The sequence below is a fragment of the Polyodon spathula genome, chromosome 20 (genome assembly GCF_017654505.1).
Source record: "Polyodon spathula isolate WHYD16114869_AA chromosome 20, ASM1765450v1, whole genome shotgun sequence".
NCBI lineage: Eukaryota > Metazoa > Chordata > Actinopteri > Acipenseriformes > Polyodontidae > Polyodon > Polyodon spathula.
This window is the reverse complement of record NC_054553.1, coordinates 28689151-28761239: the sequence shown is the minus strand read 5'-3', so window position 1 is coordinate 28761239 and position 72089 is coordinate 28689151. Positions and strand designations below refer to the sequence as shown.

The following is a 72089-nucleotide window of genomic DNA, read 5'->3' as shown; positions in this document are numbered from 1 at the left end:
GGGACCCTGTGGAGTCCCACACTCTGCACGCAGAGACACACACACAGTGCTTTATACCTGCTTGTGAGCCTGACAAAGCATCCACTGACGACCACTCAGGAGATTCTTTACATATTTGCAACTGCTTTACTCTAGTGCAATCTGAGCTCTTGCAATAGAATAAAACTCTTCTTCTTCTTCTTCTTCTTTTCTTCTTCTTCTTCTTCTGGAAACTAATCTTCTTCTTCTTCTTCTTCTTCTTCTTTTCTTATTGAATTATTATTATATTATTATTATTATTATTATTATTATTATATTATTATTATTATTAGTAGTAGTAGTATTATTATTATTATTATTATTATTATTATTATTATTAGTAGTAGTAGTAGTAGTAGTAGTAGTGGTAGTAGTAGTTGCAGTGCAGTAGTATTTATTTTTAAACTGGAGTAAAAACTATTATAAAAAAAGAAGAAAAAACAGTCATCCTTTATAACCTTGTAATCACTTGGCTCACCCTCAAAGCTCTGCATTATACAACCTCTCATTTGCATTTTTATAAGTTTGTATGACAATCATAACATCTGTCTGTGCTCAATAAGCATCCCTAGAACACATACTATTACAGAATCTAAATATGAAGAAGCTCTAAATGCTCCCACTGATACGCCTCGTATGAGTGGAGTAACTATTTGCTGCAGGGCTTGATCAAGTCGGGATGATGTATTACCCAACAGTTACTGAACCAGCTTCTGGTCCTGACAGACTTTGTTATTGTGTAACCTAACACCTAGATATGTTACAATTGATGCTGGTATGTAGAATGCACTGGCATGTAGCATGCAGTGATCATGTGATAACACTTCACTCCTGCTATCTGCAGTACAAGGGCTGAGCACTGCCAGCCTTTAAAACATTAAACACATCTTGTGATGCTTTCGGTTGAATACAGAGTTTTCCTATCCATTCTGTTTTAATGCTATTCGTATAAATAAGGACATTTATATCATGTTAAATAAATAGGGTTAGGACTATAGTTTAAAGATAAAATATAATATGTTATTAATAATGCTATTAAGAGTTATATATTATGATTAGAAATAAGGATGCTGAATTACAGTGTTATAATATATAGAATATACTGTGCAAATGCCACCCAAACAACACTAGAAAAGCAAGTTTAAAATCTTCCTACAAAGTATTGAGAAATCACAGCGCACACAATTGATTGTTCACCAGTCGTGTGGAATGAAAATGTTTCATATTTTACTTTCAAAATCACGTATTTCCTTGTATTAGAAAAAATTTGCTTCTGATACTCGACACTGGTTTTATTAAATCTACAGTAACTGAAGCATGCTGTCCATAATCTATGCAGAACAGGTAATTCTTTGTAGCTGCAGAATACTAAGAAGAAGAGTCGGTTTGCAATGTGTCATTCTCCATATAGAAAGAAAATACATTTTCAATACTACATACATATATATATATATATATATATATATATATATATATATGTATATACATATCCATGTTAATACATTATGTAATATATATATATATATATATATATATATATATATATATATATATATATATATTATATATATATATATATATATATTCTGTACACGATATATTGAAAATATATTTTCTTTCCATACTGTGGAACATTACACACTATTTACCCACAATTTGCACAGCGATTTAAAGATCACTGTCAGTCCAACTGAACTATATTTAGAAACGGCTTTTAAATGCCCATACTGGAAAGAAAGTTTGGGAAAAAAATATCCTAAATAAATGTGCATTGCATTTGTGTATGGGTCTTTTGGAGCCATTGTACAGTATGTGTATGTTTATATGTATGCATGTGTTTATGTATGTATGTATGTGTTTTCTCTTGTTTTAGCTCTGTGTTTTGTGAGCTGTGGAGCTTTCAGGAGCCTTGTGAGAAGTCTGGATGGCACTGCAGCCAATTGAAAGGCCGGACAGTGAATACTCACGGAAGCGCATTCTTCCAGTACAATGGCCTGCTTTACTGTGAGTGGCACCAAGTCACCCTTAACAAGCTGGAAAAAGAGAAATGGGGTTTTATATTTACATGCACAATACAGTGGTCTTATGGAACAAGGATAGAAACCTTCAGTGACCAAAATTAAAGGATCAGAAAGGACTAAATTGGGGAGTCAGTCAGTGCAGGGCAGCTGACAGAGCTTGGCAGGACTGATTGAACCAGACACGTAACAAGTTCGTCTTTCCCAGGGTAGTGTGATGACCTTTTTGAGCTTCTAAGCAGGGTAGCAGAATGTCCAAAATCTCTGGGGCACAGGCACCAAACCTTCCGGGAATTCCAAACCTTCCCGAATCAAATAATGATACATTTATAATCAACAAAAAACAAATATTATTGGTTAGGCTTAATATTTCTATCTCACTTTGAATCTGATGAGATATTCAATTAGCCATGAAAGAAATAGATAGGAAAGGGAGTCTCCAACATGAATTTCACTACAGAATTGCAGAATTCCAGTTCTCAACCTGCAGATTCCCAACAAACCTGCATATTTCTTCAGGACTTGGTTCTATACTTGAATGCTCAGCTGAGTGTTTTAAAATGCGTAATAAAGTACCTTAATGGCACCAATTTACTGTACCAGTGTAGTCAAACAGAGCTCTATTGGTTTTGTGAAACACCTTTGAGAAAACAATTGCCCCTGCAAGGCATGTAGTGTATAGGGATCATTATTTCCAGTAATCTCGAGCAAATCCTTTTCTTCTTCTCGATTTCAATTTCTACTCTACATGATCCTCAAATAGGGTGGAAACACTCTTTCCCAGGGGCAGTTCTTCTGAATGACCTCTTCCCTCCCCCAAAGTCACCAAGAGAACCCTTTTCTGACAGTGAAGACGTCTACGCTATAAAATAAATCAGTCTTTAACACTTGCGGGAAGCTGGAGCTATAGCTTTTAGTGGGTCTGCCTTCTATTACACTGGGAAGAGTGGCACCATTAGTCCATTGCTGTCATCTTGGAGTGAAACAATGGATTACTTTGTTTTACAATGTCAGAAAAGGGAAAGGTTGCTTTTAGAGCACTGTGTGATCAAAGCTCGCTATTGCCCACTACATCCATTCCATTTGCATAAAATCAATTGTTCTTCGTAGTAGAGATGTGGAGAGGCCTAGCTTGAAAAGTAAACGATTGAGAAGTTTGCAGAATAAAGTAATGCAGGAGGATATTTAGATTCATCTAACGTCTGTAAGACCTGTCCTGTTGTACCATTCTATATGAAGCGTAAGTTTATAATGCTTTAATATACTTTGATAAGTGCCACAGCCTTAATTTTGTTTAAGTAGCTTGGGGCAGCTGAATATGTTCAGGGGCGTCTGTCTTCCAGATTTCTCTCTGGTTAGTTTTTTCAAGACAACCCCTCTACCACACTTCCTCACCCCAACACCCAGAACTTTGAAATCTTCTGAAATTAAAGATGGGGTGGTGGGGGGGGTACACATTAAACACATTATTCTATGCAGCTAAAAAAAGACCCTTTTACACGGTTATTACCCACACTGAAGCATTAACTCAATACGCAGATCCTGGTTCAGTGTGTGCATGGAGAAATTAATTGAATTCCGGGACAAAATCTAATTTTACAGAGGGAGATGTTTTTCCCCCTGATTCTTTGAGAAAGACAAAGTTGTTACTTTGCAAGTCCTTTGAGGGAAGGAAGCGGCAGTGAAATTCCTCCATGTTCAGCACTGTTGCTGATGTAAATGGGTTTCACGGCAGGGTCATGGGGAGGGGTTCGGATTCCACATCTGCAGCTTTGTACAAGGCTCACCTCCACAGCTCTCAAAGAGAGCAGCCAGGCAGGCTCTAATGTGTATTAGCAAGACAAAGAGCTGGAGAGGGGAGCAGAGAGGATGAGCTTTAATGTACTGAAGATTTATAGGCCTCATGAAATCAGGCCCGAAACCCCCATTTTCTCAATCATTTACTCACATCTGAAGGCGGAGTTTTTGTTACGGGAGACGGACGTTTAGAATTAACTGGCAACAAATCTTCGGGGGAAGAAAAAAAAGGGGACGTGGCCATTTGGAGGAGTTCAAGCTCCTGTACATTAGAGGGAAAAGTGGAAATCTGGAAATGTGGGAATTCTTTTCAGCCCCCTCCAGCTCGCACTCCCAGCCATTGTCTGCGGCCCTTGGTGATATGTGTTCTTTACACTAGCCATTGTGAGGGCCAGTACATCAATGTTTTCATCATTAGAAAGGGAAGGGAGTGCCGCCTCGGCTTTCAAGGATGAAGACGTTTTCCTGGTGAACACAGAAGCCCTTGTGAGCAGTTCAGAGTGCTTCTTTATTCAGAGTATCTGGAAGCTTTCCAGTGTCTTAAATATTAACAATGTGTGTGTGTGTGTGTGTGTGTGTGTGTGTATGTGTGTGTGTGTGTATATATATATATATATATATATATATATATATATATATATATATATATATATGCACACACACATACATACATACATACGTATATATATATATATATATATATATATATATTTTTTTTTTTTTTACACGTTATAAAATTACTTAGTAAAATGATCCTTCCAAGTGCAAGGAAGGTTCACAATCAATCTACAAATCTGTTGTTAGATATTTACGTCACATAGATATTACTTTGTGACACAAATGACTGAAACTGTGTTTACTATTCTTCTCGAAAACACAGCTGAAGAAGAGCTTTTTGTCTAAAACTTCCTGTAGGTTCTTTCCAAAAAATATACTATATATATATAAATATATGCTATATATATATATATATATATATATATATATATATATATATATATATATATATCAGGCCATTTTGTTCAGGCCTGGACCTTAGGCATTTCATTTAAAAACTGCTCCTAGAAGTAACAGTTGGAAGGAAGCGTTTTGCAAAATATGGGGAAGCGAACGTTGAAAATTGCCTCCACATGTCCGTGCAGAGCAGACCTGCTCTAAACAGAATGCTATGCAGGCTCTGATTCTGTATCCCAGAAACAGTTTCAGCATGGAGGTCAGCGTATCCTTGGGCTCTGTGGCACTGGGTCTTCTGCTCGTTGATCAGGTCCATATGCCCTCGATCACCGTGGCCCGGTGTTACAGCAAACTGCTGTCTGAATGTGTTCATTGTGTCAAGCTCTGAGTGTAATTAATCAGACCTTAAAACATTTCCAATTGACATCGTAAATCAGGCCGCAGGTGCATATCTGCTTTATATAAATACTCAAACAGGGTCCCTACACAACCTATATGGAAGCCCTGTGCTTGGTAATGACTGGTAATGAAATTGTTAAAAGGTGGCCATTAAAGGGGTAATAACCAACCCCCCGCACAATATATTCTATCCCAGAGCAGCCGGTACTGGGCTCACACATCCTGATGTCATTTAAAGTCCTATAGTGCATGCAGTAGAGGGGTGTTTCATGTGCTGCTGGGGTACTAATACCAGCTGCGCAGCTTTAAACTGTGTTGTGATAACAAATTAGAAGCTTTTGGGGTCAAGGGTGTACAATAATAAGTTGAATGGCATCTCTGATTCGTCTATGGTGTGTGTGTGTGTGTGTGTGTGTGTGTGTGTGTGTGTGTGTGTGTGTGTGTGTGTGTGTGTGTGTGTGTGTGTGTGTGTGTGTGTGTGTGTGTGTGTGTATATATACACACACACCATAGAAGAATCAGAGATCCCATTCAACTTATTAGAGACTACAATAAATGGGAACTGTATGGGCTGTTCTCCTGAAACAAAAGCAATATGAAAACAATCCAAAACAATATGAAACAGATTTATTATATTTTTGTTGTCATTGTCTCTTTTTCATATGTCACTATTCTGATCGCAAAAGTTCCACCCCACAAAAAAAAAAAAAAAACTTTCCAGTGTGCTTGACGGAAACATTTTTATTCTAATTATTATTATTGTTAATTATATTGCTTTTAAATGAAAATGTTATGAAGTTGAGATAAACAAATCCTGTGATCATATGGCTCCAAGCACAACAACACTTTTGTAAAGATGACACCATCGAAACAGAACCCACCAAACTAGCAACTCCTGCATGGGACACTTCCAGTACGCACACAGCTGAGATTTAAGAGAAAGCGAGTGGAGCCGTGCAGGGCTATAGCCGCCCTTCTGTGACTTCAAAACAAAAAAGCTTTGAAAATGGCTACGAAAAGGAAAACTTTTACACTTTCTCCTATTATTTGTTCATCCTACAGAGCTGTAGGGAAAAGCACTTTTAGGAGGAAGACCTCTTCAATTATAGAACTTTATTTCATTCTTTGTCCTGTAGGTGACTAGTTTGCAATTGTAATGACCCAGTCCCACCCCCGAAAAACCAATAAAGTGAAGTCACTTGCAGGTTTGAACAAGCTCAGTATAGTAACAACTGTGTAGCAAGGATGAGCCAGTACTTGAGCAGAGAAAGAGAAAGCCCTTGTGAGGATAGAGAGCTCTCCATTCAACAGGCTTTCAATAAGTTCTATAGTGAGGTGAGGTGACCCCAACTCCATACAGTATCCTAGGTGGGGTCTACTAGGGCACTGTATCATCTTAGCAGAACCTCGCCACGCTTTTTGCAATATAGCCTAACATTATATGCTGATAAAAAAAAAAAAAAAGGATTATATTATATAATACTGACTTAGCCCTTGTAAAGGTTTACCATAGTGAAAGATAGAGATAGAGAGTCTCATATTGCACATATTATTATGAACATAATCCTACTGAATGTAAAGTAATGGATTTTATTGATATAATTGCTTGAGTTGGCTGATCCTAGACTGCAAATTGGAAAAAACAGGTTTGTGCAAAAAAAAAAACATAGTCGTACTCCAATAATATGAATGCAGTCACCTGCTGTGCTGGGGCTGTGATGTGTCAAGACACCAATGGAAAGCTTCACAGCAAGCATCAAATGCACTATCACTGCAGTTCTCAAAGCAGTGCCATTGTAGTTACAGTAGTGCATACTGCAGTTAGACCTTGGCGATATCATTTTGTGTTTTCCTAATTGCATGTGCCTGGTGCTCCTGGCATGCTGCACCTTTGTGCGTCTCCACTGGGGTCCACTGAGTGGACAACACCCTTCTTCAGTGCCTCTGTAGTTCGTCAGCCAGCTCACAAACAAGCAGAGCAGAGGTAGAGTTCAAGGTCTGGAGAATTCTCTGACCGTGATATATTTCCTCCAGGGTTCTCTTGTAGTTTGTGTAAAGGCCAAGTATTATTTATTTATTACCAATCCGTGTGTTCCTGCATAGGCCTTTACTACGATCAGCCAGTTGGGGAGAAAATTGATAAAATTAAGAAGTTTTATAGTATTTACCAAGGGAGAGAAAGGAGCCCTCCCTATTTGATGCAGAACATGTATTAAACACATTTTTAGGGCTCTGAGAAAGCTTTTTGTCTGGGTCTTGCATACTCTGGTGAGGCAATAAGTGAAATAAGTAAGACAAGGTGAATTTGGATCAACCTTGAATATTTGATTGGTGAGAGGAGAGAATGTTGGTGGTTTATTGTTAAGAATGGGCTTTATTTAGAGCTCTCCACACCACAGACACACACACACACACACACACACACACGCAAATATAGGCACTGTTTCTTTCCGTTTCAAAGATAATAATAAATAGAAGTCTAGTGAAAGAATGGTTAAATCTCTGAACAGAGATGTCCATCACAGACTCATTTCTTTCTTTTTTTGTTTGCTTTTTGTTTTTTTAAAGGGTAGTTAGGATGCACTGGAATGCTAAAAAAATAAAAAGAAAAGGATGAAAAGAAAATTCTTCTACACAGCGGGGAACTTCGAAAAGACAAGCACATAAACCAAACAGCAGGGATGCTATGCTCAAAATTAGTCAAAAGGGAGAGCAGAGAAAAAGGAGGATGGGAAAGAAGGGGAGAGAAAGAGAGGGAGAGGAAGGAGAGAGGGAGAACGCAGACAGATAAAAAGAGGGAATAGGAGATAGCAGGGTGAGGGAATACAACAAGGGAATGGGAGACCAAAAAAAACTGGTTCTTTAAAAAAATGCAAATTCCTTAATTTTTTTGTCCTTGTCCGGATCAGGTTTTGTCTTTATCTTCCTTCTGAGGAGGGACTGTAGATGGGACAGAGGCTTTATGTGTGCGACTGAATGGCTTGAAAGGATCTGGGAGTCCTAGCAGAGGGAGCCCAGTTTAGGGGGTCAGTGCGGTCATAGTGGGATAAATGTGTGCCATTGTTTGTATTAAGAAGATGCTCTCAGCAGGGAGTCCATAAAACCCTTTGCCGGCAACATTAAGATCCTGTTTATTCAACACAGGAATACCTTGGGACGCCAAATATAAACACCCTGGCTAGCGCTTCAATCTGGAGGTCCCAAATTAAACACCGAAAAACGTTGGCTTGTTTGCAATCTTGCATGCATAAATATCAACACAGAAGCAGGGCTTTAGGTAAAAACTAAAAGAAAGAAGAGTCTTCTCCTCCTTCATATTTTCCTCGACTCAGATAAACTTGGGGTCATGAACGAGACTGAAGATAAAAACTGTTTCTTTCTGCCCCCCACCCCACCCCTCTAGTAAATAGACCTTTGTTTCCACAAAACTGGCACAAGCCCCTGTACTGTGGCCCTTCCTTCTTTGGATCAGTCATTGTTTCACGGGGTACCGGGGGGTAGCACTGGGGGCACTGAGCCTTCTGGAATGTGTCCCGGCTCCCTTCTCAAAGGCACGAGATGGGCAAACATGAAATCAAAGTGGAAAAGTGGCACAAAGGGCACAAATGAGGATAATTCGGGAGATGTGCCTCCAGGGCTGCCCTGAAGCTCCGTTCCTCACAGCTTCATGAAAAGACTCCTTATACGCACTTGGCTGTTTCACCGTTCCCGGCTTCACGGTTTGCACAGGCTGCCAGTGTTGTACCCTACTGGTGTATAGTAGTGTGTGCATTTATTAGAACACTTCATTGCTTCTGCAGTTTTGATTTATTATGCATATGAAACCAAACCACTATAACTGAAAATCATAGAAAATTGTCAAAATAGGCAAACTAGTGATTGTCTGCAAATTGCAAAATGCATGATACTTTTTAGAAGTTGTTTTGCAATGCCAAATTTAAAGCACACAGTGGTCTAACAATTTCACATATGATTGCCTACTATTTCTATATCACTGATTACTGACGGAAAATTAATATTCTCAAAACCTGAAGTTTTCAAACAGGTAGGTATATAAAGGATATATTACATATTTTAAGGTGTTTTAGTAAATGTGCACACTACTATTAAATATCAGTTAACATTTTAATTATTCAGTGCAGGGCAAGGGTGTCCCTATATGCATGGGAGCTTTTATATATATGGTTTATGTTTGATTCATTTTTGGAGGAAAAAAAAAAAACTATGTATTGGAATACTTGGTGTAGTTTTGGAAGGTAAAGATTCCAATTTGGAATTATCAGCCATATGTTCTGAGGCACTAATACTGCATCACATTCCAAAAGATTTGCATTCGGAATGATCCTGTATCACATTCCATTCATTTGTATTGGTAATCGTTTACTTACATGTATAGAGGATCACTGAAAAGTGTACGCTAATGTCTTATGTTACATAAAATCATTGACACTTTTGCAAATATTCAAGCTGACCTTTGGCTACAACGTGATGAGGTAAGTGGCACCTCTGAGGATTAGGTGATCCTAAAGACTGAAACGCTCACCTTTAGATGTCGCTCCAGGGCAGGGTGGAGGCACATTGGCAGTGGTACTGTGTGTGTGTGTACGTTTGGTCTTAGTTTAGCTACATGAGAATGCCAGTCTACTTTTACAAAACACTATTCAGGATTGCTTTAGGTCAACAGTCTTCACTTTTAAAGGACCTTGAAGACCATTGACAGCAATCTGTCTTGAGGACCTACGTGTTCTGGTAAATCATTTTAAAATCAGGAAATAGTGAAATTGAGAGTTACCACTCTTACCCTGTTGGTGGTGATGTCACTGTCTGGGACGCTTCGGTGACTCATGTCTGTATTTTTCCCGAGCATATTATTCAGCACAATGATAAACAAGCTATTTATTTATTTATTTTTTCAAATCAACAAGTTGAACCAGGTCAGACGTGCTGTATTATTGCACAAATAAGCACATGGGTACAGAGTGAGAACATTCAGTTAGTCCTGCATATATAAGACCATGTGCTGTGTCTGAGTGTGGGGCCCCCCACATTGAGATATACCTCAAATACAAGGTGTGTGGGGGGGGGTAGGATGTTCCTAAATCCCTGCATTACGATACACCTGCATGCTAAATTGTGATGGCAGCATTGATAAGCCCACCTTAAAGGATTATAAATGGACTTTTGACAGATTTTCTATTTCATTGTATTCACTTATATTGAAAGTAGCATCTCGATGTCAAGTAGTTTTTCAGAAACTGACAAATAAACAGTTGACGAGATCTTTCCCATAAATTAAAAAAAGGACAGAGACAGTGTACAGTTCCTATATAAAAAGCAATCCCAGGAATGTGGGACTGGAGTGACCTGGTGCAGGGGAGGCTAGAACTGTATTCCACAAGAAGCACTGTGATATAAGCCAGTTTCCTAAGACTGATAGGACGTTAAGAACCGATACATTTTCAAGGTCATTAGATCTTAAGCTGGGACAAATCTCCTTGATTATTAAGGAGGACAGGACACAGCATCTTCCCATGTAAGCAATTACAGTGTGAATACCAGAAACTACCACCTTAAGCATTACAGCAACAGCTGGTTAGCATTTTGATTTATTAGACAAGGTATTCATCAAAATATTATAAACGGACACATGTCATGCTTAACCACTCTCTAATAGATACCAGGAATTAGCTTTTGCCAATGACGTGTTGCACTTTAACAATTCATGGTTTCTTTGGATTTCTACTGGTACAGACATTATATCTTTTGTAAGAAAATCAATAAAGCACCATGAAAAGCTACTTTTTTTTATCCAAACGCGTCTTCATTTGACTTAAAAGTGTTGTGATCAATACTTCTCAACGGTCACCTTTCATAAGGGTTTAGCACAAAGAGAGGGGCTGAAGAAAGAGGCTGCGTCCCATCAATGGCTAATCAGTGTCAAAATGTCATTCCCTGCTTGACAATTCAGATGGAGCCATCACTCCACAGCTCTGTGAGGACCCTGTCTGTCTCTCCTGCAATGCTCTGCACACCCAGCATGTTTCGTCAAGTGCCAGGTCACATATCAAATATCTCGCCACCTTCCATGGCAATCTTTATAGAACCAATATGTTATGCAAGTTCCTTTCCATTGTCATAGCCGCTACAAAGACCCAATCTTCTAAACTCAAGAAGAGACAGCTATGTACAGGGTGTCGCCTTTGTCATCCATTGACTATAAGCACGACACATCAAAATGGTCTAAATTAATTTTGCTTAAAGACACATAAAAGAAACAGAAAGACAACCAATATTAACAACAATACCTATGATGCCTCTGTAAGCTGGAGGATACTATGTGAGGTTATCTAATAAGGTGCCTGAATAAAATAGAGATTCATGGAACCGAATGAACCTACTCTAGTAAAACATTTGTGCATACTGTCCTAACTAATTTAATTCAGCAGAGGCTAACAGCAGTAGTGTCACAGTACAGACATCAGTAATGCTTGGGCTCAAACCAATCTATTGCAAATTAAGCTTTTCTCATTGGCTTAAAATAGCATAACATTTCTCCAGTGCTTCAGGGTTGAGATAAGTATTTATTTCTTGACCATGTAAAACTATTTTCATGACAGATGTTGCTGTCGACATACACAATGTAAACTGTAATGGTTCTTTACAGTCTTCCCAGGACTCCTCGAAGGATGTATGGTGAAGGACGGGCTATCTACACACAACCCCCCCACCCCCTTCTCACTCTCTCTCTGTAACCTGTCATCAACTCTTCAAAAACAGCCTCAGATATGAATCTATTTAATTGAATGTCTGAGTAAACAGCTAAATACCAAAAAATAAAATAATAATTGTTACATAAGACCTTCAATGTGCTATGAATGCTGATGTCATTTTGTTTTCATCAGGTGTTAGATTAAGTGTTATGACAATCATACTCCCAATGGTATTTACAGGTTTTTTAAAAGTCTCTTGATAAGAATTCTAGGGCACATTTATAAATTGTACAGACAGATCCCAAAGCTATATAAAAATCTTCTTCTGCTCAATTTCTATTAAATAAATAATTACAAACATACATTTCTACATACATACAATAATTACAAACATACATTTCTACATACATACATGCACACACACATACATACTGTATACACATATAAACCAGCTTACCCTCAGCTTTAACCCTCTGGTTACAGCTGTATCACACAGCTCTTCCTCAGTTATCACAATTATTCTTTTTTTTACCATTCCCAATCCATCAGACTTTTAAAAATTCCTGTGGATCATATGCCCCCTAGTGGCAGGTTTGGGGTCAATACATGCACAGCGTGATGTGAAAGAGCCTCAATCAATGCCCTGACTAGCAGGTACAGGCCTACATTTTTGGTTTGTTTTTGACTATAATAATTTAATTCTTGCAGATAAAAGTTCTGCCAAATGTACAGTAGACAGGGAAAAGGTAGTGAAAGGCATATTTTTAAAAGGAAAATATATTTTTTTAAAGATGAAGTGTGCAATACATGGAAACACCTAACAAAAACTGACATTTTACAATTGTAAGCAAGTTATATTTATTTATTTGATATTTAATAAATATAATATCAACGCAATAAACAAGCGTTAGGCGTATTGCAAAATGCACCTGCGAGCTAGAAACACGGACATTATAAATGCACAGTGAACAGCTATATTAACTAAATTAGAGTAATTACATTGTATCAAATTGCTACATAATAGTAGTGATAATCTAGAGGAAGGAAACAGAGATATACTTCTCAAAACTGGCTCACCCACATTGTTAAACCCCAGGCACAGTGCTTCATTTGAATGGGAGTGGAGCTATTGCTTCATATACAATATACCTTGCTCTACTCCCAATAGTCCTGTAGCCCTACTGAATTATAATAAAATAACAGCACCAGATGTAAATATAGTACCACCACGATTTCAGACCCTGTAGAATCATGCAAAAGAAAGTCAAAATATGCAGCTTTTATTGGACAAATGATGCATTTGTTTATTTGGACTATATAATAATAATAATAATAATAATAATAATAATAATAATAATAATAATAATAAATCAGATTGCTCTGCTGTCTGTTAAATAGGAGTGTAACGATGTGCACCAGTGGATCCTGATCTTACCTTACGTGATATCCCATACCAGGATAGAGGAATGTATTGAGATACAAGACTAGAAGGACCTCATAGATATTATTGTGGAGAGATACATTATAGAACCCAGTACATTAAAAAATAACTTTGGAGACAGTGTCTATTCATTAAAGCTGCCGTTTTAACACAGAGGCAGATCTACTTCTTTAGACACTACCTTTTCAAGGCTTCACCAGCTATCGGCAGCAGCACATCTTTTTGTATTATGAGGTACCACTGGGGCAGCGCCTGGACGTCTCAGACACAATGGGCTGCCCAGCCCTCAGGAGGTGCTGAGTGAGAGTACACGGCAGGTTGGGGGACAGTCACTGTGCTGGATCTGTGACTGATCTCCTGTGCTGTGAGGTGGGGCTAGCCTGTCACACTGTAATAGAGAAAGCCGAAGCTAGACCATCGCCTCAATGCATCTGCATACAGACTGCATAGACTGTGCCTCTGGCAATCCACTAATGGGCCTCCTGAGAGGGACAGAGAGAGGACTGAGATTGCAGGGTCCCGCCAGCACACATGCACTTAGATAAAGATGTTCTGCAAAGAAGAAATGTAATGACTTTACTGATACATCCCTGTACCTTCCAGGGGTTGCTTTACAAAGCATTTTTGCTTTGTACTTTTTAAGCACAACAGATATCAAGCAACGGTACAGAGCATTTAATACCTGTTGAAGTAGGGACTGCATATACTGTAGAAGAATTAGATCTATAACTTCATTCAGTTGCTGAACATGTGTGCCTGAGATCCAGATTTTATAAATCTATGTCATTTTTGCCTGTCTTTGATATCACAGGCTTGTTCGACAAGGATCCCCCTATGAGATGTATTCATTAACTGAAGTATATGCACATGTCTCTTGGTCATAGGTGTGTAAGAGGTAGTGTTATTGTTAAGGATTCTGATCTGCACAGGAGCCCTTTGCATAGCGTTTAAGACGTTCACTAGAAGTGTACATGGTTGTCAGTTCACGTCCGTTCTTCACCCTGTTACATATAGGTACTGTAGAAACAGACAGGGAGGGAGGGAGGGAGGCAAGCAGACAATCAATGGCACCCCTTGACATTTAAACACATACAAATATATAATTAGGATTTGTTTATTCCATGCTTGCCATCTAAGTGTAAACTGAGCTGAACTGTGGTTTGGAATGAAACCTCGGTGGATGGTGGTGATGTATGCGATGCTGTGACTTCACCAGCTATCGGCCATGCTTCTGAGCACAGTGGAACGTGTTCACTTTCTTGTTTCCATACCTGCTTTCCAGAGCCTCTTTTAATATTGCTGACACCACTTGTGTTTTTATACAGAGCTGTCTTGGGGGGGCAAGGGTGGGGGACGTTACAATGCTAAATTGGCTTTAATGAAAAACTAGGAAAGCATGTTTATGTTGCATCTAAACTGAAAACAGGACAGTTAATGAATGGGTGTACTATTGAAGTAATGAAACCTGAAATCACTGGGGTTGCTGTTGTTAGTTTTGGACCAGGGAAAATGAATGCCCCAGACAGAGTGAAAAGGCAGAGGAATTGACGAGACCAGGTGAATTGCTGATGAACAGAGAGAAGTGAGCAATGGTGGGTAATGGACCCCAAGCTGGAGTAGAATTAACAAGACCAGAGTTTTATTATTCTGACCCTTAAAAAAGTTCCCCGTACTAAAAGCATAGCAAAGTGTAATAAATCACAGTGAAAGCATGGTAAAGCCCAGACCAGTATAGTAAAGCGTATTACAAAAAACATGACAAAACATGTTGACTATAGCAAATGCTTAGTAAAACCAGGGGAAATGTGTGGCACAACTGCAAGATTACAATGCACATTTACTGTGATAAACGTTTATAAGGGCAGTGGCAACTTCCCTTCCAGTGCTCCTATACTGCGGACCCTCACATATCTTTTTTCTCAACATGAATAGATATACAAATGAAATACTGTTAATGATCTGGCGTTATTGGAATGCAGAGTCATTAATTAACTCAGCTTTCCACCACAGGACACCTGGGTTTCATACTGGCTCTGGACACCAGAGAACTTATTTTAACTTTGACACAAAGCCACTGCAAGTCTCTGCTTGAGAGAGGCCCAGGACAGCATGACAGGGCTGTTCAGGTCAGGACTGGAGCGCTTGCTTGTAGAGCTCTAAGGGGAAGCTTCCATAAGACCCGTCTGCACTGTGTCTGACCGTAGCCATTGTCACTGTCCCTCACTCGGTAATGCTTTGGATTGTGTCTCTAAGTACTGTTTATTTACATAGTAGTTAACGTGCAAATACATGTGTACATACACATAATTACAATGTTATTGTGCATATTTACAATGTACTTAATGAGTAAATATTTTTGCATGATATAACCCTATCCCTAACCCTAGCCCTAACCCTTAATATTTACAATAATTATTCTTACATATACAGTGCAAAAAGATTTACATGTTGAGTGCATTGTAACTCTGCATAATAAATTTGAAAATACACAGTAATTAGAGACGCTTAATGTGTTACCCCTCACTTTTCACAAGCACTATAAACATTTTGGAAGAAGAACAAAAAAACTACATTACATTTCTTAAAACTGTTGAAATACTTTGTTAAATCTAGAAGGTCAAACACAAATTTTCTCCCCAATTATCATTAAGTTATATAATGTTGGTTGCAGATGGAAAAAAAAATGCCCAAATGGATAATTTTCTTTTAAATATGCACCTGTTCATTGTGCTTTAGAGCAGTCAGTCAGTCTGCAATACTGCAAAACCGTTACATACAAAACAGTTATAATACAGACCTGGGCACCCTACGTTTTTCATATTAACAGCCGTAGTGCAAATGATTTCAATAAGAGGTTGTGGACACCTGAGTGAGTCGCATATCACAGAGGCAATCCATTACAGTTATTGGATATGCACCACACAAGTAATTCCTTTTGACTTAATGTCAGACACAAACTGTTCCATTAACATGTGTGGGGAGTTGGGGAACGGAGAAGAAGTTGATAAGCAGAGTGTGTGGACGCTGACAGCTGTAAAATCTGAAGAACGGCAGCTGTCACAGAAAAAAAGTAGTAATGTTATTGCAGCGGTAATTGAATAAGGTTAAATGGCTGAGTCTCTGGGATGTCTTTCCAAGCAATTGCACAGGCAAAGACAAGCAACATGTATAAAACAAGCAAGCGACAACTCACAACAGTCCTCCAATTGTTCCTTCCGAAGCAAGTGGTTTCTTGTTCGTTTTCTAGCATTGTTGTATTACCCTGTGTGTTTTACATTAATTATTTGAATGCATTTACTTTTAACATACATTGTCGGTATAAGGGACAAGACAACAGTTTTGAGCAAATAATTCTGAAATTCTGTGAGTCATTGTAATTTCATATGTGAGAACATTTGTGTGTGCATTGTATTGGGAATATACTAAAGACCTATTTCTAATAAAATGTCCCGCATCTCTTGCCCCAAGTATGGAAGTACCACACTGCCCAAGCTTCCAGGAAAATAATAGAGACAAGCTTCAGATCAACAATCAAAACTGAAAGGACACACTATATACTGTACAGCTAAACTGTATGTCATCTTGTTTTGTAATTGTCCTATTTGTCTGGTGCTTGAAGGCATTAGAAACAAATGCTTCACATACACTTCAAACACACTCTGAGTGACAACTTTCTTAATACCTTTTTTATGTGGCTTTTTTTTTTCTTTTTAAAACATGAAATAACCTTTGCTTAATCCTAACAAGAATTAAAGGCTCTATCTGTGAGATCAAATGAGGTATTAATCATTCCAGATTACAATGTTCTAACGGCTACAAATGACAGCTGAATATCCCGCAGACACATCAAACACTCTCGTTTGCATAGCAAAAGACACGAGCAACTTCAGCAGGAAGACTTCACAAGCTGGAAAGGTGAACAAGCTGGGTTGATCGTTTTATTTTCCTTTCAATTTAATGAAGCCGCTGAATATGCTGTTGCGTTTAATATGTTGGGAGTGGTGGAAAGGGCTTTAATTCAAAGTCCTTCTGAAACAGCAGGCTTTGTGAGCGCTACTGATAAGAAGAGTCTTCACAAGTCGAGCAGTGGAGAAATGCTCAGGCTTTCTTAGATGGCCTGCTCGCATTCCCTCTTCTCTTTATGATCCCCAGCATATGTAGATTATTCCAGACAGGATGACTGAAAGCCATAAAAGAGCTTTCTTTTTTTTTTAAATATTAATGGCTACGATTTAAACTTCTGAGACCAGCAAAATGCAAAGACAGGGAATTGAGGACAGTAACAGGCTCAAGGGAGCCTGGCAATACCATGCACTGGGATAATTAAAGTTTCTCAAGCTATCTGATTAAGAGTTCAGTTGTAATATATATATATATATATATATATATATATATATATATATATATATATATATATATATATATATATATATATCTTGAAATTTCATGTGTGTGTTTTTTAATAATAATGAAAATGTGTTTTCTTTCCACATATCACTGTATAGTTTTAGCATTAACACATAGATTAACAGGCTAGATTCTCAGACCAAACCAGAATAAAAGCTACCAATGCATTTGCTTTACTCCTGCCTTTAACATGCATCCTGTATAGGCCACCGTACAGTGCAGTATTAAATTCTGAGCAGTAGCTGTAACAATTATCACAAGACAACCTGAAATTAATACCGAACATAATTAAGATTACATTGGTTCCTTAAATGGTTGTAGAGCAATTAGCTAGCTCGTAAATGTTAGGAATGATTTAATTAATTTCCCCCACTGTACATGCCATCTGCGAAAAGGTATGACCATCATCATCTAGTTATTATTAGCAGTCTGCAGCACGAGACTCGACAGCTTATCTGTTGAATTCGTGTTCTCATTATTTGTAATGGTTTCTCATTAGGGGTAGATTTTGAGGGCTTGGAGGATTTGAGAGCTCCAGGAACTGCATATTAGTTGTTAATTTCTCCACTGCGTCCTGGAGATAGCTGGAGCAGGTGCCCTCCTAAATGTTGATTCCTGTCGGGCAATTTACTGGACGCCGATGAGTCTACGGCAGGGAGTGGCTCAGCTGTCTGGTTTGTTGCGAGGACCCGGACATTTTCTGTGTTTAGCCCCCACGCTGCCAGGAAAGACACACTACCCCTGCCTTACCACTAATCTCACATAATTCCCTTACAGTAACTCGATAGCCAGTGTGCAGCGAAGGCGACAGTTAGCCTCAAAGCCACTGCCATTCCCATGCATTGCCCTCTTGTGCCCATTCATCCATTATACCCACATTAGATTTGTCAGCAAGCGAGAACATGAAAACAGTGCATTCTTTGGGATACTGCAATCAGTCACGGCTGGACTGCTGCAGGGTCTGAGGTGGAGGGCCCTCCAACACCTGTTGGTGCTGTTGAGAGGCTGAACTGCAGCCCTTTCGTTTTCCGCCATCTAAATATGTTCTTCTAGGAGACAGAAGGCTGAAAATGGCTTAGGGTTATTGCGATGTACAGTAATTTGTAGTTTTACTAGAGGTTTGGTTTTATTTTATCTGTACTGCACTGACATTACCACCAAGCTTTCATTCACTGCCGCCAATATCAGCAGCACATGGTCAGGTCTCTATTCAGTTCAACCTCAATTAGATGCCCTGGGTTGTATTCCCTCTCTGGGTGTGAATCTATTTTTAATACAGTACATGTTTTATAATATACCGAGGTCTATTTTAATAGCGTAAACAGTAGCAGGTCTAAATGCCCATGTATCTTTAAATGAATTCTGAAACTGTTATAGATATTGGTATTACTACTACTGATAATAAATAATAATAATAATAATAATAATAATAATAATAATAATAATAATAATAATAATAATAATAATAATAATAGTGGTAGTAGTAGTGGTAGTATTAGTAGTAATATGGTGTTTCTATGCCGTTCTTAGCTGTGTTTAACCTATATATTTAAACCTTATATTTCAGCTCTATCAGCACCCCCCAGCCCCAACCATCACTATCGAATCAGCAGTCTTACTTATCCTCTCTTACCTCAGCTTAGCTCCTGTCAGCTCCTACAACATTTACACCCAGGTTAATATTAGGAAAGAATAAATCCACAGCCCCCCAAACAGCCAACCCTGACTGAGCGCAGCCCCATGTGAGCTGATGGAAAGCTGTCTTGGTGAGATAAGCCAATGGCATTTTCACTGCTGTGCTCCCAATCAAGCACTATCATAAGAAAGAGCAGGCATCCATCAGCCGTTCAGCAGTGTCATTTATGTTCAAAGTTGGGATTATCAATTCGGCTGCAAATCCCTTCAAACAAGACGGTGGATAAAAGAGAATCACATTCAACAGATAACTGAAAAATAGAGGAATATGGGTTCATGGCACCAAGTGACAGCGCGCTTTATCTCTGAACTGTTCCTACGGCATCGTTCGGTCCCAGATTGTCTCTTTATGCCCCTGCTGGATCCTCTACACAGCTCCCTTCACTCACTCAGGGTCCCCATGTCCCTCACTCAGGGTCTGCAGTGATGATGTAGATGCCAAAGGGTGTCTGTGGAGGATAGCAAGGTGCTGGATTTTTTGTCGATTATTTTAGGAATGATCATACAGAAAGAAAAAGAAAGAAAGAAAACTCCTGATGTGTTTTTTCAATTTAGAATATCAAAGTATCAGTTACATTTTTTCCCCCTCAGCTCCCCAAAACAGCTCAGGAGAACTGGAGGTCAGTGGGCATCCTCCGATCCCACTGACAAGCCAAGCTGCTGGCCCCCTGGAAGACCACTGCCAGCTCTGTAGGTGTACGCTTGAGCCATGAGGTGGCTCAGTCCCTGATGACTTTGCCTACCTAATCTATGGGCGCGTGAAAGCCAACGCAACACTCTCTGTGGAATCCCTATCAAAACTTTGCTCAACTAGGGCACAAACCTTCGCAACCCCAATAGTATGACACCCTCCACATCTCGCGTCAATGCTTTTAAAAGGTGAGCCACTTGTGGAGTTGTCATCCATTTAACAGTGAGATACAGTATCTAAGAAACAAGCTGCCATAGTCAATAAACAAAGCAGGGATCACTTATTTAACTGATACTGCACATATCTGATCCACAGTGCTGTGCGTGAGAACCGGCACAGTAAACATGATTTTATTTTAATGGCTTTGCAATGCCATTGGCATTTCAGTTTTAAACAATTAGATCAAGGACATCAGATAACCTTCTGGTAAAAGTACAGGCACTAAAGATTAGATATACATACAAAAGGATGCAAAACTTGTTGCAATTTGAGATCAATTATCTCAGTTCTATTTCCTACTCTGTTAAACATTAAGCAATCCCAAAACACTTTTTAACTCATGATGCCTGTGTCCGCATTTATCACAGGTTATTGGTCACATATGGTGGGCAAAGCTTAGTTTGCACAAAAGAGCCAATCAGCAAGGCCTTCCCAGCCCTAGACTTTGTAGAGGGGAGTATCCTGAATGACTCACATACCCACCCTCTACTGGGTTCTCATAGCAATGTGCTGTTACTGTGCTCTAAACCACCTGGCCCTGAACAGTGTGAAGCTATTCGCTAATTGGTATTGTACAACTAACAGATCTTGTTAAGCATTAATATCCAGTGCAGACAAGGTCTAGGCAGTAGTGCACACTGGAGGGTATTAATGTCAATATGACCCTAAAAATAGTTTGTGTGCATAGAAGTACAGTATATTCTTTTTGTACTGAGGTGTATTAGGCAACTTAAAAGAATAGGGACATGCAGCAAACTGAAAGCACTGCTCTCTAACTAAGAAAAATAACAAAATTGTACATTTCAGTATATCACACAGGCATAGGAATTATGTAATTATGCTAAAGCTTCAAATTGGCTTTGTCATTCATTTGGGTTTTTTTTGTTTTTTACGGAAGAATAGGTCTTGTTTTAACATCCAAAGATCTCCAAGGATCAACCCAGATGCTTTTATTTTACGACCAACTATAGCTAAGCTGTTATTAATCACTTGTTTACTATCATTATACTGTGTGTGTGTGTGTGTGTGTGTGTGTGTGTGTGTGTGTGTGTGTGTGTGTGTGTGTGTGTGTATTAAAGATAGACATATGATTTGTTTGTAAAGTACCACAAGACTGCTCCACAGCAGATGGTGAGATTGCACTTCCATCTAAAGCTCACAAAAGCTCAATTAAAATTGATTTAAAAACCTTGCAGTTGATTGCTGCCATCTGTAAACTAAACAACAACAAAACAAAATACTTATCTAATGTTTGCCTTCAATATACGTGCATTTTTCAATCACCTGCAAAACCCTCTCTGCACGACATTAAAAGGCATAAGGTGGTTAGCACTCTTCCCAGGACCTCATGCAAAATGAGATGTGTTTGTCTCAGCGTGTGAATCCTGTTCAAATAACATTCTCACACACGCAGCCTCATAACTTCAACAATGATTTTGGTGGATTCTTGCTGTGCAGTTATATGACCTTGCATAAAAACGCAATTACTGGATGTGCCAAGGTTCAATTTAAACACTGCACATCTCGCTTTCTTCACTACCTGTGCTGGAGCTCCATTACTGCTGCTCAACTATTAAGTTAATTTAAAACCTTATAACTCCAGTACCTGCTGACAGACCAGCTGATGCACGGTTCTGAGCATAAGGAACCATCAACCCTGGACTATATAATGGCAGAGGGCAATATTGTGCATAAATGGAATAATCACGTCCCCTGCTGATAACCTTGAGAATGATTACACTTGGCCAGTGCAAACACCTTTTGGCTGGTGTTCAGTAATGCTGGCCATGTGCAAATACTCCCTCTTAACCAGATGCTAGTACAACATTATTCCTTATAGTGCATGATGTAATTGTTTTCCTTATTGGGAGGGCCTTACGGTATCATCTTATTCCAAAACATGACAATAAGCAAACCTCAAGTAGATAAACCAGTTATTCCATATTAACTCAGCTTTGCCTTATCCTCTGTTTCTAATTCACCACTGACAGTGAAATGAGGAGCGACGCCAGCTCAAATTCATTTGCTGTTAATTATTAGGCCGTTTGCTTTTTCTGTTGTTTACTTTCCACTTGACAATGTTTTCAAGGTCTGCTTCCAGCTGGGCTGTTGTTTTTTTTATTCCTTTTCATTGCAGTAACAGAATACAACCCTGCTCAAGAATGCAGGTGCCCCACAAACAACCCAGAATTGGGGATAACGTTTGAAAGGGGAAACAATTCCCACAGTTCAGAAACATGTAATGTTGAGATCATCTCAGGCCTCATTTGGTAAGGTGATATGCCTAGTTTAAAAAAGGCATGATTGTATTACCAGTGCCCGTTAAACTGTGATCACACCACTGTGTTGTCTGACAAGAACAAATATTGGCTGCAGGGATTTGAATAGGGGATACAATGGACTTAGCCATTCCTGAAAACTTACTCTGCTCTTGTGGCTACTACAAAGGGTGTATGATCTCCAGTCCATAAGGAAGATTACGCTTGCACTCAATGTGAGTGCATTGATATTTGCAGGATCGTGTCAAAACCTTTTCCTTTTCCCCGAGATCTTACAAGACTGAAACACAGAACTTCATGACCTACTTCAGATCACCTACTTCATATAGTCAAAAAGTTACCGTCCCAGAAATAAATAATTCAGGCGTTTAATTTAGGGGATTGTGATCAGGCTAAAATGTTTTGTTATTCGTTTTAGAAATGCAAATTGTGTTATTTTTCTTTCAGACAAAAAAATGATCTAATGACCATTTGGAGTATTTAGCCCTCCATATACTGTAGTTGTATGTGATTTGTATTGGATGCATACAATCCCTACAAGATGAAACCACTTTCGAATAATGCTCTGTGCGTGGGATTAAAAACCCAGTTCTCCCGCAGAGAGAAAGCCATAAAACGGACATGTTTGTGAACTGTTGCTTAAGGACAGTTAATTTGAATTGTTACTGACATATTCAAAAATCTCTGACTGCGGGCTCCTAATGAGCTTTAACTCTGTTTAAATTCCCCTTCCTTCAACGTGACTAATCCGAGGTAAATATTTGTGCTTGCTCCTGCTCCATCTCAGGCTGGGATTTGCCTAATGAGCACCGCCGAGATTTCCCTACATTAACTTAAATAAATATTAGCAAGCCTGCAATTAGCTATTGCTTAATTGTGTTTTCCTCATTTTTTGCAGAATAATTGGCCAAGTGAGAACTTAATTAGCATTAACTTTAAATGACACTACAATGGCAAGGCCTCTGTGCTAATGATGTGCTCATTCAATTGGCAGAATGGTGCCACATTTTTTAATTATTAAATTGTATCCCAGTCACCTGATATATGCTGGATGTGTATTCCATATCTGTTGTCTTGTCATGGCTGGCAATTATGAGGTCTGTAATGGGCTACATGGGTTTGTTCATTAAAGTGTGTTGTGCATATCTGAAGGAGAGACGATTATCAGCTCAGAGATACCGAGATATTAGGAGAGCAAGGGTGACTGGGTGAAGAGAAACTGGACCGCTCTGGAGCTTGTATGAGCTGTCAACAAGCTGGAAAGAGCATAGTCTGTAAATATTGAAGAGCAGTGTATAGATTTTATCTTTTTTATTTGACTTCTTCCAAACTGATGATAATGTTTTGAGGAAGGGGAGAACTAAAGTAGTTTGTTCATAGTTATACTTATCTGAAGAAAACAAATGTAATTAAAAAAACTTAATCAGTACTATATTCAGTATTGATTTCTCCCTGGTTATATAGAACATATGGAACAAGTGCAAATAATTGGTCGTCAATTAACTGGTAGAGCATTCATGCCCAGTGGACAGACCTAAAGCATTCAATGCAATCTAATTTGTGCACACCCCATCCTGTGCACAGCCCATCTCCTGTTCAGCTACGCACCTGGTCTTCTATAGCTCATTGATTGGCATTATAGTGTTCAATTCACCCACGTCAATGCAAAGCATCCAATAATGTTCAGCCCAGATAAAGCAGTACACAAGATCAGCCCCCTTTTGTTTTATCTGCATGATCTTATCAATCTCTAACTGTATTAAGTAACTCAACCATTGTGCTCATTACAGATCAAAGGAGGCCAGCATTCAGTTAACTGAGAAAACCAACAGATTTATCTTGCAGGGCTTTGAAAGCATTTTATTTATTGGTGGCTGTCCTGACCTCCTCTCCTCAGCTCACTATTCTCTTGCACCCTTGTTATTCAAACCTAATGACAGGTCGGTAAGCCATAACGTAGCTAAACTGCCAATCAAGCCTTTCTGTTCTTCTACAAGGAATGCGTATTCACCCACAGGACAATAGGACAATAGCCCCTCGTCACTAAATGGGGACCTTTGAAAGTCCATACGGTGGAACCCCCTCATTCTTGCATGTGTAAAGCCTAGCCAGAGGTTAGTGGCAGTCTGAATGCTTGCTCATCTCTTTTTTCTAATGAGCTCCCTACTGCAGCAATGGATAGGTGATTTGGGCCTCTTATCGTATCTATTGTGTCGACCAAGTGGGACACAAAAGATGTAAGCCTTGCTCTTAGGGTTAATGAAAGGACTTTTTAATTTTTTTTTTTTTTATGTGCATTGGTGTGGTGTTAAAAGTCCCTGTTTAAGCGTAAAATGAGTTTGAGTTTATCCTTTTATTGTGACATTTAGTGTGTATTATATAATGGCATTTTTTATTTATTACAGTTTGTTAAGTGTGTAAATTATAAACTTAAAACTTAATTTTGCACACTGCCTGGTGTAATAAAATAGCAAGAGAGATTTTGCCACGTCTATAGAGACACATGACGAAACCATACAGTGCTTTACAGTTCCATCAAGTCATTTTCAATGAGTGCTTTTGCAGCAGTTTATGGGAATGCCATTGATTATCATAGAGATTGAAGCATGACTACTCTGTAAAGATAGCAAGAGGAAGGAGAGAGACACCTGGACAAAGATATGAATTCTTGTTATTCAAATAGCAACGAGACACAGCACTGAAAGGCAGGATAATGCTTTTGTTTTGTATGGTATTGTAGTATTTTTTCAGCATTAAATGGCTTTTCTTCATGTTGATGGTCTTCACCTGTAGGATACCAAGGAATAGTAAAGTTGTTTTTTTAGCCAATTTCAGCAACTATAATTACCTGAATTGAAGTACAAATGGGTCTGGATGTGGTGCTGCTCCTTGACTTTTAATAACCCCCCTAACCTTTTACCTGAGGCTCAGATTTCAGTCCTGTTTAGAAAACCAGGGCACACCATTCAATCAGAGGACTGTTCAGGGCCCCCTGTCAAAAAAGGTCTTAAACCCTTAAGCAGTTCCTTATGGCAATAACTTTTACACAGCAAGCCCAATCGGCTCTAATTGGGTCTTAATTCAGCAGATACCAATCTAAAAGGGCAAAGGCGCAGAGGCTGCCGTCAATAGGAATGTGAGCTGGATTTATTAAGGGGGCCACTGAGCAGGTTCTTTTATACGCGCTTATTCTTTAAATGAGAAACGCAGTGTTTGTGAACTGTTACACTCAAGACTGAAGCTCTCGATCAATCAAAAGGACAGCAATGCCATGGGCTAAAGCCAGAGCCCTCCGCACACACACTGGCGTTTCTCTACAGAGTCTGAGAGGGGAATATGGCATTCTGAGGCATCAACGTCTTGCAAGTCAAATTACTTTAAAGACCCATGAGGGTTATGACTGAAGTTTCATGTGCCCTGGCACCAGACTCCTTCAAGTGTATGGTACTGTACTTTAGAACAAGAACCTCATGGGCCAGATTTTTCACTGTGGGCAAATTGCCCACTTCATACCTTATACTATGCATTGATTGGCCCATGTGCCTGCAAATGGCCTATAGTGGAAAAAAACAGAAACTGGGACAAGCACAAAAGACTATAATTTAAACAGTCTACAATGGGCACATACAATAAAGTCACTTGGCTGAAGCCTACCAGAAACTGAGTCACAAAATCCACATAAACAACAATGAGAATAATTTTCTGATGTTGGCCACAATCACCGACAGCAAACACTAATATATATATATATATATATATATATATATATATATATATATATATATATATATATATATATATATATATATATATTTTTTTTTTTAATCTAAATATATTTAGACAGAGAAGCACTTTATGCTTACAATTCCAGAAGATGAACAGTTTGCTTTTGTTTGTCCCGAATGTGGCTTCAAGTGAATCCTGTGCCGTTTCTGGTTGTGAGAAGAAGAACGGATCTCTATATTTGTGGTACATTTAAATTCTATGTATCGATTGCTCTGAAGCTTGTAAGAGCTGTTAACAAGCAGGAGGGTGCATGTTCTCCAAATATTTGCTAAATAGGCCTTTCAGACCATCATTTTGCTGTACTATCTTCAGATGAGACGTAAAATTGAGGTCCTATTGTAAGTGACTCTGCAGTAGTTGTTGATACATAGTTCACCCCCTAGTCCCTGTGAGTCGCTTTGGATTAAATCATCTGCTAAATGACTAATATATAAAATACCAAATTTTAGGTAGAATTTGAACCTGTAGCTGTCTGGCTCGGAAGTCAGTTCAGCTAGGTAACCAGAGAGATATGAGTGTAAGGATATTAGTAATAATATCCCCAATGTGTAATAGAGAAGTGGAAAGGCAACCATTCAGTCCACTGCATTGCATATATTTAGGGTTAATTATCTAATAAGACAATGACTCCACTTCAATCAAAACCTATTATTAGGCCACATGATTCTCTCTCTACCAGTTTCAATGGTTTAGACTTGCATTAGCACTTGCTAGACCATGGATGTGGGAAAGATAAGGTTGTGGAAGGGCTAAACAGTAAGTTGTACTCAAGCTGAAAAGTGTGGAAATAATATATAGATGTGAACAGCAGAAAAAAAGGTTAATTTTTGCGTTATTATTGGTTTGTCTTTTCGCGACTGACACATTTATTTATTTTTTTATTCCTTAGCAACCACAGATGATGATAGTTTCTCATTGGGTCTGGACTATTCGCATGTCCCACCCACACTCATCAACATACACAGAGAATGCTTGTGTCATGTGAGCAGTGAGCTTGATTAGAGCAGGGTTTGATCATTTAGCACCAACAAGCTCTCTGGTGCACCGATTTTCCTCTAAGGGCAAATCTCAGACATACTGCTTACTCCGGTCAGTTTTCCTACAGTGAGAAGTTATAAAACAACACTTGGCTAGATAACTTGCACATGTCAGAACAATAACCTTCTGCATTATACATTCCAGAGCATATGGTTTTGCAACAAGTCCATCTTCCTTCAATTATTTTCAACAGAAACTCCAGCTGATGCTATGGCTCATGTGATTAGGTATTGGAGGTTGTATCAGTTTTGGAGTGGCGGGCAGGAATGACAATGAAACAGCAGCTCATTGTTAGCAGCAATCTGGGACAATGAACGGGACGATTCCGTCCAATCTGATTGATTTATGGCTTGTGAACATACATGCCAGACTCTGGCAAAAACTCTGAGCTGCAGACCACCATGACCTGAAAAATAAGTCCATTAACCCTAATCAATCTCCCATTATCCATTCTGGCAATTTAGCTACCAAAAGGCTTGCTAGACCACTATGCTTGATTCAAACTAATCCCATTGTCTTGTTTTATTTCCTTCTAATCATTCCTTATAAAAAGTTGAACTTCTTTTTCACAGCGGCTAAATTACCCCTGTGTGAACAAAAAGAATAGTCCTTTCATCTTTTAATGAGAAAATGGCAGACTGTTTTTATCATGAATTGGGAAGGCTAATTGAGGCCCAGGCTCTTGTGGAGGGGATGGTTCTCAGAATGTCTGATGGTAGTTCTTCTTGCAGTTGGTAACAGGCTTAACACACTCCCTGTTGTAATTAGTCAGAGGCCCCTCTTTCCCCTCGAATAAAGAAGTTTATTTCAGCACCTAATTACGGAGTTAATCGCTGATTTTACGTGCCTTTCAAGTGGGATTTCATTCCATTGTTGTAGCACGACTAAAATGGAAAGTTGCTTCAACCTAAAGGTAGAATATGATTAGTGCCCGTGCAATCTTTTGGTAGAAATGAAAGTTTTTTTTTATAGTATTCATATTCATATGAAGACGCAAGACTGACATTGACTTTCATGGCTGCTGTTGTTTTCTTTTTCCCCTGCATGCATGCTTGCTGTTTGAGGAGCAGCATTTTCCTTCACAGCTGAACACATCTTCATACAATGGTGCCCCTCCCTATGAAGTATTTGTGCATGTTTTATCATTTTCTATAACTGAAGGCCTAAATTACTATTACTGCTTATAATAATACTACCTCTACAACGTCTATTCCTTCTAATAATAATAATAATAATAAATCACATTTCTCTGCTCTATGTTAAATCGGAGTGTAACGAATCATTGTGTATCGATGAATCATGATGCTTTCTTTACATGATATATTGTATTGTAATAGAGGTATTGGGATACAAGACCAGAAGCACAGCATAGTTCATTGTAGATCACCAAATGGTTCTTGGAAGAAGAATAAGTGCGTTTTATTGTTGGTATGAATGCACACACTTACAGCAGCTTACAAATAAAACAGATTTATAAACAAGATTGCACATGTTTTACGACCGTAAAACTGGCGCTGAGGTTGCAGAATATTTGGATGGGATTTATAAAACACGCGCATAAATGTGATTTGTGGGGATAATGTTTCTGTGAGCTTTAGCCTTTAATTCTGGCCATTTCTGAATGAAAACCCTAAAATTGGGAAGGGATTTTGCAAATGAGGTCTATCAAATATTCCATCTAATTTATTAAAGCTGCCGGTAATTGCGGGCCTTGTACTTGAGTGATTATTGTAAGAGCTCTGAAAAGCAAGTGTTAATTTGTTGCAGTCAGACAGTATATAAAAGGAAAGGTGATGTGGGAGAGTTGTCTTCTAACTATGGCCGCTGTGATTGCAGCAAGATGGAGACATTGTCTTCAAGGACAAAGAGGAAATAAAACAAGAAAGGAAAGGGTTTTTCACACAAAATGTCCCTCTTCCAATTACGAGAAGACCAAATCATAAAGAGGGACAGGCTCACAAGCCACACGATCATCGACCTACTTGAGGAAATTAAGGAAGATACAGAGAAACCATGCTCTGCCACCAATGCTGAAATTGCTGTTGACCCTACATTTTCTCACGTCCGGCATTTTCAGGGGGCAGTGGCTCCTGTGGCTGACATCTCCCAGTCCTCATTGGCATCTCCCAGTCCTCACTTCCCCAGCAGCAGAGAAGATGTCCAGAAAGTTATACTTGATATTTTCAGCATGGACGATTTTCCCACACGTTCTCGGTGCAATCGACTGCACTTATGTTCCACTGGCCCCCCCATCGCACAACAAACATGTGTACAGGAATAGAAAACACACATATTCTATGAATGTACAAGAATGTACATTAGCTTCACCTTTGCTCAAATAAATAATTGTGCTTAATTAGCATGCACAGCCAACAACTGTATAATTATAATAATAATGAATAAAATACTTAAGGATTTTTATTTGTATCATTATTATTTAAAATAAAATAAAAAGTATTTTCTGTTCATTAATATTAGTATGAATCAATACAGCGGTATCGGTGCTCTGCTTTAGTACGAGAGGTCCCTGGTTCGGACCCACCCTCCACCTGTGTGTGGATTGCCTCGTCTATCTCTACGGTATACAGAATAACTTCTTGTGACTGTCGGAAAGTGATTGGGACTTTTCTTTTCTTTTAGCACAGTTTCAATTTCTTTCTGTTTACTATTGATAAGATTTCATATGAATAAATTTCTGGGACATTACTTAAATTGGTCAAAATTGAGGTGAGTGTGTACATTGGTTATCGTGTTGTCACATTGTTTCACAATAACCCTTTTGTCTTGTACAGTGTCTTACTCGATTAAGCATAATTTATAACGAAACGATTAAGACAATTAATAACAGTGCGATTACATTACTTGACCAAGAACTTGGGGGGGTCCCCCCTACCACCACCACCACCACCACCACCATATGGCCAGATTGTGTTGTGGGCTGTGCCACTGCATAAGGGAGGTGTGGTTGGAAGAAAACTACCATTATGTCAAATAGCGGTGTTTTTAATAAGCACCTGTTTTCTCAGGCTACAAAAATACACAAACATTCCTCATCGTTCTTGGTGTATTATTTATACCCTATTCACTCTCCCTAAAACATGACTTTGAAAGAAGTGAATGGCTGTCATGCGGTTTCAAAGTGTGTTGGCCATGCATTATTTAGGGGGCATGGACCTAAATAATGCAATCACAACCCAGCATGTTTCCTGCATTATGCATGTAGGATGAAAAAGGTACAAGTGTAGTGATTATGAAGCTTCTGTTGTCTAACCTGTACATTTGATGGCCTTTTATTGGATCCAGACCATGAGTGCAATTATGCAGCAGGCAGACCTTATCAGGCCCTGTCTAGAATGCGGGTTCTATTTCCTTAATCTAGTGAAGGATTGAGTTTTCTGTACCCACTGAAGACGTCTTGGGAACCTAGCTTGTGAATTTTGTATCGTTTTAAGAATTTGTTTTGATGTGTGCTAGTAAAGTCAACCCAACCAATTTAACTTGGCTGTCATTGTTATGCAGTTTCATGGCAAATTTATAAGGCAAGTGGTTTCATATGAGCATTTTGAATTTCAAAAATTACCCTTTGCTTGTATTCTGGTATTTAAACAGTATTGTGGTTCATTGTCAATTAACATCAGTTTAACATTCTGTAGAACCAAGTCCTGTCTCTATTCAATGGCTCAATTCTTGGCTGAAAAAAAACCCTTTGCGCTGTTCATTAGACAAAGACAATCTATCCTATTTAATCCTTTGTGAATAAACACTGAAGAAATGTTGATTTGATTGTATAAACCCCAGCTCAAATGCTGGCAGGTCATTTTTCCTGATTAACCACTGAATTGCACTTGAAAAATGAATTTGAGCGCCTTTGTTCTAAATTGACTCATCTTAGGGTGTGTGTGTATGTGTGTGAGTGTTTCCTTCAAGAAATGTGTCCCATTCTCTGTACATTTCAAGTAGCTAATAATGCTGACTGACTACAAATCATTTCTGGATTTAAATATTAAGAAATACTCAAATAAACTAAAATACAGTATTCAACACTATTGAACATCTAATAGCTTTGGATTGAAATATGTTTGTGTTTTTGGTTTATAATTATTTTGTTCTGTGAGACCCTCTATACAAGAGGTAGTAGCCCAATAGTCTGGGGAAACTTATGGCTGTTTTCTTTCTACAAATCTTAGTAGCAGTAGTATATTTTATGAAGAAACATCCATTCTAAAAATACATATAATAATCTATTTTCAGCAGTGATTTGAATAGAAAAGCATTGAGCATTTAGTCCAAAGTTTGTAAGAAAGTTTCTATTTTTCTTCTTCTTTTTTAAGTCATGTTTATTAATCCTTAAACAGCAGGTAATTTATTTATTTATTTATTCATTCATTCATTCTATTTTTAATTTCCACTAGTTTTAAATAAAATTTTTATTACCAGAGCTAATCACTTTGTGAACTTTGTTACTTTTGCACTCCGTCATTAACTGTTATATATATATATATATATGGAAAGTGATTATTATTATTATACATTCATCCAAGTAACACTTGTCATTACATATCAAACACTGTGACCTTCGCGCTGAGGTGAGAGTGAAAGTCATCCTGATCAGTTGATGGTTGTGTCTGTGTCTCCTTTCTTTTTTTTATGAGGGAATTATTAAAGTTATTAAAACAGCATCTCTTCCTTTAATTGGTTTCAGTGGCATTCTCACTGCTTTCCACATTAGTGTCTTTGAATGTGCTATGAACCAGCCCTCTGACCCCTGCCGGTCCACACCTATTACAGCACCCAATGCGTCCTCTGCTTTCCTTTCAAATAAATAGTGTTGATTACAATGCATGCAATTCAAAAGGCATGTACATTAACTACACTGTAGCTAAAACAAATTAATCCTTTTCAAAATGGCACTACCATGTAATTGACAAGAGACCGCGTAGTGTAAGTGAACCATTCTTTGTCCAGGTAATATTATCGAAGTTTTAGTCACTTTAAATGGTGTTCATCAGCTCTCTTACAGCGCAGGTGAAGGATGTAAAGAAAGAGAATCTCATTGAGACCTAAGCAGCAGCTGCAGGAGTTAGGCTGGGATCACAATACAATCCTAACTTCTAACTTCTTCTTCTTCAGTAACGTGCAGCCTGATTGGCTGGATAAGGAAAGCCTCCAGATGGTTTAGCACTTGCTCAGTGGACCCCAGATGCACGCCAGGTGCAGGTCATTCTCTGCATATGGATCTGCCAGCGTAAGTTATTACCTCAATAAAAAAAAGTTGCTATCTGAAGGATCTGGCTTCATCCGTGACTGAACTCAAGACCGCTTCTTTCCTTCAGGACTTCACAATGTGAAACTGCAGCAGGACCACGTGCTGTGAAACAGGAATGCTTGTAGGTCATGGCTTTCTGACACGTCATGCTGAACAGTAGGATGGCAAACATGAGCAGCACCACCTCCAGAACCTGTACAGCAATCAGTTTTTGATTACTCAACAAAGCTTCCTAGATAATGCGATTCCTGTGCTGAGATATAGCAAATAATAGAGAGCAATGGATCTAACATACTTGCCTCTGTGCACAGGAATTAGTGGCAGAGGCTGGAAGGGAACCTGTTACCTTGTAGTCCTTGTAGTGTATGACTGTTTAATAGTTTGCATGTCTCGTTATATCTATCACCCCTTATGGCAATGTTGCACTGGTCTGCCTAGTTCCAATGTGCATCTATGAAAAGATAGACAAAGGAGGCCATGAGCCCAGACTAGGAATAATCAGAAGATGTTCTTGCTTTAGAAACAAGAATCTTCTTGCACTGAGCTCTGCATATATGCACTCTCCAGTGACAGGGCATTGTGTAAAAGAGAAGAAAGAATTACAGTTAAATGAACAAAACCCAAGAAGGGTAAACTATGAAGAGGTCCCTTGTAGTAAGAAATGTCACTTGAATTTTTCTTTTAAATAATGATAATTAGAGCCTAGGTATGCTAAATGTTGCCAGAGCTCCGAGCTTGCTCTGCTAATAAGACTAAAGAGGCTTGATGGAAACCCTCATATTATTAACCCACACTGTGTGTTTCTCTCCGCTTTGGGTTCTTCAAGAAAAAAAAGCTATAAAACCAAACAAGCTGTAGCAATATGTTTGCCATCTGGTCTTTGATTGTTAAAAAAAAAAAAAAAAAGTTCAAACCCAATCCGTATTAGCAGTGCGAACGTTAGCCAGACAGTTTCTAATTTCTTTTTGAAGATTGCTTCGAGTGTCACTCTGTTCCTGATTTAGTGCTGCAATCGAGTACCATAATGGCCCTCCAGTGATTAATAACAACACTTTATTTAAAGCCTATAGTCCCTGTGTGACAAGGGCAAATGAATTAACAGCTCTAGAAGAAAAATAAATACACTGGTGCGAATGCTAGGGTGGTGAATCATATGTATCAATTCCGGTGCTTAAAAGGTGTTAATGGACGCAATCTGCCAATCTAATTTTGTTTGCTTTCTTGGTAATTCTTTTGTACTTACTCTGATGTATCTTAATATAGCTGGATTGTTTGCAGCAACGTTAATGAGTCGGACCAGCCTGTAAAGAACACATATAGAACATGGGATGTTGATTGTTCAGATTCTATTAACTGTTAATGAAGTCTGTGTCTGCGAAGCTGGCAATGTATTGATGGAAATTAAAAAGTCATCACGAAACACCACAGTATTTTAGCTTCAAGGCTAACTGTTCATGGCATGTGGATTGATGATAATGGATTTTGTTTTGGAAGCAGGCACAAGATAAGTCTTGTATTATATTATCCTGCTTTCTCCCTAAATTAGCAAATTAAATTTCCTGTCTCGGCATCTCCAGTGATGACTTTAAAGGATCTTGGAAAACTAGGAAATGTCAGACTGAATACAACAAAGTTTTTAAAACTGCCAATGGAATACCATTCTAATGCACATTTGTAACTAAAGTTCTGGAGAAAAGACTGCCGCCGACACATAGAGTATCATCTTGTCTGCCTCCCGCAGTGGTGTACGTGAGTCGGAATGCGTTGAGCTCAATTGAAGCTGCCCTTGTTCTGCCATTGCCTCTTATACTCAGAACCATTGCATGCCATTGTAGTACTACTGCATTCAACTGCTGAGCTTCTATGAGTCTTCAATCTCCAGAGCACTCAACATTACACAATACAAATCTGGAAAGGGGCTCAATTACAGAAATAAAAACATGCAAACAACAAACCCAACAGCTGGGTCTTAAAAAAAACGTAACCCATCTGGTTTCCCAGAATGCATCATTCCAAACCCAGCAGAGCAATCCTTTGACCCAACACTGCGAGAGCTGCCCTCCAGCCCCTACCACCCCCACCAGACAGACAAAGGGCATATTGAGTCAACACCTCATTATACACTGGGGAGCAGTCAGCTGGGTGGCAATACACAGACACAGACACAGACACACACACACACACGCACGCACACACACGCACGCACACACACACACATAGCCGTGACACTGCCACAGAGCTCATTCACACTGCAGGGCGAGGTATGGCGCCCCCTAGTGCTAAAACTTAAAGAGTTCCATCAAGTTTAACTTTTCCAGATCTGAGCTCTTATTGCTGAGAGTGAAAAAGCAAAGCAGCCCTGCTGCATTCTCTCTGATACTAATAGACATGAGGAATCCACACACAGTACAGCATCCAGAGTGGCCCTCAATTAGTTTCATTGAGATTTGCATGGGATACCACCTTTGGGCATTCTTTTATATCTCATTCTATCCAGATATTATCAGTACAGCTGAAAACTACCATAACATTTCTTGGAGGGTGTAGTTTATTGCATTTTTTCACATGGGAGGTTAGCAATGCCTGTATCTAAATGGAGTTCTATAAGCAAAATTAATCTGGATGCTAATTATTTACGAATGTAATCTTGCAGATGTGTAGATATTTTTTTTATTTTTATTTTTTTTAAGGTGATTAACTACCTCATTACATAATATTATGATATATGCATCTACAGTATATACATTTGAAAAGCTTGGTGCAAATTAACTTTATTGGATTCACAGCATTATATTAACCTGGTCCCTTATTTGCTTTCATTGCAGTGCACACTCTCAGTTTATCCAGTGTCTGTAGACAGCAAACATTGGTATCACGTGCTGTCACAGTCCCCTTACAATAATGTAAAGCAAGTCTCAACCACCTAAGGAAGGCTGGGCTGAACTTGTGTTGAACAGAACCCTTAAATGCAGGTGACTCTTCTGCCCCCCAGTGGCTGAATACAGCACAATCCCCATTGATGGGCCAGGAAGGAGCCCTCACTGTGAACAGTACAGCTATGGCCAAAAGTTTTGCATCACCCTATAGAATTAACTAATATTGCTTCATTAAGCCGAATGAAACCTACTGAATAATGTTACATTAACATATTGAATTACACACCGCTTTTTAGTTTTCTATATATGTAAAACGGACAATTGAAAAATGTCACATTTTGAAATCTAACATGAAATTCTATAACACTATTATGGCTTCCGGTAGAATTTTGCCATATCATTTTGTAGTTCCTTTGATTACATGAAAGAAAATAATATGTAGCCACCACACTAAAACTATAGCAGAAACAGCAAGCTATTTTACCTTAGTATGAAATAGTAAAATGTACCAAAAATGATTATATAGCTCTATACCCCTATATTAACCCTGCTACTATGTTCTGAAGAACTGTATTTATTAAACCCCACTATTAAGCAATATTAAATGCAATAACAAATATAGCATAAAGAGTCCAGCGGTTTACAGGTTATAGGGGCAGTGGTCTTAAGATCCATTGCTGTTGTGCTTATTAAAAACAGCCCAAAGCATAGGACAGCATACTGTATTTAAAGCAAGGAAAATGACCTTGCACAAGGAACTGCGAAATCACAGTGCAGATTTAACAAGGTCAACTTTTATCCTTTCATGACAAAACCATCAAGCAGCACTATACAGAGCGTGCATTGGTTGGCTGTGTTGGATTTTGTTTCTATGCATAAATTCAAGAAGCCATTTAGATCCAAGAAGGGAAGCCACGAAGATAGCAGCACACAGTTCACCTACAAGAGCACAAAAACACCACAACTGAACTGTTAATATTACAATAAAAAAGTACCACAATGAACAGATGCTTCACCCACTTCCTTGAATTCTGATTCTCAAATCCTGTGTATTTGTATGTGCGTTATCGATAGCTGTGGTTCAAATTTATATATATATATATATATATATTTTATAAAATCAATGCAATTGAGTTGAATCAAATAATATCATATCAAAACATCAAAACTATGCACCGAAAATTAGACATTTTATTTTTAAACATGCCTGCAGAAGGTAACCCAGAATGCAAAGACAATGCCTGCCAGGAAGGCATGTAAAATAAACCTTTGTTGTTTAATAATGGAATACCATACAACAGCTTTGCTTTTAAACTCGTAGAGAGGAATCTTTAGTTTAACCTCAGGGGGCTGTTAGCACACCTTGACCTGCTGGGCTGGGTTTGAACTGGGTGAGCTCTTTGGGGTCAGCAAACTGAATGAAACTCCAATCTAGACCAGCTGCACACAGCCTCATCCCTGCCATGCTGTATTTTAATTAAGAGATACAATTATTAAGGTTATATGACCGGCTCACTCAGCCTTGTGGTATGAGAGGAAGCAGATGGTCCAGTGCAGGAGAGCCGCCTTTAATAAAGAAGCATTTGCATTGGATGAGCATTAATTGTGTCTGTTCCTCTCGTCCTCTGATTTTATGGTTGTCAGGCAGCACCCCCTAGTCTATGAAGGAACCATGATAAATTAGGGAAGACCTTCTGGCTTGAGCTATGTTCATTGTGTAGGTGAAATTAAAAAAAATATATGATCTCCCTGCAGGCATTGTGATTGAAAAATGAGAGGAAAGACAACAAAGCAGTGAATTGGTTTTGATTTTCATTTTTCATTAGTTTTCAAATGATCCCTCCCATAAATGCTAATAACATTAAACCATGCAATAAATAAATAAATAAATAAATAGGATACTGTTACAGGATAGCACCACGCATGAGAGTCAGGAAGCTGTAGTAAAGCACTAATGCACTTTAAGAAAAACACAGGAGCAAAATAAACAGTTAAACACAACTCCCAAACCTTTTGTAATTCAGGCTGGGCAGTGGCCTTCACTGAATTAACCTCTAGCTCCTCCAACAAACAAAGGATTTGGCCTCCCTTTTATACCATGTGGCTGGAACTTGATTGATGATCAATTATTCAATCAAGACCCAGCCACATTCCACCCATGGATTTGGCAAGGATGGAATTAACCCCATTCCTGTCATACTTAAATTCTAAATAATACATCTTTATTTACCCACAATAATACACACTATTTACACGCAGTGCTTCTCCCTTGCTTCTATCAGGGGTGCCCATTTAACCCTTTTTAAGACTCCTGGAGGGGGTGTGCTCTCCAGTGGTGATGGTGGAACTGGGCACTGCTTTTATTCTCAAAGATATGGTTCCTTTGCATTATAATCCATGAAAAAGCAACTTGTTTCAATGAAGTTATATAAATAATGTATATGCATCAGATATGCAAGTCTAGTATGTTGGACTTCAAGTCTAAGTGCTGATAATTAAATTGGAGAGCAACTCTGTCACCACGTGTGATTGATCAAACTCTTGTGTTTGTGTTTCGAGACAGATCTCAGCTGGTTGCTCCTGTGAGCTCCAGTAAGGCTCTGCTTATGCGATTTTAAATAAAAATAAATCTTCAAGCTTTCTGGGGAGGATTTGTCCAGCCATGGCAGAAACAATATCCACGTTACTCAATCGCATGCAAGCATTACAATCAAAACCTGCCACACAAAAGGCATAATTAAGAAAGATGTGGTGGAAAGATACACAGTACATCAACACTCCATTGATAAGTGCTATGTGATCTTTAGGGTAAGCAAAATCAGTGTTTCAGCGTATTTCCCTCCAGGAAGACCCTGTGAAGCTCTTAGCAGATCACAGCACTAGCAGTTGGATGTGCAATTATTTTGAAACACATATATTGCACAGCGGCCTGGTAACACAATGGTACCAATACAATCAATATGTCAAATCATTACCACTGTAGTGCCACTCTACCAATACCATGGCTGCTGCCCTCAATAGAGAGCCATTAAATAATGCCATTGCATTGCCATTGAAGAGCATTTGTTAAGTGTAAGGAGTTACAGATGAACGTCAAGTGCAATGATCAATGATCTGCTGGCCGCCCTTGGGCTAATAATTTCATGCAATAATTTGCACCCCGTTGAGTGAGCAATGGGCGCCCAGGGGGGTTGTCCCAGCACAGAGGGGCCCAGATGGAGATCAGAGGCAGCCCTCCCCAGAGTGACGTGCAGTCAATTAAAGGAGAAACCCTGGGAGTGTTAGGGGTGAAGGAACAAGGACAGGGCTGGGGATCTGATTACACAGCACGGCGGCTCAGGGGTTCATCTGTGTCACCGACACTAATTCTGTTTAATGTACCTCGAAGGTGACACGTTAGAACAGCATTTATAAATCACTTAAAAGAGCAGGATGGGAAACTGCTGTTGAACCATTTTCTTGCTTTTGTGCTGTCAATACAAAGAGACATACAGAAGTTGATATGATTGTGGATGGATAGATACAGACATACAAAGTGACTACAGTGCAGTATACAGTATTTCAGTATAAGTTGGAGAATAGTTCTTCATTGTTTGTATTTATTATGATTATTGTTATTGCCATGGTTCATCTGTCTATGCGTGGGTTGACATATTTTGAGGAGTGAATTTTGCCAGGTTATGTCAATAACATGTTATTACCAAAAATTGGTAGTTTAGAGTTGAATGCGTGACGTTCCACATTCTGACCACAAGGGGGCGGACTTGTGCCAGCAGCGGTAGCAAGCAATGGCCGCACACTCTACAATGGCAATCAACATGACAGTAAAAAGAGAGAGAGAGAGAGAGAGAGAGAGAGAGAGAGAGAGAGAGAGAGAGAGAGAGAGAGAGAGAGAGAGAGAGAGAGTAAACTAATGTGTTCTGAAGCTGGTTATGGTTTTTTAGTTTAATAATGTTAAGGAACATGCAAGGCAACATACATGTAATATTTGACCTTCTATAACCAAGGGTAATGTTCTGGATTGACAGTATGTGCTCAATGGATTTTTTTAACTTTACCAGAATGTCCTGCCTTTTCCCTTCAAAGCACTACACTAAAGCATTAGTTAACAATATACACACGGTAGGTTGGGGTTCCTCTGCTTTCCACACTATTGCATGCATGTGTATTTTGGCATCTTTGTGAGTCTGGTGCAGGTGTTTTCAAAACCTTTGAGCTGGCTGCTTGCTCCACTGAACATCCAGCCCAATGGGAATACCTGGTCTTATTTCAGCTGCTTTAAATGCTTACCCTGCTGTCTTTAAAGGCACAGTGTGCTGAGCGCTTTTTCAAACAGTTGTAATATATGCAAGTATATTCTGTCAGACACTATCAAGTATAACAATAAAAAACCACCAGACACACAAAATGAAACCTGCATTAATGCTAAAATATAGTTTCCAGAGAAATAATTCTGGTTTAGTAGAGGGGTGTCCAGTCACGTTCCTGGCAGGCTATTCCACTCCAGGTTTAACAGATGTGATACCTAACTACTGCAGGGGAGGGATGGAGCTTTATTTGGTTCAGTTAAACGATTTAGAACAGGGCTGACACAAAGACCAGAACTGGAAGAGATTCATTAGTTTCAGAGAGTTTCATTATCTAAACCAGGGACCAGTCGGGAATATAAAAAAAGATACACAGAGATGTTTTGGTAGTAAGCAACATTTTATTAATTTTTTTTAATGGAAAAACACAACACTTGTCGAGTCATATTTTGTTTCTATTAGCCAGGCCACAGCGTTATGAAAGCCTGGCAGTCTTCATTAGGAAAAGCTGCCGCCTCCCCCCCCCTCAGACTGCCTGTGTCCTGGTTGTCAGACCCACAGGAAAGCAGGCTAGCGTACACATAGCATTCTCTATAAATTACGCAGATTACACTTCTAACAACAGGGGTGAGTGAACCTGATTTGTTGCTACCATGCTGTAAATTTGCCTTTTTCATACAGCTTAGAACCCAAAGTCACATACAACATTAACCCTTCAAAGAACAGCCTAGTATCTACATGATTTTATTTGGGCAAGTCTAATTTGCTAATTTGCTTTTAAGTCTAAGTCTAATTAGTGTGTGCTGCACTGTATTGACATCCTTACATCTTACTGGGGTAACACTTTACTGTGCGTTTACATTATGTTACTCAATAAATGCATGTGTACTTACACAATTACAGTGTTATCATGCATACTTACAATGTTAAAATGGACATATTTTTCAGATATATCTAAGGACACAATTGTATCAGAAAAGGGTTAGGGATAGGGTTAGGGTTATATCGTGCAAAAAGATTTGTGCATTAAGTGTATAACTGTGCATGATAACATTGTAATTGTGTATAAGTGCACAGGTATTTGCTAAGTAACTGTTGTGTAAATACACAGTAATTAGAGACACTTCATGTAAAGTGTTCCCCTTTTTATGAATCAGACCCAATGCAAATAGGAGGCTGAACCCAGGTGGCCTGTTCTCATGCCAGTGCTTCTGCCTGCTAGGAATTTGACTGTCGGTTTGACTGGAGTTGTGACTCCCGGGTGAAGCAACATGAAACTGACAAACTGGTATTCCAAATAAGTACCTAGAGCATCGTATGAAACCCAAACCTCAGATCTGGCTTGAAGTCACTGTCCAATCACAGCTGTGCTACATATAAAACAACGAGGCGGGGCAGACTGATCACCAGATCCAAACGATCTGACAGTCGCTCCTACAAACCAAGCTCTGCAGTTCCAAACACAAGCATTGCACCACACTGGGTAACTGCCCCCTAACAAACATGTAAGCTTTTTACATACAGCATCTGCAAACACATGCAAGATATTCGGCATTATAACACAAAACACTTTATATCTGTGCTCACACAGTATACAGTCTACATTACAACAGTATCACTTTGGTAGCATTTTATTGTAGAATGCTATAGACAGAATATAAAATTAGAAATATTTGCTTTTGAAATTGACAGTGACCACCAAGCAAGCTGCTTTTCCACATTAATGTAATCAATTAAAACATCACTTATCCATGCAGATGCTGTAAACACATCAGATATAAGTTCAGCAACAATGCGAGCCATATGTTTTATGCTAACTATAAGATGGGAAGAAAATCTTTGACCTGTATTGAATAAAAACGACAGCACAGCCATGGTGTTGCTGTTCAGTGGTTGTACTGTATACATCGTAGTTGGCGTCAATGTACAGTACTGCAGTCATTTATCATTTAGCCTTCAATGACCTGTACTAGAAGAGAATTGGAACTGACTGATAGGTTTGCTTGTGTAGCATCTTGGGATAAAATGCCTTGTAACATTTCTTTATAATGTTGATGTTCTAGATACTGTCGCTTCTCGGTTGCCAGTCCTGTATTCAGCAGTCAAGTCTAACTGAACAGCCTCCTCCTGTCTTCCCTAACCTTACTTAAACAACCAATCTGAAAACAACACTGGTATATATTGCAAATAATAGCAGGCGCCATTTCTACAGCTATAAAATACACAGAACAGAACTATAATGTTTATTTAATTCAGACTTTAGCATAGTCCAGTACAGTACAGATCCGAATACAGTGAACAGTTAGTGTCATTCTAATCTTCAATAAATGCCTCTATTAAAACAATAAAAAGAAATACTTTAGTAAAACCCTCTGGGTATAAAAGCAGTTAGGCACAGGTACATTACACAAAAGTAAAGCGTTTTCATTTTATTTTTTAAATCATGTTAATTGACTTTCTACTGAGCGGGCTAAATGGATATCATTAATAGGAATGGTAAATACATAGCACCACTGTTTGAAATTAAAAAAAAAAAAAATTTTCTGGTTTATCTTCACATACAGAAAATTATTTCAAATTTATCAAGCTATTTTTTTTTTTTTTTTTTTTAAATCCATTTATTCCTGGTCAAAAAAGCAAAACAATACTATGTACACGTATGTAAAAAGTGTTATAAATAGGTTTTAAACCATAGATACTATATACATCTATCAACATCTTCAAATATATAGACAGTATATATATATTTTTTTTTTTTTTGAAAATTTTTCTTTTTTTATCAGTTTCAATTCTGACTATGGACGCTGCAGTAATGATGCCTTGTTACCATTGATGAAAGCTCATTCACGTTTTCTCAAGATTATGTAAATGAATCCGCTGATCAGAGCGATTGGGAAGGCGACCCAAGCCAGGATGTAAGCGTACCCATAGCTCGCTGCCTCCGGGACCCAATCAGCGTTTTTCACGGTGTATATTGTCACTCCACTCATCACGAAAAGACCTAAAGAAAAGGAAAACAATGCATATTTTACTAGGGTGCCAGACAGTCTATTCTGATGAGCAGAACATCTTTTACATTTAACAGATTTACTTTTTAGGGAGTCATCCGGGATTTTTCAACTACGTGTTTAAGCTGAATCGAATTTGTGTTACAATACATCAGTCCAGCCAAAAACTGAAAACCCAAATGCACACACACACACACACACACACACACACACACACACACACACACACACACACACACACACACACACACACACACACACAAAATCGTGTTATAAGAACGACCAGGTACACGGCAGCATAATGATTTTAGAGATTATTTCCACAGCAATATAGCAAACCGGCTGGATTCCATAGACATTCTCAGAACGTCGCACAAAATGAGAAAATGTTCTGTCAGCATTAATATTTTAGTGTTATGAAGACACATTTGGCATTTGGCGGCCTCTTTTGGCAAGCGCAGAGTCACGCCTACAAGCTTGCCGCAGTGACATTTTAACTTCTGGACCTATCACTGTTTCTTTCTGCCAACCATCGCTCCAGTGGGATCAGGTTCTGCTCACAGCCCCATAATACAGTATTCATTTTTTATCCCCTCAGGCAAAACCAATAACCCTAATTGCACGCAGATGAAGGCGCTGCAATTGTTTTATTTCGATGACAGCAAACACTGTTCCCTGCGCTCCCACTCCCAGCTCAGACAAGGTTAAAACTCACTGCCTATGTAACTGCCGCAGGCACAAGGCTCACACAACCGTCTTGCTCTAGGTGGATTCTGTCTTCTGGAATGGGCTACCTATCTGTCAAGACAGAAACACTGGGATCCCTCAAGCCTTGCTTTGCTCAGGTTAGTACAAGGAATTGACTGGATGCTGTGTCGGACACAGCAAAAGCATGAAAGGTGTCTATCCTAAAAATTCAGTCGAAACTATTGAGGTAGCTTATGTAAGTTGATAAAAATAAATACAATTCAACGTAACAAACATACAAATTCAACATTGTAACTTTGTGACAATGCTTTGGCGCTGAATGAACTTACTTGCAAGTATCTGAAAGATTCCAGTGAGGAAGAAGCGCCCTCCCTTCTGGAGAGTGAAGAGCTGGCAGAAGAACAGGAACAATGAAATCACGCTGAAGACGACAGACAGGATCATTGTGGCCTGGACCGCCTGAATCCATTCTGAAAGCCAAACGAGACACATGCATAAGAAAGTCAAGACCCATCTCATACCTTTGTCTTGCACATTTCGAAAGAATAACAAAGCGTTACACTAGTTAAAGCAAGGCTGTCCAATCATGGTCCTGGAGGGCTATTCCACTCCAGGTTTAACAGGTAACATGAGATCATGAACTACTTTAGGGTCTGGATGGAGGTTTCATTGGTTCAAATAAACAACAGAACAGAGTTGGGACAAAGACCAGGACTGGAAGGCCCAACTTTGGACACCCTAGGGTTAAAGAATGAGCATTGTCTGCTAGATATACTGTATACTGTATACTTAATGTATAATTAATGTCTACCACATTATTATTACTTGGGGTACAATGAGGTAGTCCAGGCATTATTGCAGATGGTGTATTTTTAACATTAGATAGATTGCGTTTACAATCAACATGCTTAAAGTGCCGGTAACATATTTTTTGGCTGCTGAAATACAATTCAGAGCTGCTGCAGTATGTCCACTGTTTTGTCATTTCAAATATTTTCACAAAACTAATATTAAACTTTAAAGCTGCAGTGTGCAGTGCAAAAGCACATTGTGAAAAAACACATTTGTAGGTGACAAAGAGTAGAATAAAAGTCATTACATTTAAAAAATATATAAACATTTTCAGTCCTCTAAAATAAAGGGCTTTACAATAATCTCTGTAAGTAAGAAATCTAAAGCAGCACTATAGCATTAAAATGTTCAATACAAGAAAATGCCTGAGTTACAAGCTCTTGCACTTCAAGTACGTTCAGTCCTGATTGGGTTAAGGTGCACTAGAGGAAAAATTCAGAGTGCTTTAACCTTACAAACTTATACAAAGAGACAAGCAGAAGTCTTTGTTTGCTGTCTCGAATGCAAAGTGCAACCATTTAAAATGCAAAACCTAAGCTATTAACACTGACATCGTCTGATCTCACCCTTAGGCTGAATCTGCTGCAGCTAGCAGTAGCTTTCAATAGCTGCCAATAGCTGAAGTTTATTGAACGTGTTGCTGGCTCAAGATTCAAGCACAGGTTCTTATTTCTTGTGCAGGGCCCATGCAAGCCACCTTTGTGAGTTCCAGTTTCTAAACAGAACACACAGCCTCACAGGATTGCTTTGACAACTATTTCTTCTCATGTTCAGCTGTGTCTGAGTTTAGCACAGCCTTGAAGTGAAGGAATGCTTTCCCCAATGCCACGGAGGCTGTATCGAATCCCTATGATGGATCAAAGACTAAATTCAACGTCTTTTGCAGACAGATTCATTTTAAAGTGGACGCATGCATGAAACGACACGTCTGTTAGGCTAGGCATTAGCAAATATGCACACTGCTGTCTGCAGAACTCTGCAAGCTTCACTCAAACATCATTGCATAAACTTAATATGTTGGTTAATGGTACAAAACAAACTGAATATAACCAGAACAAAAGATCGGTTCCACTGCTTTTTATCTCAAGTAAACTCAGAGTATTAAAATAATCTAGCGTGCTTTGCCAGCATTATCAGTAAATATTAATTAATACTAAAAAGGTAGCTTCCTCTAGCCGTTTGTCTTATATTATAATGACTGGTAACAGTCGTCACTTATTCCAAATGTAGTTCCTTTACAAAGCAATGCTGAGTCAGGATTAAGGATTATTGTACAAAAGGGATACACACTTTAGACTTCCCAGTTCCACTCTTTATATCACCCTGACAAGTTGGTAAGTCCAAGACCGAGCAACACATGGAGTTGCAGTCATAAAGAGTTGAGGGTGTTGATGATTGCATTGCAGCTTCATAAACGGTTTTGTGAGTGTTGCAACTATCATGAATCACCTTGACTTGGACTGTGAAGTACCAGACTTTAGTGCCTCCTTATCTGCGACCCGACAAGAGGAGAATTCAAGATGTAAAAACGACACTTGAGACCCCTGCCACCTGCAACACTTTAGTGTGAAAATACAGATTTGCAAACAGCATCACTGGCATGCACTCTTACTGGGCTGTCCAGTAAGAACAACGCTGAGAGCTGCAGAACTTTCAGAAAGGAATTCAATCCCAATTAATCTAAGCAAGAATAGAAATAGTAAACTAAAGAATATCAACTGACCATTACTTATTAGCCATTATTATATTCATTCAATCAATCCCTTAATGGTGCGTTCGGATACTCAGTTCAGAACTGACAACAGATTTTTATTTACAAACGGGGGATAAACACCTGAGCAGTCCAAAAATCAAAGTGTGCAAGCGACAAACATTTTAACTACATTAGCCATAGATTGTATGATCTAACGATTAATCATATAGGGTACATACGTATTGCACTTTAAACAGAGCCATAGTGCACACTCTCAACTAAGCTGCAAACACTAGGAGCTGAATAAGGAAAACTCGAGGCCTATTTATACGAGGTTGAAGACGGGGGAGGGGGAGTTCTGGCAGAGGCTGAAGTGCACTTTCGACCAGACGCCGTCAGATGGCAGCAAAATGCTACCGCAGCGTGCAGGCACACCCACCTCCAGGATTAAGAGCATGGTTCACAGGAGACAGAAGCGAACGCACACACGCCCAGCTAGAAAATAAAGTAGCGGCAGAATATTGAAATGCAAACTGGCAACTACGTAAGCTTGCAAACTGCGACATCAATCCAAAATCACTGAGTTTATTACCAAACGCACAACGGTCTGAAGTAGTAGTTTGATTTAAACTAGCAGTTGATTTGACACAATATTTTATAAAACAGCATTTAATTTTGCTGTAAAAGTATGCCACTGACAAACAACAGAACTGACAGGCTAGATCATGGGACCTCAGGTTGCATCTTGGCCGAGCAGTGTCTTTAGCATCAATAGCTCAAAACGCCCCCATGCTGTATCTATGTGTGGTTGGTTGTGGGATGAAATGAGAACTTCACTCACCTGAGGTATTTGCAGGATCACAATGCGAGCCCCCATTGGTGGTGGAACAGTTTAGCCAAAGGTCTGCAGTGCTGCCGCTCGTCTCCACCCAAGTCTGTGATAAACACAATACAATACACACTGTCAACAGACCTTTACTAGAGAAACAATACAATACACACTGTCAACAGCCCTTTACTAGAGAAACAATACAATACACACTGTCAACAGACCTTTACTAGAGAAACAAAACAATACACACTGTCAACAGACCTTTACTAGAGAAACAATACAATACACACTGTCAACAGACCTTTACTAGAGAAACAATACAATACACACTGTCAACAGACCTTTACTAGAGAAACAAAACAATACACACTGTCAACAGACCTTTACTAGAGAAACAATACAATACACACTGTCAACAGACCTTTACTAGAGAAACAATACAATACACACTGTCAACAGACCTTTACTAGAGAAACAATACAATACACACTGTCAACAGACCTTTACTAGAGAAACAATACAATACACACTGTCAACAGCCCTTTACTAGAGAAACAATACAATACACACTGTCAACAGACCTTTACTAGAGAAACAATACAATACACACTGTCAACAGCCCTTTACTAGAGAAACAATACAATACACACTGTCAACAGACCTTTACTAGAGAAACAATACAATACACACTGTCAACAGCCCTTTACTGAACAGAAAAACAATAATAGTGCTTATAGCTAAAAGAAACAGGTCAGTACAGTAATGAAACCGAGCATTTAACAAATTACATCTTGCTTTATTAAACCTATAATAACATATCCACACAATAAATCAGCGTATTAAGGATATATAAATGGTCACATTTCACAACATCATGATAAGGCAAAGCAGCTGTTCTGTTAATTTATATGATGCTGCCTGGCCGTGCTAAAGCAGCCCTCTCAAGTTAGTCAAATGCAAGCGGAAAAAGTTATACTTACGCTAACAATAGTGGACACACACAAGAGCACCAATGCGGCAATGTGCAAGAGGACGATTCCCAGCAACAAGAGGAGCATTTTCCAACTAATACTTAAAAAAAAGAGAGAAAAGAATCGAAAATCAAACAAATAAATAAATTGTGGGTTTAGCGAGCAGTGCGAGGCTGATCTAGAGGGCGTGTGCATTCAACAAAACCGCTACACTCGCTGTACTAATGCAGAGAGCGCACTGGCTTCGGGGTGTTATATACCTTGCAGTAACGAATTCCAACCGCAAGCATTTATAGATTTACAACAGTATACAATGTTACTTTGGAAATTCAAATACATTTTCGTAAACACTAAAGAAAAACAACTCAATAATTTTCTAGGCTTTGCAGATTTTTCTGTTAGTGTCGTGGACCGTTATTCACAAAGACACAACGCTAAAGCACAAACAAGATGTATCACAATGGTAGAATCAATCTCTTCGTTCTTTTTTTCTAACATTGACAAATCCTACACACTGCTTGTATTATTAAAAACAAAACAAACAAAAAAAAAAAAAAAAAAAAAAACTTAAAAGTAAATATAAGCAAAATAACCCTACATAAATAAAGTATCAGAAAATGTTTCCGGATTCTGGACTCTAAAAGGTTCTATTAGGTAATCCAGAATTTTGATCTGGGTTCTAAAAGGTTATATTAAGTAATCCAGAATTTTGATCTGGGTTCTAAAAGGTTCTATTAGGTAATCCAGAATTTTGATCTGGGTTCTAAAAGGTTCTATTAGGTAATCCAGAATTTTGATCTGGGTTCTAAAAGGTTATATTAGTTATTCCAAAATGCTATATAATAAATTTGACGTATTTTATCACAATAAACTCAATTTAATATGCGGTTTGCAAACGGAAATTCAACGATTAAATGGTAATTCATTGCAACAGCCTAAAACGCGTAAAGCAAAAAAATAATAAACATCATATAAAAACACAACCCAGCAATATTAGGGTTAAGTGGTAAAAAAAAAAAAAAAAGTCGATTCAAATCATGTTTTGTCCCTCCACAAAAAAACCCGAAAGAAGTTGTAATGATTTAAAATGCACATTCCAGCGTGGAAACGGTTCTGTAGTACTGGTTCCAAAATCGCCCCCTGTGAAAGCTTCAATGCAATTTCCATGACTAATAATATTAAACATAAGGCTTTCAAAATAGAAATAAATCGATTCGAGATCCAACTTACTTAAAGATAAAAGTTAACTTTTAAAGAAAAAGTACAGTAAGCAGGCAAGACAGAATGCAGCCGAGTAAAACCACAGCACACGTCTTCAGCCCAAACTTCACTGCGAGTGTTTTGATGTCAGAGGTATCCGCTGGAGTTATAAACTTTCCCAATACTAGAGAACAACGCCCTGGACACGTCCCTACGTCAGGGTGAGCCCAGCTTAGACAGTTTACATTCGCAATACACCCACCGAGAGACTTGTAATCACACACAGCCGGGGAAACCGCTGGGAAATTACTCATAACATACTCATAACGAGTGTGTGTGTGTGTGTGTGTGTGTGTGTGTGTGTGTGTGTGTGTAGTGTTGTTGAGTTGCATGGAAACTGAAGTACATCAAGCTAGCAACTGAAAAGGTTACGTACAGCAGCACACGTGTAATTGTATGTCTCCAGACTACTCCAGCATCACTAGTTGTTTCTGCATAACGACCTGCTCACTGTGACAGTTCGGGACTGTCTTTTGAAGCTGTGTAACCAATGCTATTTTCAAGCAAGGCGCGGTAAAGCTCCAACTTTTTTTGTTTGTTTGTTTGTTTTTTATCATTAAAAGACATACCTATAAATGGCAAGCTTATTATACACAGGCTCATGCTTTTTAATAGTTTATTTGATACCAAATGTGCATTGATTATATGTTTTGTAATGGTTTTATTATTTATTATTATTATTATTATTATTATTATTATTATTATTATTATTATTATTATTAAATGTTTATTGGGATGGAGTGTACTGGCTGATATATATATATATATATATATATATATATATATTATATATATCATATATAATATATATATATATAAACTTTGACTCAACTATGGAGAAGAGAAATACATATCTATTAATAATTTCTGGGCACCTGTGTAGATATATTATTCAGTGGCCTACTGAAAATCAGGGATACAGAATGTGTTAACTTGGAAACTGTGACCCACCCTCCAAGCCAAATGCAGATGCAGTATTCTGCATTCAGGTTACCTCCCTCTAGCAAGTTCTATAGCTGGAATGAGGAGGTGCTCAACTTTAAGCGTTGAGAAATAGAACTCCACCCCTTTGACCCTGTTCATGGTCACTGTGTGACTGCGTTGTCCTGGGAGTGGGATACACAAACATGTGGACATGTGTGTTCTCCGGCCGCAGCACAGAGCCAGCAAGTTGTCCTTTGTCAGAGGGAATGCCAGCAAAGCATTTCCCTATGGAAAGGAAGGCAGCCCCCTGGTATGCAGATTATGCTGTTTAGTCATGGAACACTGGCGTAGGTGTGGCAGGGACAGGGCTGAGTCAAGTCATTGCACTGCCTGGGTTTTCCAGTTTGATTAAAGCAGACAGCAGCCCCATCTATCAGTTTGTCTGTCTGTCTGTCTCTCCAAGTTGCAAACTCTGGGTTTCTGTGAGACACAGGCAAATCAATAAAGGATGTCCACAAGCAGAGAGGGGGCTGTGGTGGAAGGAAGGGAAGATCAAAGTAGCTGTCACTAATCTGTTGTATTTCATGTGATATTCACATGGTGGGCTGCCCACTTCCAGGAATGAGTATGGAACACAGTGATGGAACATCCTGGGAACTCCCATTCCAACTGATTGATGTCATGCTCTAATTTAGGAGCAAGGTCAAGGAAAATGATTCATACACGGCTGACACACTTGGTAACCCTTTCTATTGTCCAAATTCACATTCAAATTTTTCCAGGAATAAATTAAATGTATTACACAGCAATGGTTTGAAAATTAGTTCCACATGGTCCATTCCTAAAGAGCCAAGCTAGACAATTTGCTAAAAGAACCATGAAGTACTGCTAAATGAGGGTTATTATTATTATTATTGGTAAAACATTTATTTATTTAAAAAAAACAAAAAAACAACAGAAATCTCATTAGCCTTTTGCTTCACCCATGCAAGTAAATAGAAACATGTTTGAGACATTTGAAGTCAGCGAGCACAGCTGTTATTGGAATACAGTTTCCTGTTAAACTCTTCCGAGGAGTCCTCTCCAGATTGTTTGAAAACAAAGGGATGCAGTCATGTCTCGTTATGGAGTTGAAGCTATCTCCTAACGATGCCACTTTTAAATTCCACTTGGCCACATTGAAACAAGTTAGCAGGCAGTTTGAGATGACTAAACATTATGGGATGTGAAGGGAAAAAGACACAGGTGCCTGATGTATGACTTTACAACTCTTTGTGATTTTTTTAAATTTAATTATTTTTAACAGTTTTTTTCCTCTTAAGATGGCCTAAGAATTCAATATCTAATGTATGTACAAAAACATTGTACATATCATGATAATATTATGCACATATGCTTTATGTTAAATTAAACACTTATTCTAGCTATGCAACGTTCAGTACCCAAACTTAAAACTACAGTACAAACATTTAATTCAGTTGCCACCTTTTCCTTCATCAAAATGTGCATCAATATGAAACAAATTTAATGACAGCTATTTACATTTGCCGATAAGGCTTTGCAAACTGTTTCAATGTAAGAATCATCTATGGATTTTTCAGATGTTCCAAATTAGAATTCTAGGGCACTGCTGATTCTACAAGGCTAGTTCCTAATCCACCCCAAAAGGTCTAGCTGTAGATAACATTTTACAGATGCTGGGCTCCAGTCTCCTATCCAGATTAACTCTCAGGTGCCATCTTTCATGAATTTCTAATTTCACAAAACATGTTCCCCTCCTGCTTTCTAAGCCCTGTACTGTATCAAGTTTGTGAAAAAGAAAACTGCTCAAAACTGATTTGTTTGAGGCCCCTGCTTAATTCGGTATCAAACTTATGTCCCATAAAAATAAAAACATGTGTCCCGGTCATGGCCAGCGTTTGGGAATAGTGCATTCTGCAAAACAGCAATACCGGTGCCAAGAACTGGCATAGTCCACCTATAATTAAATCTCTGTTGAATTCCTCTATACGCTGTACACATGGGAAAATAACAGCAGATGTTTGAAATGAAGCAGTGGTGGTACACTGGTATGTGTACTAATACATGCCACTGCTGTCATGGTAACTTTTTTTGTTTAGCGTGGGCCGATTTTTAAAGACAGCTCAGAGAATTCATCAATTTTGTTTTCAATGCCTTTCAAATTTTGCACAGCTGCACTGCATAACCACCTGGAAACCTACACACCATGTGCAGTGTTTGATATGCTCATGTAGTAGAAGCAGTGATAGTAGCATTCCTTTCTTCTTTTACTACACTTATCAATTATCAATGCATACCTTCTGCATTCCAAAGATTTTCTCTTGCTTTTTTTGGACATGCTACATTTCTAAAACAACTGCTTGTACTCTGTGTTTTCAAGTTGTACAGTTGAACATTTTTAGTGCTTGCTAAGAGTTTGTATTTGATATTTTGGTGTACATCTTTGTAGACATTTTCCTTTGCTGTTTGTTTTTTTTCTTTGTTTTCCTGAAGGAAATCTGTTTTGATAATTGAAATAAAGTTCCATGTCTGTAGAGCTTTGCAAGACTAGTTTTATTGTTGGATGAATATTAAACAGATGTAAAATAAGTGCGTATGCTTTGTGAATAGGAACCCCTATCTTAAATAAACCACACACGTTTCTCATTCTGTATAAGAGTGCATTCTCAATGTATTTCATTTCCAGTGTTAGATCATTTCTTGCAGAGATCCGAGATGACAGTACTCTAATGCTGTTGAGAGTTTCTGTGGCACAACAAGATAAAATAAAAAAAAAGGTTGGAGAGACAGGTGGCAGGGGCAAATTAGGAAACCCTCTTCTCTTCTAGGCTATCCCAGGCCCTTATATGCCAGCGTTTATGAAAGACCAGAGATCATGCCAGCGACATGTGCGTGTTAGGTTTTCTCTATTTGATTATAATTTAGGGGTGGGTGAGGTACGAGTATTAGTTGATCCTTAAGCACTGTTATAAATGGAACCTGAAATCTGTATCACATTACACCTGGATCATTAGCAGCATTTGATTTACTTTCTATGAATACTTCACCAAATATTCTATTGTCTGCAAGCTTCAATATATCAGTAAAACAATTAATAAATATTAAAAATGATAATCATAATTTAATGAAAATAAATCCTTACTAAAATCCCCTCTCCCTCCCAATGGCCCGACTCAAAGTAATTGTACCCGTATTTACAACAATGCTATTACCCTAATAAGCTTAGACCAAAACCCTATCCCTCTCATCAGCAGCTTTGATAGTAACAAGTTACATAATGAGGTGTTAATCTGAGCTGTGATTGAGCTCTAGCCTCGTCTTCCCTTCTTATTAACTCAATAAATGCCACCTGGTTTGTCCTTCTGCTTTGTACTTCTTTCTCACACCACCTGACCAGGTGAGAATATGTCCACCTTGGACCGTTTACAACACAATAACTCCCTGTGCTGTGTGAAGGAAGTGGCTCAATATAAACATACATGCAATTAACCAGAGGTTAAACTGACACATGATTTATCTGAATCAATGCCTTTATATTAATCATAGAAACTATACACAGTGGGACAATAGTTACCAACATGACATTTAAATTTTAAGCACAGCACATGCAAAAGATTGCCTGCAGTTGAAAACGAGGAAGGGCACACTACCAGAAGCAAACAGAGTTTGCAAAATCTGCTTGACTGTCACTTCTTCATCGGGCACTGCCTACCACTACACTTCTAAAGCCACATGCAGTTAGCCCTTTCAGTTTGTACAGCTCCCGCTCCAACGCCCAGATGTGTCATTGTGGCTTCATTCAGCTAAACCTTGGCTGTTTAAAGACACACAGCACCCGCTCCACAATGCATAGGCTGATGCACTGCTGACAGGAAAGAAAGGACCAAACAGACCAGTCATCTGAGGAAATCCTTATCTCTGAGCCCCAAAAGCCTATGGGTATTCGTAAGGAAGTCAGAGAGGCAGTATGTACGCTAAAATTTCAGCAAGTGTCCGACTGATAACAGTGAACGCCTCTGCTACCAGGAACCAAATCAAATTGCTTTTTCTAGAAAGGCCACCTCGGGCCCTGTTTAATAGGTAGTCTTTTAATCACAGATACATTGTGTTGTCATTTCTGGTAATGCTACAGTCTGTAAATGGTTCTCCTAGGTTCTCTTAGGGGCAATGCCCTGGGATTATAATGGGGTCCCACTGGTATTTTTTTGACTGGTGTCAAAATGCCTGCCCTTTCTCAGATATTTTTCTATTCAATACTTTTATAATTTTTATGCTATCTGATAAAAACGATTTGCCCCACGAATGTCGTGCCATGCATTTAGCTCCATGAATAAAATTTGCAACATGTGTTTCGAAGGCCAGCTTGATAATATGAAAGTGTTGAAAGATCCCTCAATCCTTGCAAAGTAACAGGGAACAATGGTGCCCTGTCTCTTTAACAGGCCAGTCGGGACAGTGCTGGGAGGGGCAGCATCAGGAATTCCTCAGATGATTCCCTGCTGGTCTTGGCCCTGCACTTTGCTGTTTGTTGTGCAAGCAAATGCATGCTTTCAGACAGGGCCACTGGCTCTTCCAAAGATCAACTTTGGTACATTCAGTGCTGACAATGAAATGGGCTCAATGGTTTCAATATCTTAGCCAAAAAAAAGACAGTTACCACATGCAATACTGTAAACATGTTTACTACATAACAGAACAGTATTGTTTTCAAATGCAACTGCATTTTAGTTATACATTTGCTATGCATGTGCTGCATCATTATTTGAAACTTAAAAGACCAGACAGATGACTAAGATTTAATACCTATTTCAAACCACTTAATTACATACTGTCCTTCAATAAATCCTTCCAGATATATATGATTGCCAACATATTGAGTGCTGCAACAATAGTGCAGTTGATGAAAGTTATTTAAAAAAAAAAGAGAAAAAAAGATAATTTTTTTCCCTATTGAGGCTGAGACTGTTTGTACTTTAAACAAGGACCCAAATGATAATCTTTCAGAATTGCCCACAACATCTTGATCTCTGGGCTCTGTTCCAGTGCCAGTTCAGTTCTCAATAGCAGTTGCATAGACTTTGGAAAGAGGAAGAATCAGGAAAAGCACCGTCTATTTTTAGAACAGCAGATGAAGCAACTGTAGAATATGACTAAGAGAGGCACATTTGCCAAATCATTACTGCTATAAAAGTAACCCCTCCCTATTTATACAATACAAAACATGTCATGTACCTTAGTTACAAAAGTTGGGGAAAAGTATTGGGGAAATAGTATTGGGGAAAAGCCTTGTGGTGTAAGTATGCTGTTTTGTAAGAACCAACATATGGTACTAGCATGGTATATGCATTATTGACCATGATCAGAGTATAGAAATGGGGGTGAACATGACAAAAGAATTAAAAAAAGATATTTAGCAAAAACTTTTCATTGGGTTGTGCTTTCTACCTAACGCCATTCAAGCAGCAACACAAGAACTGTAGCTCATACTTCAACTCTGTCTGGCCTGTAAACTGCAAGGCCTCAATCTGAAAATAAACATGAGAGACAGTGACTTTGGGCCAAAACTTGGCAGGAGCTGTTGAAACTGTGCAACTGAAACCTTTGGCTTGAGCAGATTTCACATCCAATGGAATTTGTTCTGCTTTAATTAAACAGAGTAACTTTCTATACACACACACACACAAACAAGCACTATCTGCCTGGGGCCCCAACAACTCCAACTGCTATCCAGTACTTGGCTCCAACCAGGTATTGTGCTAGTGGTATACAGTTATAAAGGTAGTCCTTTAAAAAAGTGTATGATGATCTTCCCTTCAAATACTACTGCATGGACTGACCGTTCTTTACAACGCACTTATTTTCTGTGTCTTTATTTTACCATGCATTACCATACATAGTGGTGCTTTTACAGCAGTATATGTTTTGTGCATATACTGTAGGTTAACGTTAGCTTCACAACGGCTACAGATATATCTGAATATAGGCTGTCACAGTGTTGACATTAACTGGGTGAGGCAAGTTACTTGTAAAAATGCAACCCAGTGCAATTACTGGCACTTTCATCTCAAGCCCTTTTAATTATTTACATGGATTGCAGTGTTGGTCTTTGCATTGGTGTTCCAAAAAAAATGAATATTGGTGATGAGAAGGAACGTGGTATATACTGTTCCTCCAATAAAGAGAGAATCGCAATAGATTTGAAGCACTTGCCATAGCACTGTCAGTTTGGCGTATGGCATTTACATCAGGTTTACCCAAACATGAACAATCTACCGAATTGTTTTATGTTCCTGTGTTTCTGTGTGTGTGTGTGTGCGTGCGTGTTAGATTTTTGGCTTCAATATTGCAAACACTCTGGACTATTTTTCTTTTCTTTTGTTTCACAGATTACTGTCTGTTTCCAACTGGGTTTATAAACAGATACTTGAGATTTACAAGTGTTTGGAAGTAAACAAAAACAGATAGCTCAGATGGTAGATCTTTTCAGTGATACTAATAGATGTTTACTGAGACATTCTTTAAAACCAACAGAAGTCACCATGCCTAGCACAAGTCATCATTCAATCTGAAACTTTCCAAAGTCACAGCTGCCGATATATATATATATATATATATATATATATATATATATAGAGAGAGAGAGAGAGAGAGAGAGAGAGAGAGAGAGAGGAGAGAGAGAGAGAGAGAGAGAGAGAGAGAGAGACACACACAGTAATTTACAGGGTAATCTATGGCAGCTCACTACTAATTTGTCAGTAAACATAAAAAGTCAAAATTAGTCATCATGTGACGCAGTGCTTTCATGGACTAGCTGCACCCTGTGGAAGGGGTGACCATTGTGACCACTGGAAACCACTGTGTGTAAAAATCCCGTCAAGAACCTCAGGGGGTGGAGAGGGAGGGGGCAGTGGGATAAAATAAAAAGTGCCGGAAAGTGCCCTATATATTTAATGCCATACGCCTTGTCTTCAAAATACAATCCTTTTTGGAATGCAATCCTTCATGTGTAGCCCACCAGCCTGGGGGTGCTGGGGAAGCTCTTGCGCATTGACATGCATTTCTCATGGTCGATGAACAGGGAGTTAGCCTTGATGGACAGGCCATGCTCCAGGGTCACTTTGGTGTTGACCAGCATCTGAAGGGTCTTCTCTGCCTCATAGAGCCTTTCACGCAGTCTCTGGATGGTATCGTCAATCTCTCGGACTTCACTAACCAGCCTGCAAACAGACAACCGCACAAAACAGGCATAATTTATTTTCATAATTGAACAAAAGCACCAGTATATAGGGAAATAAAGTACCATCAACTGTATAATATAATGGTTTTTTTTTTTGGTTTTTTTTTTTTAAATAATCTCTTTAATAATTTCTTGTCCTACTAAATAGTATGTTTTTTCCTTCTTCAGGCAGAACCAGTAAGTTTCTGCAGTCCGGACCACTCTAGCCTGTGACCTTTGATGTTTCTGTGTTTTTGTGCAGCAGAATAATCAGGTCTCATGCAAGAACAGTTCTACTGCACACATGTATGACAAATGAGGGGCAAATGCTTTTTTCCAAATTGAGCATTCGAATTCATTGATTACTGGCTAATTAACCTGACCTTGTGTGGATTATGATATCCAGTCTACAGTACCATGCAGCTGTAATTATATGGGACAGTTCTTGCCCTCTGAAAATGTCTCTTGAACTCATCAAAGCTGAACAGCTGAGTATTTAGCAAAGAACTTTAAAAAGGCACTTTTCTAAAAGTTGTTACTTAAATTATAGTGATTTGGGTATAGTAGACTCAAATGTAGCAGCAGGTTTAAGTCCCCTAGCCTGGACTCTAAACAGCCCCAGTGTCTTTTTGTGCTGTGGAAATGTTTTGGCAGAGAGGAATGGGGGAAAGGGCACACGTGTGAATATAAGCAGACATGCTTTCAAAAGAAACTCTTGAAACAGATTGAGCTATGCAGCTGCAGGGTGCTTCTGAACTGACCAAAGCTGAGTAGCATCCTGGCACAGCTCCACACTGGGCCTCCTTGTGCGCTCATCCAGGCGAGTGTGGGCCACTTTGAGAGGGCTCTCCTTGTCCCGGATGGCCTTCTTCAGGGCCTCAATGAGCATTTCGGTTTGGAAGATCTCCTGCAGGGTCTAGACATTAAGGAAAGAAATCGGCAACGTTTTAATCACGTTTTTTAAACAGAGGGGTGGGAGTGGTAATAAGTCTCCAGAGGAAGAATAGTTTTGACGTCATGCAATAGAGAAGTCTTAATAGAAGAGCCTAACCCACGTCATAAAACTATTATAATGAGAACTTAATCAGACTGTTTAAGTATGCTCAGGAATGCCACGTGGGCGAAACAGAAAGACATTTACACTAATCTGTACAGAAAACACTGACATTTGGCAAAGGTTGTATATTGCTCAGAAACAAGATGCAGTTGAAACGCAGCTAAGTGCGAATAAAGAAAAAGGGGCATTCAGAACAAAAATAGGAGGCACTTTTTCACACAGAAAATCGTGGGAAACTGGAACCAACTCCCCCGTAATGATGTTGAAGCCGACACCCTGGGATCCTTCAAGAAGCTGCTTGATGAAATTCTGGGATCAATAAGCTACTAACAACCAAACGAGCAAGATGGGCCGAATGGCCTCCTCTCGTTTGTAAACTTTCTTATGTTCTTATTTTTCAGTTTTAGATGATCAATATTTTTTTTTTCTGTTTAAATTTACCATGGTCAACTTTTATAAGGGAACACAGTAACTGCCCACTATAAGCAAGGGAAAAGGATGGGGAACAGCAAACTCACTGTGCAATAGGTCCGGAGCCCTGGCATTACTGAGGTATCCAAATGTACGTTTTTATTTCAAACTTTCTGTAAGAGTTACCTTAGCCAGGTGCGTCTGCAGCCTGTTCTTGGCATCGGCCACCTCGGACATGCGGTTGGTAAAAGCCACGTTGACGCTGTTGAAGTGATTCCACATCTCGTTGGAGGTCGTGTTCAGAAGAGTTTCGATGTCATGCCGCAGCTTGGCTGAGGCAGCCCGCTCATTCTGGGAGGGGAGGATGTTATTGTCCGTAAACTTGGCCCAGGACTCGGGCATTGACACTCTGCACAGGAAAGTAAACACGTGTTATCACACCCGGGCAGAGGCTGGCCCTGGGAAGCAGAGCTCAATGAAGCAAACTGGGAATAATCAGTTATCCATGAGCTGGTATATGGCAGCATTGACTGGCACCGGGATCCTGAAGCAGCAGGCACTAGCTGTCGGTTACAGATATTACCTCATGTGAAGGAAATAACACTGAACCCCTTGCAGTCCCTAATATCCCAGACTTTAATTCCTGCTGCATCCTGTATGTCAAGTAATTAGTGCAAACCGTTCTGATAAATATAAACTATGCATATTAGCATGTTTCATGAAGCAGCCCTTAAGAATTGAACTAGAAGAACAGAAGAATGTGAACCGTGAGCAGTACGAAATTGCATTTTCTTTCTCACACAATGGAGTAGTCAAGCGTATTAATGAGAAGAAAGACTCCAAGGCACACACGTACAGGTTGGGAAATTGAAGGGTAAGAGTAATTTACTCCCCAGGACTACACTGCAAGTCTAGGCTTACCATATCATGTACACTAGGGCAGTTTGGCCCAGTGCTGGCTTTTTAACTCACATTGCAATGCATTCTGGTACATTTCATCTGTCTTATGTACCTTTCACAGCAGGACTACATTTACCAGAATGCACTGGGGTGTGAGTTGAAAAGCCTGAACTGTCCCAAGCAGTCATATGGTACGCCTTATGCATGCCCCCTTTTAAAAACTTTTTTTTTTGCCTATGTTGCATCGATATTCTCCACACCACGGAAGTAACTGATGCCATCAGAGGTGTTTCTGAGATAGTGGCACTTATCATCAATCCTGTGGGCGATCAGTTTGTCATTGATGTCTCTATCTAACTCATGTTCGGCTGCTCTGTTGGACCTAAAAAAAAATTATACAAATATATTAAAAAAAATTTTTTACACATTGTCTTAAGAACGGACTGAAAGATGTATGATTAGCCTTTACTTTTTACACAAGCACACCTTACATTCACTTGACTGCAGGCAACCAAGTTCCTCCTTTATCTGCAAGCAACCAACCTCTGTGAAGTTGCCTAGAAAATAGGAGACCTAAAGCCTGGAGACCTAGTTGTCTCTTTTACTCACATACAGTACACACCTTAGCCTTAACATAAGTCAGTGATCTCAGTAAATATTTCATACGCATTTCTCATTGTGCATGCTTCTGATGCTCAAGACATTTTCCAACACTGAATCTTTACTACTGCTAGGGGAAGTAATGGGATGTAACATAACAATGCAGGAAAAACTAAAAGTTAGAAAGTTAAGTCATATGACTATTGTGTTGCTTTTATTCAACTGTTACTGCAGCCCAGTGATGGCATGCTTAATTATTATTGCAGATAGAGTGCTTTTAATAAATTAATCAAATAAACACAGTACTAGTTATGTAGTTTACCATGCTTATATCCTATGCATTTACACATTGTTTTATCACAATTTCACTGTGCTTTACTACCACTTGATTATTGAAGTACCTATTTCTTTAGCCATCTAATAAATAACATTAAATGAATGTATGTTTGTTTATGGCATGCTATCCCGTTCAGTGTTTTCTATTGCCTGCTCCCTTACGCGAGCTGGCTATTGGCTGCATCCAGAGAACATCTCATTCTCTCCTGACAGCCATTGATGGATTCAACCTCCTGTTTAAACAAAAACATATACATGGTAAATACTTACATATAAATCGACAACAAACAATATACTGTTTGTGCCACATGATATAGTTTGTATTGAGCCGGACCATTAAAAGACACATCTATTATTAGTCAAAACTCAATATATTTATATTTAAAAGTAATTGACCAAGACAGTTCAGTGAGACTGCTGTATATTAACAATAAACTAATAATTTAATATTATAATTTGTGTGTGTTTGCAGGTCAACAGTAGTTTATTTAGTAATTTTTAAACGATTCACGTTTTATAATAATAATAATAATAATAATAATAATAATAATAATAATAATAATAATAATAATAATAATAATACACATTTCTACCATTGGTACTCTTCATACGATGCAATCATTTGTACTTGCCAAGTCAAATATTCAGGGAACCTGTTCTAACCTGAATTAAATCTTTCTCCACTTTATCATGGACCAGGTCAACGGACATCCTCTTCTCTCTGTGGTACAAACACTCCCGAGCGACCTGTCAGTTCAAAACAAAGGTTTGCCTTATAAATACTGGAGCAGTGCAAACGCATTGTCCTTCAGTTGTTGTACCGTATTTTGCTTAAGTGATAACTAAACTATGATAGGACCTTTCAACCTTGAGCTGCAAACAAAAACAACCACGCAAAGACAAACAGTGCCAAACAAAACAATGAATCTGTAAAAAAGACAATATGATTTACAAAGTTTGTATAACCCGGGCTTCAAAAAAAAGCGTAACATTTTTTCTACTCAAGCCTGTGAAAATACCGACTTATACCAAGAAAATTCACAACTTCACAATTGCAAAACATTTTTTTTAAACATGTGGTAAAGCATAGTGAATTGCTAAAAGAATAGACTGAACAAACAACTGAGAATCCTAAAACAACAGTATTGTGTGTGCAGAGTATCGAGGTGCTCTAATCTGTGTTTTAAACGTACCCCTTGGCTAGCGCCCCCTAGCGGGGAGAACTGCAGTTCTGGAGCGCGTTAGATTAGGAATTGGCTAAGCAGGAGCTTGATTTGAACAAGGTGCTATAAACGTCAATTTCAATGTATATGGTATTGTTTCCCATATTCCTCTTGCATTTCCAGTGCTTATCCACAGTCACTAAAGTACCTCTGCTCTCTATATAATGTTACATTTTATTTTATTTTATTTTTACATATTGCTTCCAGCATGCATACTAAGAGCTGATTTAGAACTGAACCGAGTCGATGTTAAGGTAATTATTTGTTGACAGCAGACAGTTCACACTTAACCGTGGCATAACCATGTTTGTAGGTAGGTGGGGGGGGGTTCTGCAGCTTGTAGGTGAATCAGACTGGGAGCTGTAGGGTTGAGTGGGGATGGGTAGCCGAGACCCAGAATGAATGGTGATCTATTGGCAGATTTCATTAGGTTTCATGGGTAACGGGTATAAATAGTCAGTGTACGATTCTATTGACAACATTGATCGATCATGATATAGGAAGCTAAGGTATATGATTCCTGAGTGATGTATGAAATGAATAGGACATATAGATGGGAAATTAACCCATGTTAGAGCTAGCTGACTGCAGGGTAACATTGTGTTTTGCTAAACCCATCATAGTTCTTCTCTTTTCCTTCCCGATGTGTTTAACTTGAGTGTTGCCCTGTCAATCTCAGCTGCTATTATACGGATACATCTTGGTTTCAATGTCAATCTCTTTGAAGCCAATTTAAGAAGAAGAAAAAAAGAAAGGAGACAATTAAACCTGTCTGATCACAGCTGGGGTTAACATGACACAGGAAAAGAGGTCCATTTCAGTTTCCTACTGTGGCTTCTACTATATTGATTGCTGGACCACATTTTTATAGAATGGTCAAAATTGTTAAGCTTCTTAGTTTTTCTGTGAATTCTGCTCCCTAAGAAAGGGAATCAGATGGATTTCTATGTGTGTGTGTGTGTGTGGGGGGGGGGGGGGGGGTACTGATATAGTCTGTTTTTGTTTTTCTTTAAAAGAATACACATCAAATGTTCCAGGAATATTTCTCTGTGAATAAACAGTTCTAGCAAAATATCAAAATAAATGAAAATGCTTCTTTAAGTTCTTAAGTGGTAAGCCTGGCCTTTTTAAGTCTTGTGAACAGTGAATGATTCTTGATGTTGTGGATACCTTTGATTCATAGCAACCAAGTCATTATGTTCGCAAGTCTGAAATATAAATTATACTCTGATTGTATTTCTTTATTTATACTCTGATTTAAGTCATTTTGCATTGCATTATTCTTTAATCTATTGCTAAGGGAGACTTTTTAAATAGTTTTTTTTTTTTTTTTCAGTGTACAATTACATATTCAAAAAATCTAAAGACTCAAGAAGCTTTGTTTCAAGAAATATAGCTTTATTCAAACTGGATTTAAGAGCAATGCCAAAATGAGTCTTTTGACCAAATGTTTGTGTCACAAAGACTGCAAAAACAATGCATTATGGATTCAAGAACAGGATTGGTAGATATATATATATTATTCAGGGGACGGTCAATTAATGATTAAAAAGGTGTAGCGGAATACGTATGAAATAGGTTGCGAAAAATTATCTACTTCAAATGATTTCAGTATGTCCTAGTTTGAATTACTGAAATGGTAATCAATATGCCTTTGCAAATTGCTTTCCTTTGTTTCCAAGAAACAGGTTTTTTAAAGAAACCCTTTGATATATACTGTTCTGTAAGCAACAGGGAGTTGGTAGCATGCTCCTTCCCTTCTCTTTGGATTCTTGGAGTCATGCTATTTGTTTGGATACAGCTGCAAGGGGTGGGTACAGAATACTGTGTACTTCTGGCAAAATGTAGCTCCCTAAGCACTGCTTCCTTTACAGATTACAGATTACGCCTACATTTCATCTGAAAAAAATATCTTTCCAACAAGAAGCCATCTTCTTTCACCTTTCAAAAGTATGCAGAGAAAAGGCTGTGACGCTCACTTGATTGCTGCTCATCTAAAAACGTTCTTGTACTTTACGTTGCATTCTCCATTTCTATTGGAATCATTAGGTTTCAACTGGAAATGTTATACAATGTTACGTTTTCTTAGAGACATTGATTGACAACCGGGCTCCCCCGTAAAGGCTTCCTATACTGTAGCCTCAGTCACAGCCTGGGGGTTTGCACCACTGCAATTAGCAGTTTCAATGGCATGGTAGAAGGTCCAGCAGCATGCACAAACTTGTCCTATAGTCAAATGTTAATAAGCTACTACAGTAGATGAACTAGGAGGCTTAATGTTCAAACCAGTGTTCCTAATGGGAACTGCTAATATGAAATAGGGACATTAAAGAACAATGCTCAAGATTGGTAAAATAGCCATATTTAGGTATAATTTCTTTCTTTCATGGAATGCCACTTCACCTTTCTTTCTTTCTTTCTTTCTTTCTTTCTTTCTTTCTTTCTTTCTTTCTTTCTTTCTTTCTTTCTTTGCTATGCTATCTGCCCGTTGTCTTTGATTTCTTCATTCCAGGCATGTTGGATGCACCTGTTCTACTGTATAGCCCAGTTCCAATTAAAATAAGATTTGCTCTTTAAATGTTGTTTTTTTGCCAAAACATTATACTGCACTCTAATATGTTCACATAGCTGTGCTATGGTTTCATAACTGCATTTATTTGGTTTTTGTTTTCATTGTTTGTTTGTTTGCTTGTTCTTTTCTGTAAAGCCAGCTAGGCCAGTCCTGCGATGACCAGTCCAAGACTAACACGTTTAAGACAGTTCATTGCATGCTTGTTTTTAGCATCCTCTACTTTTACATTGTTCTGCTGGTAAAGCTCCCTTGAACACTGAGCAGCTCCAGGTCATCCCATGGCAACTAAAACAACAAAATGCACCATTCCCCTCTGAGTCATGCTGTAATTTTTTTTACGGTGTTACATTCTGTGGTACAGTATATAAAGGCACGTGGACTCCCTCATGATTCATATAAAGGAATCTGCATGACAACACCCATTTCCTACTGCACTATGCACACACTAATGTACATGGGAGATAGAATGATTCCTTCCGCCAAATGCTCTCCAGTGGCAATATAGTGCAATAGTTCTGTACTCTGGGGCAGGGTAGGTAGCAGAGCAGCTATACAGTGCCTGTGCAATATTTCGGTATTTTGGGGTAATGGTACAAGTGCAGATACACTAGTATGATGAGATATTGGTAAAATAGAAATGTATGGGATTCTGAATTGTTTTAAAATATATATTTTTAGGCTTTTTACATAATTATTGAAATAATTGATTAAATACACAGCATCAACATACATTGCTAATTCCAGTAAGCCTTCTCTTCCCTGGATGGATTTGAATCATAGCTCAAAGTCATGGCAGGTATCGACAATCTTTTAGAATCATGCTGGAGCAGGATGCTGTGTGCTGATTTGCTGATGGTGCGTAATCATTTTTTTTAATTCTTGTTAAGCACTAACATCCAAATGAGTCTCAGTCACCCCTAAACATAACATTAGATTTCTCAAAAGCAGATTCCTTTGGGTACAGTGCATACTGTATTCAGCAAGCATGGCTGTCAGCTACTGTATACTTGTGAACCAACTCTGAGACTCAACTCAAAGATATGTTAAAGCTGTCTAACTGACCAGGACTTCACATGCTATAAATATCTAAGTAACAGATGTCAAACTGAACTCTTCAATTCCAGGGCTAAATTCAGTACTGTATGTTCCTTATAAAAATGTAACAAACGGTACTGCAAATATATTACAAATGTGGACAGCATTCCAGTACTAAATTGACAGTATTATTTTAGACATAGAGATATAGACAAGCTTCATTTTAAAAGTAATAGCTTCCCATAGACACATGTGCAGACAAACACACAGATGCATGCTGTGCAGTACACATACAGAAACTATTATAATTATTTAGGGTTGGTTTGAAACTGTGATATGTAGCACACTGCTTTGTGTAACTTTAACTACCGGTAATGTAAAGTCTATGGACCTTACTTTGCTACGGTACAGATTTCCACCCCAACATCCCCAAAGGAATTTGAAGCGGTAATTTTTTTAAGAATTTTTTTTTTTTTTAAGCTTCCTTTGGGAGTTAGATTCCTATTCTTGGAATTTAGGGATGACAAACTCTTCCAAATGGAATACTCCAGGGGTTAGCTCCAGTGAAGCCTATCAATGTCATCGTAACTGTGGGCTGTGTGTGTCTGAGATGTACTAGTACGTGATTTGAAACGTACATACCTGCAGGCTCAGATGACTTTCCTCTGTATGGTTTCACCAGTGGAGGTGTAGCACCGTCAGCCTGACACTGCTGTTGACTGAAGGATGGGATGAGTTGTGAAGTCACTCATGGTAGAACAACTGGGCAGAGCGAATCATATTAAATCAAGCAGCTCTCTGACAGCATGGGGAGGGAGCTAAGATAACAATGCCACAGCACAGTAAGATAATGAACCTCAGAAGCACTCCCTTACTCTTGTCACCCGCTTCTCTGATCAGTCCTTGTTAATTATAAATGTGTCGGAAGTTAAGAATGTTAGGGAGACCAACAGAGCAATCAAACAATAAAACTTGACAACATAATTGCAGTTAGAAAATGTATTCACCTACCCAAGAGCAATAAAGCTGGATTTGTAGTTTGATAAGTACTCACTTAAATCGATTCAGTTGAAGAACAACTTAAGATAAAACTATGAAATGTTTGAAGATAACAGTATTTCTCAAATATTGAATTTGATTTTATTCAAATTCCCCAGTCCTCTCTGTATTGTACTAGACAAGATGGAGGTCTCCTATACAAGTAATAATCAGTCACAATCTTCCTTATCCTATGCAAAATAAAACCATATTTTAATTTGAAGCACGAGAATAAACAAAAAAACATATTTTAGAAAGTCAAGAACTCTTAAGGGATCACCCATGCAAAAAATAAAAACAACCACTTTAACTGCAATGAAAGGGAATTCATTTTTTACTACAGTAGACTAAAGTTTGATTGCAAAGTTTTTGCTCACTAGCTATACTGTAGTCTCTAATAGTGTTACAGCACCATTATATAGTTCAATTGGGTTGCATGATGTAAATGTATTGCAGTTTAAATACAGTGTGTCTCTACAATTATTTTTCCAATTCAATGCACTTTAACTGGAATTGGGAATACACACACACACACACACACACACACACACACACACACACACACACACACACACACATATATATATATATATATATATATATATATATATATATATATATATATATGTGTGTGTGTATATATATATATATATATATATATATATATATATATATATATATAGAGAGAGAGAGAGAGAGAGAGAGAGAGAGAGAGAGAGAGAGAGAGAGAGATCAAACAAATTAAAATAGTATGCAAGAAAAAGTCAAGCATCACATGATTCTGCAAGCTTTTATAGTTTTTGGCTTGAGGAGATGATGTCTGACAGGCTATTAAACATAACAGCTCAGCCCAAGTGCCTTTTGACTGTAAAACAAAGTGTGCACCCTCACCGTGAGCCTGCTCTAATACTCAAACACCTATACAATTCCTGTATATCAAAGACAGAGGCACTGGACTGGCTACTGGCTGGAAGTTTTTCTTCTAACTTTTTCTCTGTGGCTTCCATTTCTACCCTAAAAATTATTAACTGTCCAAGATGAAGAAGAAGAAGAAGAAGAAGAAGAAGAAGAAGAAGAAGAAGAAGAAGAAGAAGAAGAAGATCTGTTTACAGGATAACCTCCTTATATAAGTTTTCCCAAGCTTTTCCCATCTATGTATTCAACATAGTTTAAGGTGGTTTGCCATGTTTTTTAAATATGCTTTATTACACTTTGCTATGCTTTTACTATGGGAAGCTTTTGTAAAGGAACTTCCATAATATATAAGTAGTGACAGTTTGCTCTGAGCACTTCCTTTTCTAGATTCATCGCTATATACCTGTTTGCAGTCCTGCTTCATTTGTATCTTCATAGATCTATGGCTGTATAATGGACGACTTTCTTTGAATAAATATTTGTCTTATTAACGGCACCAAAGTTTATAGAGACTTTGCTTCCCGGCTCTCGTCCCAGGACTGCATTCTGTTGTGATGTGTCAGTGACTGTGTTTGGATATTTAAAATTATTTAAAATTATTTCCATTCCCTTATAGAAGTTTCCCACAGTAAAAGTATAGCAGAATGTAATAAACACCTTAAACTAAAGTATAGTGTATCTTCATGACTTGCTCCAGTTCAAGCAGGTAAGAATATAATCAAGCTGAAAGCCCACCAATAAACATGGCCCATGCATGAAACACATGTCCTTCTACACAGGAAGCCCAAAGAACTGGAGCTGTGCTGCGAGAGATGGTGGGATGAAGGTTGTCTTTGTTCAAGCTGCAATTAGTGCATTCCACTAGAGCCACCGGGCAGGGGGAAGCCAGAAAGAGACCTAACAAAGCCCTGGCTGAAAGCCTTTCTGGTTTAGTGGGCATCGCCCGATACTGTCCAGATCCCAGATATCTGACCGTTTCTTCTGTTGGGAACAAGAATGTGAAGAATGCCAGAAGTAGTTTAGATTCTTCAGATGTTAGCAGAATTTCAAAAATGCAATATGGATGTTTATGTTCTACCAATGTTCTATTCCTGCCTTTATAAACTTTATAACTAACAACTGTTTTTTGCCATGTTTTTGCAGATACTGAACTTAGTCACTCCACTTTGGCCAAACTGGGTTGCTCTTAGATCAAGAATGACATCAAGCATGTCATAAAAATACTACAGGTGAGCCAGGAGTGGCAGTCACACACTTCGAATGGTGAAAGATCTCAGTTATTGTTTGAATTATAGTAGTCATTACCCGACACCCTATTTTGTACTCACTATGCTTTTTTACATCAGGTTGTATGGTATACTTTTATGTAGATAGTTTATAAATCTGTTACTGTATATTAACTAAGCATTAACAAAGCATGAACAAGGCTCAGAATTCTCATAGCTGATTATGAATGTTGCACAGAACTGATAGTTATAGATAGTTCCTTTCTGTGGGGTCTCTCTCTCTGTGTGTCATGGGTTTATTTTGCAGTGCTTATCCATGTTCACAATGCTGTGCTTGTTTTTTGTTTGTTTGTTTTATTAATGAAGACTCCCATGTTACCAATGGTCCAGATTAGCCTCCAGCCCTTAATAAGCAGTGTCGGTCTGATGAATCAGTGTGTTCTTGTCAGGATTAGGCTGCAATCAACATACTTAAATACATAACTGCTAAAAAACCAAAAGAAAACTTAAACAGATGCCTTAGGCTAAATTGGTATTCCATGTGGAGTGGCTCTGGGCTGAAGAATTGCGCTATTATGCAGGACAGAGACCCCCAAGGCAGCGAAAGTATATGAGAATGGATCGCATATGGGAAATGTTATTGAGATTAGCCTGGACCACCATGCACAGTCTGACAAGGTTGAATGCCTTTGATCCCAGTTTGTCCCATGTTCATTCACCCTTAGGTAATTTGTTCTCTTTACAAGATGGCTGCAGATTCACAGAGTAATCTCCTGACCTTATCTTAAATCGATCATGGGTAAAACTATCAGAGACAAACTTTTCAGCTGAAAGTGTATAACGTTTTAGCTGACACTTTACGGTTTTACTTTTTTGCAGTTTGAAATTCTCTACAATTATTATTCCCCTTTTTAATTTCAAATCAAAATATTGTGTTTGGTATCAGTTGTTTTATTTTCTAAACAAATTCATAACTTTGACTTTTAACATTGCTACTTGGCTTAGGTGCCACACCCCACCTGTATAATTTTGCAATGAACACTGCTTTCCCAAGGCAGCTTGTGCATCTACACAGAGCACATCCATTCAAATGTTCTGCCAAGTGTTATTTTAATACCAGCGCCTTAACTTTACCCTGAACTGGGCATCATGGTGGAAGATGTGAGCCATGTTCCCAATCTTTATTCAGTGCCCAGGGAGCAGGATCCCTAAGCTTCTAAGTCATTTTTATTAGCTGCCATAGTTGTATGGTATAGTAAGTGACCCATTACCTATTCAGTGGAATTCATTGCTGTGCACAGGAGAAATGTCTTGTATATTAACAAAGTGGTGCCTGACAATTAATATACTGCCAGTGTGATCTGAAGCCTTCCTATCCAAGGCTGAAAGAAAATGGCCTGTGCTTTAGGGTACCTTGGTGAGCGTTGCTCTTGAACATTCCACGCTAGGCGGTTCTGGGATCTTGCAAAGGTCCATCTCAGTAACAATCGTCAAGGGAGTCATCCTGAATTCCAGGAGATTCTGGTCACAGAATGTCAACAGACAAGAAGTTCTGGAACACCAGCACTGCATGGTGTAAATATAAAGATCTAGTGTATGATACAGACTGGCTTGGAACTGAGATGAAAGTCAATGATATAGACACAGTCCACTGGTACTGAATCTGCATCACAAACCTTTAAAATGGAAATGCAATAATATCATGCAAGCACAACACAAGCCCATCAACCAAGCTGGGAAATAATGAAGCAATTGTCAAATTTGATAAATAGTAATAATAATAATAATAATAATAATAATAATAAATAATAATAATAATAATAATAATACAACCCTCAGAGTGAAACCCTCATGGATTTCACTTACCTCTCTCACAGGCTCTCTTTAAAATTGTGCAGTTTAACTATACGTAATACATTTTCTTCATTTTGAAAAGGCCTTATTCACAATCGTTTAAGGACTGTCTTAGGGAATGTTTTAAGGACTGTTTTTAGGAGTGTTTATACACATTCTCTTGGGCTTTGAAAAAAGCAAGTAAGCACCTGTCCTGTTCTAAAGCAGCTGATAAAGGTTTTGTAGGCTGCACACTTGATTTTATTAATCAAAACAGGCATAAAAAAAAACATTTCAACTTCAAGTGAGGTAAAATCGCAGAAGACAAGTAAGATAAACCAGACATAGGTACGATTAAAAATGGTGAAAAGCATTGCTAAGTATGAATGCACTGAAAAATGACTATGCAAATGTATCATCGTAGACTCTTAATGTAAATAGCCAGTCTGAGTGGATTAGACTGGCACGGAGAGTTTGTGTACAGTCTAATCCTGCAATTAATATGATCATGTAATGATTTTCTGTCGGCCACAGAAAAGTTACTTTGAATCCGGGCAAAAAAACCCCCAAAAAACAAAAACATACATAATTGATCATCAGTGAGCTTACAGTGACCCAAAACAACAAAGGCTCAAAGTATTATTAATATTGCATTAATATTTTAATAGCATTGTTGCATTGCATGGATCTCTCCTGATGTATATGGATCACAGACCTTGAGAAAAGCACAGGGGTGATTCTTTTAGTAATAAGCAGTGTGGGGTTTGCAGTTTCTAAAGCACTTTTTAATTTGTAATTAAAAGAAGCTACTGGATACATCATGGCGGTGTTGTGCCCCCTCTGTGTTTATGAATATGCTCTCTCCTAGCTGCATGCTGTAAAATTGGCATGCTTTCCATCTGCAGTAATAAATGGCAGAACCTTGTTGATGGAATCAAGTGCAAAACACATTGCAGTCTTACAAGATTTTACTGACTGTTTGAAATTACCAGGGGAGAAGTAATAACTATGCTACTTCTATTTCTCTGCACAGTTGTATGGTAAATGGATATAGAACACCAAAGATTCTAAGACTGCTTATACTGTAGAGGGTTTTTATAAAGCTTCAGTGCCCAGGTCGTGTGTGCATACCTGTTGACAGGTGTGATGACTCCCCAGTCTCTAATCACAGACTGTATATAAACATCTCTCCTGGTACCTTTCAACGTGTGCACAGTGTGTATTCATCCATCTAGGTTGGAGAGGTTTGGACAGGAGCCCAGGCATGCTGCCTGTGGTCAGTCACACAGATAAAATCTCTAAACCACCAGCAAGCTTCCACAGCTGCAGGAGCTGGGGTGCTTTTAGTGTGGGCTCTGTGTGTCCTACAGCCCAACTGTACAATATTTAAACACATAGTCTTTATAACATATTTTGCAATCTGTGGATGCTGTGAACAAATCCTTAGTTTTAACAGTTCCAGAGCGTGCTTTTCTGGTATGTTTAATGATGATTTTGTTGCTTATTATGAGTTATCAATGGCATTGGTCAGCTCTTTCATCTTGCATGCTATATGCA

At 38.6% G+C, this 72089-nt stretch overlaps 2 protein-coding genes across 2 annotated transcripts; both read right to left on the bottom strand.

The window, feature by feature from the left end:
* Window positions 1-42615: 42615 nt before the first annotated feature.
* LOC121295513 (peripheral myelin protein 22-like) lies at window positions 42616-49325 on the bottom strand. The gene is made up of 5 exons (XM_041220213.1): window positions 49196-49325; window positions 47975-48065; window positions 47004-47097; window positions 43947-44087; window positions 42616-42902 (listed from the first exon to the last, which is right to left on the bottom strand). The coding sequence occupies exons 2-5, from the start codon at window positions 48050-48052 to the stop codon at window positions 42742-42744; spliced, it is 474 nt and encodes a 157-aa protein (XP_041076147.1). The 5' UTR covers window positions 48053-48065; window positions 49196-49325; the 3' UTR covers window positions 42616-42741.
* Window positions 49326-56853: 7528 nt separating this feature from the next.
* On the bottom strand, window positions 56854-70202 carry LOC121295463 (tektin-3-like). Its single transcript, XM_041220098.1, has 7 exons — window positions 70113-70202; window positions 61354-61437; window positions 60853-60923; window positions 59993-60136; window positions 59041-59263; window positions 58148-58302; window positions 56854-57387 (listed from the first exon to the last, which is right to left on the bottom strand). Exons 1-7 carry the CDS (start codon window positions 70200-70202, stop codon window positions 57171-57173), a joined length of 984 nt encoding a protein of 327 aa, XP_041076032.1. The 3' UTR covers window positions 56854-57170.
* Window positions 70203-72089: the final 1887 nt, after the last annotated feature.

What these genes read in the sequence shown, in the direction of transcription:
- LOC121295463 (XM_041220098.1), bottom strand. Translation starts at nt 70,202, where the DNA reads ATGACTCCCTTGACGATTGTTACTGAGATGGACCTTTGCAAGATCCCA. An exon ending in TGGAGAAAGATTTAATTCAG is followed by an intron (nt 60,924 to 61,353) that starts GTTAGAACAGGT and finishes TTGTTTAAACAG; the next exon opens with GAGGTTGAATCCATCAATGG. An exon ending in GTGGAGAATATCGATGCAAC is followed by an intron (nt 59,264 to 59,992) that starts ATAGGCAAAAAA and finishes TTTCCTGTGCAG; the next exon opens with AGTGTCAATGCCCGAGTCCT.
- LOC121295513 (XM_041220213.1), bottom strand. Translation starts at nt 48,052, where the DNA reads ATGCTCCTCTTGTTGCTGGGAATCGTCCTCTTGCACATTGCCGCATTG. An exon ending in GTGTGTCCACTATTGTTAGC is followed by an intron (nt 47,098 to 47,974) that starts GTAAGTATAACT and finishes TGTTTATCACAG; the next exon opens with ACTTGGGTGGAGACGAGCGG. An exon ending in AATCTTTCAGATACTTGCAA is followed by an intron (nt 42,903 to 43,946) that starts GTAAGTTCATTC and finishes CCTTTTCTTTAG; the next exon opens with GTCTTTTCGTGATGAGTGGA.